At 46.2% G+C, this 71171-nt stretch overlaps 3 protein-coding genes and 3 long non-coding RNA genes across 10 annotated transcripts in view; 3 read left to right on the plus strand and 3 right to left on the minus strand.

The window, feature by feature from the left end:
* Positions 1-13733: 13733 nt before the first annotated feature.
* LOC124661793 lies at positions 13734-15831 on the plus strand. The gene is made up of 3 exons (XM_047199678.1): positions 13734-14279; positions 15474-15596; positions 15697-15831. Exons 1-3 carry the CDS (start codon positions 13734-13736, stop codon positions 15718-15720), a joined length of 693 nt encoding a protein of 230 aa, XP_047055634.1. The 3' UTR covers positions 15721-15831.
* Positions 15832-19972: 4141 nt separating this feature from the next.
* LOC124664156 lies at positions 19973-20977 on the minus strand. Its single transcript, XM_047201738.1, has 4 exons — positions 20507-20977; positions 20403-20439; positions 20171-20340; positions 19973-20083 (listed from the first exon to the last, which is right to left on the minus strand). The coding sequence occupies exons 1-4, from the start codon at positions 20975-20977 to the stop codon at positions 20057-20059; spliced, it is 705 nt and encodes a 234-aa protein (XP_047057694.1). The 3' UTR covers positions 19973-20056.
* A 2795-nt stretch (positions 20978-23772) lies between these two features.
* On the minus strand, positions 23773-27163 carry LOC124665062. Of its 2 annotated transcripts, XR_006990471.1 has the most exons (4): positions 27077-27163; positions 26190-26376; positions 25569-25684; positions 23773-24270 (listed from the first exon to the last, which is right to left on the minus strand). It is a non-coding gene; the product is annotated as an uncharacterized LOC124665062 (long non-coding RNA). The 2 variants fall into 2 exon arrangements; XR_006990472.1 differs by lacking the exon at positions 23773-24270 and having other exon boundaries at positions 24882-25684.
* Positions 27164-33305: 6142 nt separating this feature from the next.
* Positions 33306-37124, plus strand: LOC124667339. 2 transcript variants are annotated; one of them, XR_006991228.1, is made up of 6 exons: positions 33306-33825; positions 34544-34602; positions 35441-35503; positions 36084-36222; positions 36312-36390; positions 36880-37124. It is a non-coding gene; the product is annotated as an uncharacterized LOC124667339 (long non-coding RNA). The 2 variants fall into 2 exon arrangements; XR_006991227.1 differs by lacking the exon at positions 33306-33825 and having other exon boundaries at positions 34011-34602.
* Positions 37125-40156: 3032 nt separating this feature from the next.
* On the minus strand, positions 40157-42359 carry LOC124664157. The gene is made up of 5 exons (XM_047201739.1): positions 41892-42359; positions 41788-41824; positions 41556-41725; positions 40517-40575; positions 40157-40469 (listed from the first exon to the last, which is right to left on the minus strand). The coding sequence occupies exons 1-5, from the start codon at positions 42357-42359 to the stop codon at positions 40157-40159; spliced, it is 1047 nt and encodes a 348-aa protein (XP_047057695.1).
* A 26476-nt stretch (positions 42360-68835) lies between these two features.
* The window catches only part of LOC124662793, a 3677-nt gene continuing 1341 nt past the window's right edge, over positions 68836-71171 (plus strand). For 2 of the 3 annotated variants that reach the window (XR_006990381.1, XR_006990382.1), the window contains exons 1-4: positions 68836-69157; positions 69327-69428; positions 69514-69604; positions 70172-70235. This is a non-coding gene — a long non-coding RNA (uncharacterized LOC124662793). Of the gene's footprint in view, positions 69158-69326; positions 69429-69513; positions 69786-70171; positions 70236-71171 lie in introns of those variants that run through there. The other variant, XR_006990380.1, reaches the window with a different exon arrangement.

The following is a 71171-nucleotide window of genomic DNA, read 5'->3' on the forward strand; positions in this document are numbered from 1 at the left end:
AAAGTACTTTGCCCCAACGAAACGAGTGAGGTTGTCAATCTCACCGGCTTGCTCGTAACAAAGGATTAGATGTATAGTGTGGATGATGATTGTTTGCAAAGAACAGTAAAGAACAAGTATTGCAGCAGATTTGTATTTCGAGTATAAAAGAATGGACCGGGGTCCATAGTTCACTAGAGGTGTCTCTCCCATAAGATAAAAGCATGTTGGGTGAACAAATTACGGTCGGGCAATTGACAAATAGAGAGGGCATAACAATGCACATACATGATATGATAAATATAGTGAGATTTAATTGGGCATTACGACAAAGTACATAGACCGCTATCCGAGCATGCATCTATGCCTAAAAAGTCCACCTTCAGGTTATCATCCGAACCCCTTCCGGTATTAAGTTGCAAAACAACGAGACAATTGCATTAAGTATGGTGCGTAATGTAATCAATAACTACATCCTTAGACATAGCATCAATGTTTTATCCCTAGTGGCAACAACACATCCACAACCTTAGAACTTTCTCATCACTTGTCCCAGATTTAATGGAGGCATGAACCCACTATCGAGCATAAATACTCCCTCTTGGAGTTAAGAGCAAAAACTTGGCCAAAGCCTCTACTAATAACGGAGAGCATGCAAGATCATAAACAACACATAGGTAATAACTTGATAATTAACATAACATAGTATTCTCTATCCATCGGATCCCGACAAACACAACATATAGTATTACGGATAGATGATCTTGATCATGTTAGGCAGCTCACAAGATCCAACAATGAAGCACAATGAGGAGAAGACAACCATCTAGCTACTGCTATGGACCCATAGTCCAGGGGTGAAGTACTCACTCATCACTCCGGAGGCGACCATGGCGGTGAAGAGTCCTCCGGGAGATGAATCCCCTCTCCGGCAGGGTGCCGGAGGAGATCTCCAGAATCCCCGGAGATGGGATTGGCGGCGGCGGCGTCTCAGTAAGGTTTTCCGTATCGTGGCTCTCGGTACTGGGGGTTTCGCGACGGAGGCTTTAAGTATGCGGAAGGGCAACGCGGGGGGCCACACGAGGGCCCCACACGCCGAGCCGGCGCGGCCGGGGGCCGGGCCGCGCCGCCCTAGCGTGTCGGCGCCTCGTGGCCCCACTTCCTTTCCCCTTCGGTCTTCTGGAAGCTTCGTGGCAAAATAGGACCCTGGGCGTTGATTTCGTCCAATTCCGAAAATATTTCGTTACTAGGATTTCTGAAATCAAAAACAGCAGAAAACGACAGAATCGGCTCTTCGGCATCTCGTTAATAGGTTAGTGCCGGAAAATGCATAAATACGACATATAATGTGTATAAAACATGTAGATATCATCAATAATGTAGCATGGAACATAAGAAATTATCGATACGTCGGAGACGTATCAAAGTGTTGGGTGAACAAATTACAGTCGGGCAATTGATAGGATTGAAATAGCATTAAGACAGAATATCAAGATCATTAATCATGTAGGAATGTTTTCCATATATAGTCATACGTGCTCGCAATGAGAAACTTGTACAACATCTTTTGTCCTACCAGCCGGTGGCAGCCGGGCCTCTAGGGAATCTATCGGAAATTAAGGTACTCCTTTTAATAGAGCACCGGAGCAAAGCATTAACACTCCGTGAAAACATGTGATCCTCATATCTAAGCCTTCCCCTCGAGTTGTCCCAATTTCTGTAACTTTGGGGCCTTTGGTTCCGGACATAGACATGTGCATACAACTTGTAGATACAATCTAAGCAATAAGTATAGAGCTTAAATCTAAGATCATGCCACTCGGGCCCTAGTGACAAGCATTAAGCATAACAAGATTGCAGCAACAATAACTTCATAAACTTTGTAGATAGACAATCATAACGTAACAATCCATCGGATCCCGACAAACACAACACCGATTACATCGGATGAATCTCAATCATGTAAGGCGGCTCATGAGATCATTGTATTGAAGTACATGGGAGAGATGATACCAACTAGCTACAGCTAGAACCCGTAGTCCATGGGGGAACTACTCACGGAGCATGATGGAGGCGATGGCGTCGATGGAGATGGCTTCCGGGGGCACTTCCCCGTCCCGGCAGGGTGCCGGAACAGAGACTTCTGTCCCCCGAATTGGAGTTTTGCGATGGCGGCGGCGCCCCTGGAGTCTTTCTGGAGTTTCGTCAATTGGTACTGCGTTTTTAGGTCGAAAGGGCTTAAATAGGCGAAGAGGCGGCGCATGAGGGGCGACAGGGTGGCCCCACACCAGGCCGGCGCGGCCAGGGGTGTAGGCCGCGCGGCCCACTGTGTGGTGGCCCCCTGGCTCTCCTCCGACTCTCCTTCGGTGTTCTGGATGCTTCCGGGAAAAATAGGATGTTTGGTGTTGATTTCGTCCAATTCCGAGAATATTGCCCGAACAGCCTTTCTGGAACCAAAAACAACAGAAAACAGGAACTGGCACTGTGGCATCTTGTTAATAGGTTAGTTCCGGAAAATGCATAAAAACATTATAAAGTGCAAGCAAAACATGTAAGTATTGTCATAAAACAAGCATGGAACATCGGAAATTATAGGTACGTTGGAGACGTATCAGCATCCCCAAGCTTAGTTCCTGCTCGCCCTCGAGTAGGTAAACGATAAAAAGAGTAATTTCTGTAGTGACATGCTACTTACATAACCTTGATCATACTATTATAAAGCACATGAGATGAATGAAGTGACTCAAGGCAATGATCTATAGTTGCTAACAAATAGATAACATATAGCAAAACTTTTCATGAAGAGTACTTTCAAGACAAGCATCAAAAGTCTTGCACAAGAGTTAACTCATAAAGCAATAGATTCAAAGTAAAGGCATCGAAGCAACACAAAGGAAGATTTAAGTTTCAGCAGCTTGCTTTCAACTTTCAACATGCATATCTCATGGATAATTGTCAACATAAAGTAATATAATAAGTGCAAATAAGCAAGTATGTAAGAATCAATGCACAGTTGACACAAGTGTTTTCTTCTAAGATGGAAGGAAGTAGGTAAACTAGCTCAACATAAAGTAAAAGAAAGGCCCTTCGCAGAGGGATGCAGGGATTAAGTCATGTGCTAGAGCTTTTTAAGTTTTGAAATCATATAGAGAGTATAAAAGTATAGTTTTGAGAGGTGTTTGTTGTTGTCAACGAATGGTAGTGGGCACTCTAACTACCTCATCAAACAGACTTTCAAAGAGCGGCTCCCATGAAGGACGTTATCTCTACCAGCAAGGTAGATCATCCCTCTTCTCTTTTGTTTACACATGTACTTTAGTTTTTATTTATGGTTGACAATCCTCCCAACCTTTTGCTTACACAAGCCATGGCTAACCGAATCCTCGGGTGCCTTCCAACATTCACATACCATGAAGGAGTGTCTATTTGCAAAATTAAGTTGCTTACTGATGAATCAGAGCAAAACATGTGAAGAGAATTATTAATGAAGGTTGATTAATTGGGGGCTGGGAACCCCGCTGCCGACTCTTTTTGCAAAATTATTGGATAAGCGGATGAAGCCACTAGTCCATTGGTGAAAGCTGCCCAACAAGATTGAAAGATAAAACACCACATACTTCCTCATGAGCTATAAAACATTGACACAAATAAGGAGTAATAAAGTTTTGAATTGTTTAAAGGTAGCACATGAAGTATTTACTTGGAATGGCAGAAAATACCACATAGTAGGTAGGTATGGTGGACACAAATGGCATAGATTTTGGCTCAAGGTTTTGGATGCACGAGAAGCATTTCCTCTCGATGCAAGGCTTTGGCTAGCAAGGTTGTTTGAAGCAAACACAAGTATAAACCGGTAAAGCAAAACTTACATAAGAACATATTGCAAGCATTATAATACTCTACACTGTCTTCCTTGTTGCTCAAACACTTTTACCAGAAAATATCTAGACCTTAAGAGAGACCAATCATGCAAACCAACTTCAACAAGCTCTACGATAGTTCTCCACTAATAGGTTTAAACTACATGAAAAAACTTAATCATGATGTACTTGAGAGCTCAAAACAATTGCCAAGTGTCAAATTATTCAAGACAATATGAGGCATTTTCTGTTTCCAACCAAATAACCATAAGTGATGTAGCTTCCAACTTTTATCATTGAACATTAAAAGTAAAACGAAGAACAAGTGTTCATATGAAAAAGCGGAGCGTGTCTTTCTCCCAAACAAGGATTGCTAGGATCCGATCTTATTCAAACAAAAACAAAAATAAAACACACAGACGCTCCAAGTAAAGCACATATGATGTGACCGAATAAAAATATAGTTTCAATAGAAGAAACCTGATAAGTTGATGAAGAAGGGGATGCCTTGGGCATCCCCAAGCATAGACGCTTGAGTCTTCTTGAAATATGCAGGGATGAACCACGGGGGCATCCCCAAGCTTAGACTTTTCACTCTTCTTGATCATATATCATCCTCCTCTCTTGACCCTTGAAAACTTCCTTCACACCAAACTTCTTATAAACTTCATTAGAGGGGTTAGTACTCAAAAAACTTGAATCCACCTTGGTCCTGTAATGACACATTGCAAGAACTCAATAAAACATTAGCTACAGCTCTCCACGTGTAGAAAGCCTTGCTTGAAGTCCGCAAGATACAATGCAAAAAAAAAAGAGACAGAATCTGCCAAAACAGAACAGCCAGTAAAGACGAATTTAAAAGAGGTACTTCCGTTGCTCAAATCAGAAAACTCAAAACTAACGAAAGTTGCGTACATATCTGAGGAACACGCACGTAAATTGGCATAATTTTCTGAGTTACCTACAGAGAAAACAGCCCAGATTCGTGATAGATAGAAATCTGTTTCTGCGCAGAAATCCAAATCTAGTATCAACCTTCGATTAGAGGCTTCACTTGGCTCAACATTGCGATAAAATAAAGATAAGGAGAGGTTGCTACAGTAGTAACAACTTCCAAGACACAACAAAACAGTAGCAAAATAAACACATGGGTTATCTCCCAAGAAGTGCTTTCTTTATAGCCATTAAGATGGGCTCAGCAGATTTTAATGATGCACTCGCAAGAAATAAGAGTTGAAGCAAAAGAGAGCATCAAAAAGCAAATTCAAAACACATTTAAGTCTAAACCACTTCCTATGCATAGGAATCTTGTACACAAATAAATTCATGAAGAACAAAGTGATAAGCATAAGAAGATAAAACAAGAGTAACTTCAAAATTTTCAGCGTATAGAGAGGTGTTTTAGTACCATGAAAATTTCTACAACTATATTTTCCTCTCTCATAATAATTTTCAGTAGCTTCATGAACAAACTCAATAGTATAACTATCACATATAGCATGCTTTTCATGATCCATAAACACATAATTTTTATCAAGCTCAAAAATAGTGCGATTAAAACTTTCAAACACACTTTTATCAATAATATAACAAGATGGTTGATCAATCTCAAGAGATATGGGACTCATAGATAATGTCAAGACCTCTCCAATCCCATTTTCATTAGTAGTACAATTAATATTATCAAGTAACATAGGACCATCATTAAGAGCTTTATCATAAACATTTGCTACGCAAAATTCTTTAGTACCATGCATTTCGACATCAGGCACAAACAAAGCATTATCATAAGATTTATCAAAGTAGCATGGATTATCATAAATAACAGTAGCATAATTATTCTCACAAGTTTTACTCATAGGGAATATTTCAAGAGAATCCACAGGAACATAACATTCAACCTCTTTCGGTAAGCATGGAGGACAATCAAATAGTGTAAGAGATAAAGAGTTACTCTCATTAGAAGGTTGGCATGGGTAGCTAATCCATTCTTCCTCCTTTTGTTCATCACTCTCCTCTTCTTTTTCATCCAATGAGCTTTCGGGTTCATCAATTTCCTCCTCTTTTTCATCCAATGAGCTTTCAGGTTCATCAATTTCTTCTTCCACAGGTCCCTGCAAATTGTGAGTGCATTCTTGTGCATTAATGAGTCTCTCTTTATAATCAATGATATAAGGATTATCAGTGTAACTTTAATTGCAAAAATTAAGGATAGAAGAGACATAATCTTTAAGGTCCTTACAAACAACACAAGTTTCATAATTTTTAACCATGAAGGATTCTATCTCAGAGGCTCCCTAAATATGACAAATTGTTCTACCTCTTCAAACCCAAAATGAATATAGCTATTCCGATCATAGTTCTTAATTAAAAATTCCTCACTAAAGCCACATTGAAATTTAAGATGTTTAGTGTCCTGTTGAGAGCAACAGTTTATATCATGGCGTTTAAGCAAGATTTTAGCAATTGTTTTCAGTTTTTCTATCACAAGCACTCATCACTTCTCCCGCTCTTGATTTTCTATAATTATTATATAATTCTATAAGCTCCAGATAGGTTGTAGGTTCTCCCATAATAGCAGTTTTTAATTTTTCTATTTTTCAAATTTTTATGGATTTTTGGGTATATGAGGAAAATAAAACAAGACAAAAATAAACTAAGCAAAATTAAACTAGACAAAAATAAACTAAGCACAAATAAACTAGACAAAAGTAAACTAAGCAAAACAAAACAAAATAAAACAGAGAGAGAGGTAGAGTGTACTCCCCAGGTGAACTTATGAGTAGAGCTATGCCTCCCCGGCAACGGCGCCGTAAAACGAGTCTTGATAACCCACAAGTATAGGGGATCGCGGCGAGTCTTCGAGGGAAGTAAAACCCAAATTTATTGATTCGACACAAGGGGAGGTAAAGAATACTTATAAGCCTTAACAACTGAGTCGTCAATTCAGCTGCACATGGAAAAGCACTAGTAACAGGGGTGATGTGAAAGTAGCAGTGATATGAGAGCAGTAGTAACAGTAACACAGCAGCAGTAATAGTAACACAAGAGCAATGGCACCAGAAGATAGTTGATACTACTTCCAATGACATGTAGAACGAGTATATGATGATGAGAGATGGTCCGGGGTTCCCAGCTATCTACACTAGTGGCAACTCTCAATAGCAAGTGTTGGGTGAACAAATTACAGTCGGGCAATTGATAGGATTGAAATAGCATTAAGACAGAATATCAAGATCATGAATCATGTAGGCATGTTTTCCATATATAGTCATACGTGCTCGCAATGAGAAACTTGTACAACATCTTTTGTCCTACCAGCCGGTGGCAGCCGGGCCTCTAGGGAATCTACTGGAAATTAAGGTACTCCTTTTAATAGAGCACCGGAGCAAAGCATTAACACTCCGTGAAAACATGTGATCCTCATATCTAAGCCTTCCCCTCCAGTTGTCCCAATTTCTGTCACTTTGGGGCCTTTGGTTCCGGACATATACATGTGCATACAACTTGTAGATACAATCTAAGCAATAAGTATAGAGCTTAAATCTAAGATCATGCCACTCGGGCCCTAGTGACAAGCATTAAGCATAACAAGATTGCAGCAACAATAACTTCATAAACTTTGTAGATAGACAATCATAACGTAACAATCCATCGGATCCCGACAAACACAACACCGATTACATCAGATGAATCTCAATCATGTAAGGCAGCTCATGAGATCATTGTATTGAAGTACATGGGAGAGATGATACCAACTAGCTACAGCTAGAACCCGTAGTCCATGGGGGAACTACTCACGGAGCATGATGGAGGCGATGGCGTCGATGGAGATGGCTTCCGGGGCACTTCCCCGTCCCGGCAGGTGCCGGAACGAGAGACTTCGTCCCCGAATTGGAGTTTTGCGATGGCGGCGGCGCCCCGGAGTCTTTCCGGAGTTTCGTCAATTGGTACTCGCGTTTTCAGGTCGAAAGGGCTTAAATTGGCGAAGAGGCGGCGCAGGAGGGGCGACAGGGTGGCCCCACACCAGGCCGGCGCGGCCAGGGTGTGGCCCGCGCGGCCCACACGTGTGGTGGCCCCCTGGCTCTCCTCCGAATCTCCTTCGGTGTTCTGGATGCTTCCGGGAAAAATAGGATGTTTGGCGTTGATTTCGTCCAATTCCGAGAATATTGCCCGAACAGCCTTTCTGGAACCAAAAACAACAGAAAACAGGAACTGGCACTGTGGCATCTTGTTAATAGGTTAGTTCCGGAAAATGCATAAAAACATTATAAAGTGCAAGCAAAACATGTAAGTATTGTCATAAAACAAGATGGAACATCAGAAATTATAGGTACGTTGGAGACGTATCAGTTAGCTTTTCCTCCACTCCGAAGATGGCAAGCTCCACAACAACTTCACAAGCTCCATGAAGGAGAAGCCCGAGCCCCTTCACAATCTTCCAAGAAGAGGTCACCGGGACACCAACCAAGCCAACTAGGAGGTCACCGTCCAAGAGTAACAAGCTCACGGTCTCCCACTCAAACTAATCGTGGTGGAGAGCTCAACACTATGCAATGATGCAAAGCAAGAACACTAGAGGTGTTCAAATCCTTCACATTCAAATCCCACCAAAGCAATAAATGCTAGGATGAGATTAGAGAGGAAGAACAAAGAGGAAATCAACAAATGACTCCAAGATCTAGATCTAAAGAGTTTCCCTCACTTAGAGGAGAGATGGATTGGTGGGGATTGTAGATCTGGATCTCCTCTCTTGGATCCCTCAAGAATGAGCAAGAATCATGGGGGGGATCAAGAGATAGGGCAAGTTCTTCAAAGTCAACAATGGAGGAGAGAGAGTGGAAGAACTTATCCAGCCCAAGGTGGAAGAAGGCCTATTTATAGTCTAGGGAGAAATATAACCGTTGGGTGAGTTTCAGCTCAGCACAGTCGAGGAGGCCGGTCAACCGTGCCTGGGGCCGGGCCGTCCGGTCCAGGTGCCGGTCAGACCGGGCCGGGGACCGGGCCTTCCGGTCCAAACTGGAGATGGAACCGGGCCTTGACCGGGGCATGATGTGTCGTGCAGTAATAGCCTCCGGATGTCACTAGCGCAGGAGCCGGTTGGCGCCGAGCCGTTCGGTCCACAACCCGGTCGAACCGGGCGCATGACCGGACCATGCTGGTCCAGACCAGGCCTGTGACCGGGCCATGACCGGGACCCTTCTGTGTCTTACAGAACATGGCCCCGGCTGGCACCAGTCCAGGGGCCGGTTGGAATCGGGCCATCCGGTGGGACAGCCGGCACGCCGGGCGAGATATCGGGCCAGCAGGAAAACATGTTATACAAAAACTGTGATAAATTTTGTGTCCGGACCCCGATTGACATGAAACAAATTTTGTTGGAAATATGGAGACACAACACAGGATATTTTTAGATGTTTTTAGAGAGGGAGTCTCCCACCGTCAAGAAACGGTGAAGACGTCCAAACTCGAAAACGCAATAGAAGATGCATGCGGATTCCGTTTTTGATGAACTTGGGCTTGTTGTAAAGCTAGCAACAAGCTCAAGAACCTCTCACAGAGAAACACTAAGAAGCAATAGGGATATGCAAAGGATTGAGCTCCCTAAGACGATGTGATTAAGTTACCCAACCGAAAGCCCCTCTTGATAGTGCGGCTATCTATCCTATAATCCGGTCTCCCATCAACCACCTTGAGACCGGTAAAAGGAAAACCTATCAAGGCCATACCTTTGCCTTGCGCATCTCACTTGATCTTGATGATAACTCTTCAAGCTCCACTCAAGCCGGAATGCCTCACTTGATCATTGTTGCTTCGTGAAGACTCACAAATGTTCCATCATACACTATGATGGTAAAGCTTCATTGATGCACATCTTCACATGTCCATTATCACCAAATGTACGGCAAGCTTCAAGCATATGATCCTCTCGAGATGCTCAACTTGAACTTGCCCAACTCAACCTTGATGACGATCACCACTTGCCGTCATCCTCTCATGGGCTATATGAGATATCACTTTTGATGCATGCCCATGGAAAGATACCTAACCCACATAGACAACACAAGAGCACACATATATGATGGGTTAGTTCATGAAGCATAATTGACAAGGCTTACCATACCACGTGACTTCACGTGGCACATTCTTCATGCTTCATGTGTTGACCAAACTTGAATCTTTCTTCACTCTTTGTATTGGTCAACCTTGTACCTTCTCATGCTCTATCATACTATCTTGAGGTGTATAAAGAATTCTTCACTTGGAATCAAGCTCTCAAGATCTTGATCATCCATTGCTTATCACATAAGCTAGAGCATGGTTAATATTGATTTCCACATAAGAACTCTATCTTCATTTCTTCTTCTTGATCATATCACATATATATCTTCAAATCGATGATTTTGATGCCAATACACAAGGTATATATTTATCTTCATGGCATCCACACTTGAATCCAACACATGGAATACAAGTAGTACCTATAGAATATTCCTTCATATAAACTCAATGAAAACATTAGTCCATAGGGGTTGTCATTAATTAACAAAACCACACATAGGGGCAATATACCCTACAACAATTGGTAGAAATAATATACATTCCCTTGTAAAGACATGATCATCATGTTGAAGCTTCAAAACTAAGTCTATTTCTTGAACATAGAGACCTCCACCCGACCAAAGAAAAAAATGGTAGGATTTACTATACAATGGTGTTTGACATAGATCTGATTTGACAATGCATACTTGTCTCACTTATGTGAACATGCATTTAGGAAGTTAATATTGGCATGTATGGAACTAGAAGATTCCCCGCGTGTTAATGTGGGAATGTATAGAAATAAATACCATGTAAACATATATTTAAAACACAACTAAACTTGTGGAAAATAGATTCATTATGGTTGATGAAATACTCCTCAGACAGAAGGCTTACATGGAATAAAAATGTTCAGATTTATAAAATGTTGAGATTTGAATAAAACTTAAAAAAGTTCAAACTTGAAAAGGTTCAAAATTGAACAAAATTTAAATAGAAAATGTTCAAAATTTAAAAAAAATTCAAAAACCGACTGGCAAAAACAAAAAAACAAACGAAAAACCAAAGAAACCAAACAGAAGAAAACTACAGAAAAAACCCAAAAACGACGAACACATTACATTCGCTAATGGGCCTGGCCCAACGTATGCTCGCTTCATGCCGCCCCGATGATCGGGGCAGCAGTGAGTGGCGAATAGGGTTCATAATTTGCTTCGAGAATTTTAGTTGGTAGGTGTGTGATGTGATGCATTACTCCTATACATCATATCTATATGATGTGATCATTTACTTCCACGAGCGAAATTGGTTGGACAATATTTTCAACGCGACATCTCACATATGTGATTTACAACTAATATTTAGGCAATTGATGCGAGGTCATCTTAACTAATCTTGTATATTCTCATGTTAGAAATATTTATATCCCAAGGGTGAGAGATTTAGCAGGCGCATACATTACCTAGAAGACGAATCTTCCGCGCTAGTCAAGCTATCCGCTTTATGCTACCTCACTACTATTCCACGTCTGGTGGTGGTGGTGACAAACTGACAATGCGTTAACATCTTATTACCTGTTATTCGCACTGCCCTTGTTCCTCACCCTTGTCGTGTCACACCTCACACCTACAAAAATTCGTAGGTGTATGATTTTATTTCACAAATAAAATAGGGTTGGAATTTGGTTAAAATGGGTTCATTTGATTCATAGGATTTGTATGTGTAGGATTTGGATCCTATAGAAAAATTTCCTACACAAGTTGATAAATTGATTCATATGAACATATCCTATAAGAATCTTGTAGTGTAAATATTATAAAAAAGGTATTTACACTACAAGATTCCTACAGGTTTAGTTCCTATAGGATATATTACTGAAAGTTTCCCACAGAATTCAAGTAGGCATGGCATTCCAATCCTATATTTTTCCTGTTTCTATGAATTTTCTATCCTATAAATCAAAGAACCCCTGAAAATGAACAAGGACGAAAAAGGGAGGATGCCTTGATGATTGCTTGACGGGTTCCAAAATTAATTGACTGCATTGAAAGTTTTTTTGATCGTTTTAGAAACATAGTTCCCCTGAAAAATGGGTTCATTAGTAAAGCGTAAGTTATCTTTAAGTTGTTCGACCAACTAGTATATGGCCCTGAAAAAACATATTTCCAGAGGTAGAATCATTTGATTTTTTCGTATTTTACAATAGTAACCAACAATAAAGAAACTGAAAAGACAAATGTTATTCTAGCATGATGTTTACTAGAAAAATATGACAGCCAAGACCCCATCTATCATAAGCTCAGAAAGACAGCCTATGCACGAAAATGTTGGATCTAGCTATGTTCAGTGAGGAAATATTTTTCTTTCTTAAAAATAGCAAGAGAGAAAGAACTGAAACTTGACATTGGTCAAAACAATGATCATATGATGCACCCTGTGTATTCAATTAGATCACCCTCCTGGACATTGAACCAAGCGCCACTGGTTCTTCTTACGTGTAGCATAGATTATTTGTGACAGAGCAATCAAACTTGTTACTACAACAACCATTTTCCAAGATTACTATCTGAAACCACATCTTCAAATTTTCATCTAGCACTTTTAAGTTAGAAACAGAATTATCTCCTAGTGACATTGTGGTCCTAGTTTCTAAGAAAAGATACAAGGCTTATTTGCTTTTCTTTATACATATATGTCAATATTGTTTATAGAAACAACAATTGGAATGGTAACGACAGAGTCACCTACAAAATGAAAACATACTCATGTAAGTGCGTAGAATTGATGTACAAAAGACTAGAGTTGTAGTGTTTCAAAATTGACAAATAAGTTACCAAATGCCAGGTGGGTGCATCTATTTCGATGGAATTAAGAAATATTACAAACTAAAGAGTCATGGATGACTTATAGTATATAAACCAGGATTTTGACCACTGATTGGTTCAGCAGCCGACGAGTGAATAGCCCATTACTCATAGTCACCCAACAAAGGTTATATCAAAATACTTTCTCGGTTCCAAATCATCCCATATTATGAGTTTAGACATAACCCGAATAAGCATATAGGTTACGATACTAAATGCATACATGAACTCTAATAAATTAATTCTGCACCAAGGGACTATGTTTAGCATTTGAGATGTACTTTTAGCTCGTTTGCACGTACGGGAGGGGGGGGGGTGGGGGCTGGGGGGCTTAGCCACCCCCATGGTTTGGATTTTATAAAAAACATTACTCACTAGAACTCTAATTTCTTGCTGATTTATCTAACTTTGTCCCCCTCATCCACCATTTTACCCCTGGCATGAGTATTATGTATGTATGTATATATACTCTTGTCATAGAGACGAATTTGAAGGTGGACGACCCGATTTTGTTGAAGCGCCCTAAGGAAAATTGAACAAGGCCTCTGGCCGTTTCTTGCCGTAGTCGTCGGAGCCGAAGGAGGGCAATCAATTTTCTCAGCCGATAATTTTCCAAGATAGTACCTGTATTTTTGTAAGAATTTTTTAGGTGCTCATCTATCATTTGAACGTTTTCAAATTTCAAAGGGTGAGTTGTCTTGTAGTGAATGGCGGAGGCAGCAAGCAACCGAAGTTGCGCATGACCATGGTCAAAGTGAACAGGAGGCAAAGGATGAATCCGTTGCCTATCCTGCAGCGTGTTGCAGACCCTATCACCTGCAAAGCTATCAGCTTTTACGTAGCGCTCGCTGCCATTGGGAACAGGACACGTGGCCTTTCCAGCTCCATTTTCCTCCTCATCTCTTCCTTCCCCTCGCACGAACCTCTTCCGCTCTTGTCTTCTCCGACTCATCTCCGAGAGAGAGAGAGAGAGAGAGGAACGGCGGCCATGGCTGGACAGGTGAGTTGGACCGTCATGATGCCGGCCATGCAAGCCAAGAAGACCCTCCGCCCCCAGCGCGACCGTCTCCTGCAGCTCCGGCGCCAGATGGAGCAGTTCAGCCCCGGCGACGACGACCACGCGTCCAAGAACATGGAGCTCGCCGCCCACCTCTTCAACGTCTGCTACAGCGGCCTCGGGATCGGCTCCCGCATGCTCGCCAGCTGCATGGAGCTGGCGGCCAAGGACGGCGCCCGCCTCGCCATCAACCGCGCCTTCGCCGCCATGCCCGACGAGCAGCTCCACGACGCGCTCGTCGCGCAGCGCCTCCCCGCGCGCCCGACCACCCAGACCGAGGCCTTCTCCCGCGTCGAGGCGGCCTTCAACGCCGTCAAGGTCACCGAGGAGCACCACATCCCGCGCTGCATCGAGCACCTCGTCGGCCAGCGGCCTGTCCACATGGTCCACGGCAAGAACGGGCTCGAGAACCCGCCCCCGGTCGCCGACACCCCCGTGGACCTGGACAAGGCGCGCGACTTCCTCGACCGCGCCTGCACCCTCTCTCAGGATGTAAGTGGCGCATCCGCTGGACAATTTCGTCACGCCGCTTCAGCCACATATTAGTTTCAGGGATTTTATGGTCGCCACCTGTTTAGTTTCGCGGCTTCACGCGTGTAAGTGGCGCCACCAAAACCGCCACAAGGTGAAACTGCTCTGCTTCGTGGTGTCTCTGTTAAAGAAATAGAATGAGCGGGGCGTAGAGCATAGGGGACGGCAGCACGCTGAGTATTGTTTGGCTGCAAGCCTGCAAAGCTGCCGCACCTGGTCCAAATCTTGGCCGGAGACACCAACGTCGGCATATTGCAGGACAAGACGCAACCGCCGTGCTCCGCCACGCGACGCCGTACGAGCAAATCATCCAACGGCGTACGCGCTGACGATGGCGACGACGTGCGCGCCGCCGTCGTGACAACGGCGACGGTGTACGTGCCGACCTTGGTGCTCCTCCAGCCTTCGTTGCCAACTCTGCCTGGCCAGTGGCCACACCTGGAGAGCTACTCCGGCAGGGTGGGGGCGGCCGCGGCGAGCTCCGCCACGGGATGGTGCGGGCGGGGGCAAGCTCCGGCAGGGTGGGGGCGGCCGCGGTGAGCTCCGCCATGGGCTGGTGCGGGTGGGGGCAAGCTCCGGCAGGGTGGGGCGGCCGCGGCGAGCTCCGCCACGGGCTGGTGCGGGCGAGGGCAAGCTCCGGCAGGGTGGGGGTGGCCGCGGCGAACTCCGCCACGGGGTGGTGCGGGCGGGGGCAAGCTCCGGCAGGGTGGGGCGGCCGCTGCGAGCTCCGCCACGGGCTGGTGCGGGCGGGGCCAAGCTCCCTGCCGGCAGGGTGGGGGCGGCCGCGGCGAGCTCTGCCACGGGCTGGTGCGGGCGGGGCCAAGCTCCGGTAGGGCGGCCAGAGCGAGCTCCGCCAGGGAAGGGCACAGCGAGATCGGAAAGGTGGTAGACGCGGCAAGGTCGTGCAGGGCTGGCGCGCCAGCTCTGGCACGGGGCGGCCATGGCGAGCGATGTACGATTGTACGCCCGCGCGGTGCAGCCAGAGTGCGCATGAAGCCGCTGCCCGCTGGCGCCGCTGGCGTTGGTGGGTCCGCCACATGGGCCGCATAAATTAGGCAGACGGCCGCATTCGCCATTTGATCAATTTTTCGCGGGCGGCGTATGCGGTTCCATTAAATGCCGCTGCCACTTACATCCTGAACCCTCTCCGACCTCGCCGTCAAGCACATCGGCCTCGCCGTCCTCGTCCTCTCCAGCTTCATGGACCCCAAGCAGGTCGCCAGCCTCTCCGAGGTCACCGACCAGCGCGCATCCATCTTACAGGTACCTGCACTACTTACTCGTATTGCGTCTACTAGATCTGAGGTGTATCTCCCTTGATTTGCATCAAACAATCCATTCATTTTTCTTCCCTTCACCGCAGGGTGGAACTTATCCATCAGCCTGAGCGATGATTCACGACGTGCTTCACCAGGTCGAGGACCTCAAGCGATCGATGAAGGGGGTGGGATCCCTTGCACTGTTCATCAAAGCTGTTTAATTTAGCTATGAATTATATTTTGCAACCTTATAATTTCAGATCTGTCGTTCGGTTAGATTAATCTCTGCTGCTATCTAGCTAGCTATTCCTGGACGGCCGTGCCGTGGTTTCCGGTTTATGTAACGAACCTGCATCTATCTCTGACTCTCTGTGGGTGATCGACTGTTTTAATCTTGCTCTGTGATGTCATTTGCTCCTGTCCGTTGATTTCTATCGATAGCACGATTCTTAGTTTGGTAAAATCATTTTCTGCATTGGTCTCGTTGTGATCGACGATGACAATCATGGATGATGATAACCAGAAAACCTGTTTTTCTGCATTTGCTAATATCCGTGGAATTCTGTCAAACCAGAAAATTCGTGGAGTGAGAATTGTTCTCCAATCCTTTTTAATTGACTCAAATCTAGTATAACGTTGTATTAACTCCGACTCAATTAAACGAGACCAGAGGGAGTACTAACGGAGCATTATCAAGATTAGCTAGCTACTTATGTTTACTACAGATAATCAAGATTGCCAAGCAAAGAAGTGGGATGGGATCCCTTGAAATGATGATCAAGTTCATGTGTCCTTACAATTCAGAATAATCTGGTGTTTCCATCTTAGTTTCGTTTTTAGAGTGTAACATGGTATTATGCATCTTAGCTATTGGCCATCGTGTTGCAAATTTACAATCATGTTAATACAAATACTAGGATATTGTCGAAGATGATGATATGTCCTGTGAAGTTAACTGTTGTGATCCCGTGGTAGCAACAATAATAGTGAGTGTATCCTCAGTTTGGCACCATCATTACTAGGAAAGCGCACCATCATTACTAGGAAAGCAACGATTCGTGAGTTCGGTACCAGGGGACACTTAGTTTGTGGTGCGCATATAACAGTGACACACCACAAACCAGTGTGCCATTGGTAGCAACTCCGTGTCTTTTCAGTTTTTAAAAAATAAAAGAAAATCCTAGAAATTTTTAATTTTGAAATCTTTTGAGATGTAGTTATGTTACGTCATCTAGTTGTTAGGTAAAATAAGAAACATGAATTTGCATACAATGTCGGATGAAAATGTTTTTTATATGAAAAGGTATCTACATAAAAAGTACATCCCAACTCAACCACATACAATTGTTTACCAATTTTTAGAATCCTCAAATTGAAAAATAAAAATGGAAATTTCTACAGTTTTAGATTCAGTGCACCACTAGTAGTTTTGAAACGGCCACCTACCTCCACCATATGTCCCTTCATCCATACTCATCCACACATCCCACATCCTTTATCATATCTTCTTTCTCCCCTTCTCTTCTTCTCTCCTTTGCTCCACTTGGCCACGCCTCTCCTCCCTCGCTTCTCCATCCTCTCTGGCCGCTTCTCCTCTCCGGCTCCTCCCTCCTCTCTGGCCATTACTGCTCCTTCCTCTTCGGGAGCCTCTCCTCCCACATCCCTCCTCTCTAACCTCCTCGTTGGCGCCCCTCCCTCTCCTCTCCAGCTGATGGCACATCGCTCCTCTCCGGTAGAAGGCCCCCCCTCCTCTCCGGACGTCGGCTAGGGCTAGGAGTATGAAGAGGACAAATAAGTAGGAAAACAAAAAAAAAAAAAAACATAAATTTGTAGATTAATTTTCGAAAATATACCTGTGGCGTAACTAGGAGGTGCGCTACTGGTAATTTCTACTAGTGGCACACTGGCTTGTGCGCCACTGGTAGTGGCACACGGCTGGTGCACCACACACACCAAAAACTAGTGCGCCACTGGTAGCAGTTTTCCTAGTAGTACATTTCAAAAGAAAAAAAGACCTCACTTTTGGCAATTATGTTTTGCAGGGGTAACAATATATATGTTGGGATGACAGGATGGAAATAAACTGAATGCCACTCATAGCTCGTCAAGGGATTTCGGCATGAAGCCACTCTTTCAACCCTTTTGATTGATCTTGCCATTGATGTCGTGGACCATATTTTGGACAATGCCCGACACGAGGGGCATTTTAGTGTTGCTCATGAAAGAGGGCGTGATTTGCACTTCGCTTTATGCTTATCTTGCAGCAATTTATATGGGTTCAAATAAAGCATGAAATCCAACATTTCTGAAACATCCTCACGTGATTTGGCAATGTCATCAGTTTGATCAAAAACTTTGAGCGGCGCCTTTTAGGCCTATAAGGCCTGGTTTGGATGCAGAGGATCTCGAGCGGATCTATCTTCCCGCCCATCCGAATCCTCAGGACAAAAATAAACTAATCGTGACTCATGGGAGGAGTTCCATGTCTCTCTCGATCAGTCTCTGCTCACATACCTGTGACAACTGTGTTTCTCCTACCCGCCTACATCTCCCTAGGAACCTTCTCATCTCGACCCCTTCTCCGTCTCTCCCTCTCTCGCTCTGGTACATCCGACCTATTTTGTCAAGAATATGCCACCCATGGTTACTATTCCCTGGAAGAATCTGTCCTAGATCTAAGATGTGAGGGTACTTCCCTTGATGACATCTTGAGCACCTTCCGAGCCATCTGTTGTAGTTTCCCGGTTGATACATTGGCCTACCGCTTTCCATTTTCTTGATCAGATGAGTCCACTTTCTGCCTTTAGAGGACAAGGTTGTTGCAAGAAAAGACACAAAGAGCAAAAGCATCACCATGCTTGGACGAGCGATGCACATTTGGCAAATAGGTACGAACCTCGCAAACCATCCACCACATCACTGCCCTTGTATTACTCGTGTGGTTGATGGATATATGGGCAAGGAAAAACAAGGTTATATGATGAAAGTGCAAATTTAAATGGAAGCAAATTACTAGCCAAGTAACCATGGAAAATTTGGCATCCTCGACATGTCAAATTTCTCGCGTGCCTTGTGGCTCAAACGGCTATGGGCTGCTTGGAAGGACCCACAAAGAGCTTGGACCGCATTGGACAATCCGTGCAATAATGATGGTATGGGTTTATATACGGTCGCTATGATTATGGTTGGGGATGGTAGCATCAGTTAGTTTTGTAATTCCCCTTGGGTTGATGGTTGCAATCCCAGGGACATTGCACGGTGCATTGTTTTCCCTCTTCAAGTGCAACAAGAAAAGTATCAAGCAAGCCTTCAGAATATCTAATAGATCGATCAGCTAAATATCGACAATGAAATCAACTTATAAACTATGATTTAGTATGTTCAACTTGTCAAGGGAATTTTGGATAACCTTTCGAGTTCACTCGCAATGGAGCCTACGATGACTATAAGAAGTGAACAGTGCACACGTGTTGTCATCGTTATGGTCATATATCATAGATTTTCACCCGGAAGAAAGTCTGCGTTTCACAAACAATGCCTACAAGAAAATTGTCGGACATAACCAATTAAGGCTAGACCTTTGTTGTCGCCTCCACTTGCTGACAATGTTGCTCCAATTCACAAATAACCAAGCCAAAACCTCATCGCCGTGAAGACTCGAACTACCATTACATGTCCTCAAGTCTTAGCTTCCATACCATTCTCCGAGACTAACTTCAACATGAAACTGAAGACATGTTCCATGATGGCAACAAAGAGTTTCGCATGGCTCCCTCTAAAATCAAACGGTAAGAAAAAATATAGTTACGCGCGACCGAATACCATTTGGTATGGCCATCTCCGGCATGTCGTTCGTTGGAGTTTGCCAGGTGAGCCTTCCAAAACACTACACGATGCCGGGAGACTGGACGACCACCGGCAAGGCCAACAGTGGCGGCATCACCACCGTGCCAATCCATTGTCGCAGCCCGTCGCCCATAACCGCGGCCATGAATTTTAAGTACCATCACGTTTCGTTGTTTGGTTTTTCTTTCACCAAGTTCCAGATTTCAACGTTGGTCAAGAATCATGCAGGCTTCAGTTCGACCGAATGAGTGGGAGAGTACTGAAGAACACGAGATACATTATGATCGATAGCTCTCCAAGAATGGAAACAGGTGAGTAGATGACATTAGCAAACATAGCATCTCCGGTATCACAATTTGAACATTCGGTGTTGCAGTCCAATCGTCACATATAGATGCAGGTAGTACGTTACATTACAAGGAATCAAACTAAGATAGCCACGGCCATCCAGAAATTGAACTAGGCTAGCAGATTAGTCTAACCGAACTGAACTGAAATTACAAGGTTGCAACTTGCAAATACAGGTAAATTAAACTACTACTCGGATTGGAACAACATTGCAAAGGGATTCCACTCCTCTATCGCTTGACAGCCTCCATCGATCAGGTGAACAGAGTGTCAATCATCTGATGGATAGGGTCCGTCCTGCAGTGAAGTGGAGAACATGATTTGGATCATGCAAGTGTAGGGAGAATCACAAGGATGGACAGATCTGGTAAGTCTACTACGTACCTCAGATATGTATGCGCGCTTGTCGGTGAATTCGGAGAGGCTGGCGACCTTCTCGGGGTCGAGGAAGCTGGAGAGGACGGCGACGGCGAGGTCGATGTGCTTGACGGCGAGGCTCGCGAGGGAGCACCCGCGGTGGAGGTAGGTGAGCGCCTGGTCCAGGTCGATGCTGCCTTTTGCGCGAGGGGCCTTGCCAGCAGCGGCGACGGAGCGCCGGGCCGGGGCTGCCGGGAGCGGGCTGGGGAGGCCGTTCTTGGCGAATTGCTGGAAGGCTGCGGCGACCGGGTCGTCTGAGTACCCGACCATCATGCCGCTGAACTCCGTGGCCTCGCCGGTGACGTTGGGCGGCCGCTCGCCGATGAGGAGCTCGATGCAGCGCGGGATGTGGTGCTCCTGGGCCAGCTTGACGGCGTTGAAGGTAAGATTGACGAGGGCCAAGGCCTCCGTCTGGGTGGTCGGGCGCGCGGGGAGGCCCAGCGCGATCAGCACGTCGTAGAGCTGCTCGTTGCGGATGAAGATGAGGGCGGGATTGAAGCCGCGGCGGGCGCCGCCCTTGGCTGCCAGCTCGAGGCAGGAGATGAGCATACGAGCGCCAGCCTCGATGCCGATGAAGTAGACCTTGAAGAGGTTGGAGGCGAGCTCCTTGATCCACTCCGCGTCGTCGTCGTCGCCGCCGGCGCTCCGCTGCTGCTGCAGCCGGCGCCGGAGCTGCACGAGGCGGTCGCGCTGGGGCCGGAGGTTCTTCGCGGCGAGCATGGCCTGCATGAGCACGCCCCCGAGATCCTTCTTGCTCACCTGTCCTCCATCCATGGCCGCCGCTTCTTCTCGCCGAGCGGAGTCAGGGGAGAAGGAAAAGAAGACAGGAGCCGATGAAGCAAAATGAAACCTGGTGGCGTGTTCCGGTTCCCAATGGCAGCGAGCCGCGAGCGCCATGGAAAGGCTGCAAGCTTTGCAGGCGATGGGCTCAGCATGCTGGGCCCATGAAGACCGCCACCATTGCTTCCTCTTGACCGTCGCTTGCCGCCATCTACACTGTAGCTACGATACATTTCTCTCTGCGAGATTATTTGAAAGTGGTATAATTCTTATTTAAGATTTGTACGTGTACACAATGTATCTACATACATCTAAATCAGTACAAAAAAATGTATAGATACGATTAAATTAGGACAAAAAGGCATGAAGCGGTGGGATCCCTTGCACTGTTACCCCAACCAAGTCGAATGAATCTGGTGCGGGGAGATTTGGGCGTGAACGTCGTGCGCTGCGGTCTGCTCCAGGCTGGCCCACCCGCAGCAGCGACCGATTGGGTCACGCTAGCTGGCGACGAGATGGCAGCCGATGGAGCCGCCATTTGCTTCGTTGGTTCTCTCGCGCCTCCTGGCTGGCTGGCTGGCCCACGAAAAAGCGACCGAGGATATGAGTCTCGGCTGGAGACGGATTGATGGTGACACGCAGCTAGCCGATCGGTCCTTTTCTCCCGCGCGCACCACCAAAATTGACTCCGATGCTTTTGCGGCCAGGATACGATCGAGGTGTTCAATACCTGGCAAGTACTTTATATTTACAGGATTTCCCCATTCCAACCGTATACAGGAGGAGGCACTACGGATCGATGCTTCAGCTCACGCTCGCTCGCCTGCCTCTGATTCAACAGATTATGTATGGGATCTTCTCATTTCTCCCCCAGACAGCTCTCAGCCTGCTACAGTTCTTGGCCTCCACCTCTTTCTCCGCCGGGCAGATCCGGAGCCACTCCGCCGGAATAGCCGGCCGGAGGTGGTGAAGGTGACGCGCCGGAGTAGTATAGGTTAGTGTAGGTCTTTCCTTTCTCTAGATTTGCTGTTTACCCTTGTGGATCTTGGCTTGATGCCCGTGTTGAGGTGGTGGCGGTGGAGTCTGGGCTTCTCCATGCTGCTGGCGGCGGTGCTGCAGCTGCTCGTGGTGCTCCGGTGCTCGGAGCCAGAGGCGAGCGGCGGCAGGACGACGTCATCCTCTCCAATAAAAGCCTTCTTCGAGTCTCCAGATCTGGGCGAGCTCGTCTTCGATCCCCCTCTCTCTAGCCACCGCGGCGGTGGAGATTGGGAGAGGATCTTCGACGACCCTGCTTTTGGCAGATCTGCGGGCTCCTTCTCTGGAGCTGATCTTCGACGAGCGAAATACACGGTGACCAAGCTTGTCACTGTGATCCATGGCCAATATGGTGGCCCGATTTCAACAACCTCCATGGCGGAGGCCCTCTCGGTCGGCTGCTGGAGCTCGACGGCACGAGGGAGACAAGTGGTTCGTCCCCGTCTCTCTGGTGATTGCCAGGGGCTTGACCTTTGCGTCGGCAAGGAGCGTTCGAGCATCTTGCGCTCGGAATTCGGCGGTGACGCCTGGAGTTCGCCGGCGGCGCGTGGCGGAGATTACCCTGGACCCGATTGCTTTTCCTCCTTTTTGGTCAGGGTGGTTTTTGTAAAGTGGAAGGCCCTTTCTTCAAAGTTTAGGTTTATCTGGGCAAGAGATGTAAAAGGGCTTTTCTGTAAAATGTACCTGCCACTTGGTTCAATATAAGAGCTCCACCGGGGTCTTCTGACCCCTTTTGTGTTCAAAAAAAAAAACAGATTATGTATGGCCCACCTCATCTACGTACACTACGTACGGATGACTTTTTTGACATTTTAGAAAAAAAATCGGCACTTCTCTTCTTAGTGCAACCAGATCAGACCAAAGCTCTGAATAACAATAAGATAGCATTTCATCCAATGTAAGGCAAAGCATCCGATGCGCAAACCCGCGCGCGCGGCATCAGACATACATTGTGCGCCAAACAACTCCCTGACGCGAAATTATCACCACACGACACAAAATTTGTACAAACTTGACTAGGATCCGAGATGCTCGACCAAGGCTCGGCATGCATGCATACATAGAGATGGGCCTTCCCTTTGGTCGGGTCTTCTTCCAGCTTCCAACACGTGATGATGATGATGATGCACAGGGCTGTCGCAGCAGCGCTGCAACAGGTGTACCACCTGCTACCTGCACACCATCCATGTCCACTTACTGGTTATATATATATCCTTGCAAAACAAGAACAAACCACATGATGGTGGTCAGCTTTACATCAGCAGATTCATTAAAGAAACAATAGTATCTCGTTCACCTAATTAACAAATGCAACTTTACTCAGCAATGGTGTTGAAAATTTTGCCACACCTTGTTATTCTTTTGCACATCCATGCCACAATTCAGATAACAAAACAGTAAAAAGTGTGGCACATGCCGCGCCTCTGGATGCATCCAAACTCGACTCACATGTTTTGTCCGACCAAACATGATAACTCGATCACAGGCCTTAACTAAAGAGAAACTCCACAACTGAGCACTGAATGTCAGGCCAAAGTAAGATGCACAGCATCGAAGTTCATGCAATCAGTCCTGGGACAGGTATAAAATAAGACAGTTACCGTCAGAATCAAACCATAGCAGCACCGGTCCCTAGTTAAGGCCTAGTACAAAGAAAATGACAATTTGATATGCAAGCATCATCCTCGCCTCCTACAGCCACTGCTGCTTGCTCGCGCTGCTGCTGCCCCTTGCAGCCACAGCCGCCATCGCTCTGTCAAAGCTATTATCATGTCCCATGGTTTGAAATGTTTTGGGTGAAAAATTAGAGCTGGGACAAGCAGAAATTCTGGCCCAAACCGCTAGGACGAAATAGCAACTAAGGAATATATACCAACTAAAGAAAACAGCTAGGGAGTACTGAAATTTTTGTCATGACCTTCCCTCTGTTTTGGAAATTCAAACCTGCACAACAAATAGTATACTTCAACTCAGACAACACTAGTGCATACAGCACAACCCATGTGGCATACAAACATCATCGAGAATTTCCGCAGCCCCCAAAGAAACAGAACATCAACGAATGTCGATGCACACCAGAACGCACCCTCTACGGCTGAAACAACATCAAAGAGGAACCAAAATAATCACCTGAGAGGCCACCACTGGCACACAGTAGCGACGTGTTGAACTCACTACCATCTCACGTCAGCGAGGGCGGAGGTGAAGCAGCGCTGCTCCCTTCGCCCAGCTCCAACCGCTCCAGACAACGCCTAGTCAAAAAATTATAGCACAAAGTTAATATTGTGCAAACAATTACAGATCAATACTAGTGATGATTAAAAGAACAATAATATGCACGAAAGTGACACATAGCAACCAAGGACACAACATTTATAATTGAACTCCAGTTAAAAGACAACATGTGCATAGTTATGAACTAAATAGCACAGATGGTATATGACTGTAGCAAACTAGCAAAGGAAATTTATAGGAAATGCAAAACAGAAAGCAAGCCTCGCTGAATCATGGAAACCATGTGATTCAACTAAAAGCACCACGAATTCCTAAAAGTAGAAGCACCGCATATTCGTGAACTAGAGAATGAATAAAACCAACCAAGAAAGAAGACCTATTATGTCACGAAATAACCATATCGCTACAATCACCAAAAAATCCACCATTCAACGGAACCTGTAGCCCAATACATGGAAGGCAGTGTAATCCAGTGACAGCGCCGTTCCGTTCTTACCACGCCACAAGAGAAACAGCGCCGCTGGCCCAGGTCGCACTCAATAGTCAACCGGCTTCCGTAGGGCTGCCGCAGCGCTGCGACAGGTGTACCACCTGCTACCCGCCCACCGTGCATGTCCACTTTCGCAAAACAAGAAAAAACCACATGATGGTGGTCAGCTCTACATCAGCAGATTTATTCAAGAAACAATAGTATTTCGTTCACCTAAGTAACCGATGCAACTTTAATCAGCAATTGTGTTGAAAAATTTGCCATGACCTTGTTATTCTTTTGCACATCCAGACCATAATTCAGATAACAGAACAGCAAAAAGTGTGGCACATGACACGGCTATTTATGCATCCAAACTCGACTCACTAGTCCGACCAAACATGATAACTCAATCAGAGGCCTTAACTAAACACAAACTCCACACAACTGAACAGTGAATGTCATTGCTCTGTCAAAGCTGCTGTCATGTCCGATGGTTTCAAATATTTTGGATGAAAAATTAGAGCTGAGACAAGCAGAAATTCTGGCCCAAACAGCTAGGACGAAATAGCAACTAAGGAATATATACCAACTAAAGACAACAACCAGGGAATACTGCAATTTTTGTCATGACCTACCCTCTTTTTTGGAAATTCAAACCTGCACAACAAATAGTATACTTCAACTCAGACAATACTAGTGCATACAGCACAACCCATGTGGCAGACAAACATCATCGAGAATTTCAGCAGCCCCCAAAGAAACAGAACATCAAAGAATGTAGATGCACACCTGAACGCACCCTCGATGGCTGAAACAACATCAAAGGGGAACCAAAATAATCACCTGAGAGGCCACCACTGCCACGGTAGCGGCGTGTTGAACTCACTGCCATCTCACGTCAGCGAGGGTGGAGGTGAAGCAGCACTGCTCCCTTCGCCCAGGGGTGTCGACAGGGTCGCCTAGTCAAAAAATTATAGCACAAAGTTAATATTGTGCAAACAAGTACAGATCAATACTAGTGATGATTAAAAGAACTATAATATGCATGAAAGTGACACATAGCAACCAAGGACACAACATTTATAATTGAACTCCAGTCAATAGACAACATGTGCATAGTTCTGAACTAAATAGACAGATGATATATGACTGTAGCAAAGGAAATTTGTACAAAATGCAAACCAGAAAACAGGCCCCGCTGAATCATGGAAACCATGTGATTCAACTACACGACCAACAGCACATTCCAGTATCATAAAAGCACCACGAATTCCTAAAGCCTAAAGGTAGAAGCACCGCATATTCGTAAACTAGAGAATGAATAAAACCAACCAAGAAAGAAGACCTATTATGTCACTAAATAACCATATCGCTAACAATCGCCAAAAAATCCACCATTCAACGGAACCTGTATCCCAATACATGCAAGGCAGTAATCCAGTGAGAGCATCGTTCCGTTCTTACCACGCCATAAGAGAAACAGCGCCGCTGGCCCCTGGCGATGCCCGACTCGCCCTGCTTGCCCGAGGTAGGTCACACTCAATAGTCAACCGGCTTCAGTCCCCGAACCAGCAGCGCTGCTCCCTTGGCCTAGCTCCACAGACACCCCATCCTTGCTCCGTCAGCAGCGCAGTCTGGGTAGCGAAGCTCCCTGCGCATGAAAATTTGCGTCAATGGAGAAATATGCATGGAAAAGAAAAGCAATCAGAGTGTACTTAAATACGCCCTATAATTGCAACATATGGCAGCAAAACTTGAGCATCGGTGCCAGAACAAAACCCAGCACTCAAGCTTCAGGTGCAAACATGTATGTATGCACATGAGTGCAAGGCAGGAGGTGCAGAAATAGCCACCAAAAAATCTGAACATTTGAACAAAAATTCTCTACTGATCTGGTAGTTTTTCAACATGGTGTCGACAGGGTCACTTAGAGGCGAGCCAAAGGTCGCAAGGAAGAAGCAAAGACTGATAGAGGGCTGTACAAAAACAAAACATGCTGGTTCGAATAATCAGTATGAACTAACATACTCATCTGAACTCCATGCACCGCACAAGTTACTGAATGTATTTGCAGCCTAAAGAAATAATTAAGAAGACTGGGGATTCAGACAACTTTTTGAGCACGAGTGCCATCTGATTTTCCTTCTTTTTGCAGTATTCTAGTATGGTCATATTACACCAAAAGAATTAGTGTTCAATAATTGGCTAAACCTGAGCCTGACTAACGCATCCACGTCTAAACTAGTTTATTACAGTGTACAGGTCCTAGCTATAAACCAATCCGTTCAAGGGAAGCAGCCAACGCATACAATCAATCTAATAGATGCAGTAGACGGGACAGCAAGCACGACCTTCTTCGTGAGAAGTGCTACCACACTAAGCTCGCTCCTTCCTCCTCCTGCTGCTCTGCAAAGAAACAATTTTTCAGTCAAGAAAACTGAATCGGGGGAAAAAAGGATTAAGATTATTAGGGTTTGGATACCATACCTGCACGGCGGCGCCCCGGAGCAGGGCGCGACGAGGCCACGGTCTGGTCGACGGCGGCGACGGAGCGCAGAACGGCGGCGCTGCGCCGCCACGTCCGGACGGCGTGCACCACCTCGCCGGCGTGAAAGCACCCGTCAGCCACGCGCGAGACGCGGGCAGCAGATTCGACGGAGCGCTGCGCGCCATCCAAGCAGCGCACGAGCGCGCCGTCGAACGAGCCGCCGCGACGCGCAGCGGTTCATGGGGGCGCCGCCTCTGTCCTTCGCGAGTCCATGGCGGCGGCGGAGGCCGATCTTGTGCGTGGGGATCGGTAGCGGTTGGAGGTTGGCCGGATGGAGAAGGGGACGGCGGAGGGGAGGTGGCCGGCGACGGGGAAGAGCGGCGGCGATGGTGTGGCGTCTGGAGCTGTGAATGGAATGGGGAAATGTTGGGTAGGGTTTGGGCAGCCTATTGTGCGTGAGGCCTATTGGACTCAAATCGGTCCAGAAACCAAATTCGTTTGGCCAAATCCTGCGCGGGAATGTATTTGGCAAGCGCTCTTACCGACTATTGATTGCATGCATGGCACCTTCTCTACAAGTACATACATACATGTGTACATCTCTCCCTTCCCTCTCTCTGATAAAAAAAGTGTACAGATCTCTTACCGATCTCGGCGAACTAGAGCAAAGAAGTTTTGATCTAAGCTTCAAGCGATTTATCGCCCAATGAAATCACCTTGTTGAGGTCCTTCTTGTCGTGTGAGGGCTTGAGCCGGGGTGCGGCCATGGCGCTAGGTTCCCGGCTTTTAGTGAAAAAAGTATTGGAGATCCCCGGCTTAACATCACGAAGCATAAACCGAAAGATTAAAAGACTCCCAATGTCATAATCCTATTTTCGTGGGTCCAAATATGTCTTCCTCCTAGATTTTACTTGAAAGTGGTGATTTCATGTAACTTTATTATTTGTCTATTTTATGATATAGGTCATAGCAACATGAAAAAACAATAAAAAAGAGAACAACTTCTTACAAGCATTGGTCGATGGCCTCGAACCGGTAGTTTTGCATTGTAATCTTCCTCTCCGATAGTCACATTCATGAAGTAATGCCACCCTCACACTCACCCTCCCGACCTCAATAAATTTCTCCTTCAACCCGCACCCCACCCTCACGCTCACCCTAAAGACCTCACCCACACCACACCCGCACTCCCTTTACCTGCTCTGTCGTGCCTACCCTCACATCCCCGCTGCGCTCCCCTCCCCTCGCCACCGCCCACCGCGCTACCCTGGCTCCTCGTGCCACATTCCCTCGCATCACCGCGCTGCCTCCACCTTCCATAGAACTCACCGAGCTCCCCTCGCCTCGCCACCGCCCACCGCGCTCCCCTGGCTTGTCGTGCCACCTCCCCTCGCATCACCGCGCTCCCCTGGCTTGTCGTGCCACCTTCCCTCGCATCACCGCGCTTCCTCCACCTTCCATCGAATTCACCGAGCTCCCCTCGCCTCGCCACCGCCCACCGTGCTCCCCTTGCTTGTCGTGCCACCTTCCCTCGCATCACCGCGCTTCCTCCACCTTGCATAGAATTCACCGAGCTACCCTAACCTCGCCACCGACCATCGCGCTCCCCTGGCTTATCGTGCCACCTTCCCTCGCATCACCGCACTCCCTCCACCTTCCATCGGATCACCGAGCTCCCCTCTTTTAAAAAGGATGCCTTCTGGTCCAAGTCGGCAATGGATCAACAGATTCAGCGTTAGAGAGGCCTAATCTAGTTGTTGCGAGGTCGGAACGCCGCCACTTCGAGTTGGCCTGTCGTTGCAGATTCAGCAATAAATCTTAAGCTCCTTCTTCCGGTGTCAAACCATTCACACCGTGTAACCATCCCAAACCACGCCGTGGTATTATCTCAGGTGTAAACACTTTAAACCAGACCAGCACAGTCGGGGTGAGCTGCGGTGTTGGGTGTTTGCGCAGGTCTCCTCAGTTTGAGGTGCTACTGCTGTTGCGACGGGCGGCAGTGCCATGCCTTTGTCCTCACGGAAGGAAGGAAGCCAAGGTTGCGGGCCCGGATGGTTTGTTAGCTTGTTGTGGTCGTAGTGGTGTGAGGTGCCACGGCCTCAGCACCATGTGGATGGGGTCGGCGACAAAGCCCCGCCACTAGGCTTGCTTTTCCCTTGCCCAGTTCCTAGTGCTTGGCGGTCAAGATTGCACTCCAGGTGAAAGCCTCGTACTTAGGTGCCAACGGTGGCGACACCCTAGGGTGTCGTTCTCCTCTCCGATTGCATCGTTTGGGAAATGCAATTATCTACCGATGCGAGTGTCTTAAGTATCTCAGTGTGAAAAACCTAAGGTCCTCTGGAGCGGGTGGCGGCGACGCACACGTCGTTACATTCTTTGAGGCGCCGCCTTAGACTTTCTTAACTCTCGTTGTGCGTTGGGTTTGCGGCGGTCATGTGGGGTTGCTCTATGGTCTGGGTGTTGGATGTCAGGGTGGCGGCCCCGAACGGTGGGCCACGCCACTAGGCGGCAGCCTCGGGATGCATGGTGACCATGGCTTGACAATGGTATAGATTTAGCATGTTTATTTTTTCCTTTTCGTGTTGGAGATTAATTTAAATTTAACATGCTTCAGCATGTACTCTTGTTTTGGATCAAACTCCTTATATGCTAATCCTATGAAGTTAGAGTTGTGTTTGCTCATGTTGGTTCTGTAAGGGTTTTTATTTATTTATTTAGCATTCTTTATATTTACTGAGATTCGACGTATAAGTTTTTTCAGCAAGCTAATTAGCTTTATAATAAAAGTGGCTTGCATTTTGAAACGGGTGTAGTGTTTGTAAGCAATGAAATTCGAATCGCCGCGACAAATGTACCATCATACACGTGTCTTAGATATCAGGAGACGACATGTAGTTAATTAAATAAGCTGCTGCATCAATACTAATACATGGGCCCAAAACGTTGAAATTATTTAAAATGGTAATGGAATATTTTGTAATGAAAAAGCAAAATCATCTAAGTTCTACTATGTTCTAGCCAAAGTAAAGAAGAAAAAAAATTGTACGCTTCAAAAAAAGAAATATTGTCACTCAGCACGGGCACTTTGCTGGTTATAATCGAGAGTTCGGAGCGGCGCAGGGTCTTTTTTTTTTTTGTCAAAGCAGAATTTCCGGGGTGATTGGGTATATTAATTGATCATCTTGGTCTTTGGTATACCATCTCATTCAAGTATGAAGGGAATACGATTCGTTTCGATTAATCAGCAAATAAATAGGCTTACTTGAAAGTCTCGCGCGTGGAATAATAGGAGTACTCCATGATTTGAGGCAGCTATAGTAATTGGTGGGAGACAAAGCAATAGTATTCGCCAGTAATGGCGTGCGCGCGAGAATCACCAATTCAGCAAATAGTAATGGGGCGCTCACTTGAAAATCGCGTGGAATTTTCCTCCTTGATTTTAGGTACTCCTAGCTATAGCAATTACTGGGAGAGGAAGCAATAGCCAATAGTAATGGCGTGCGAGAATTAATCAGCGTTGCATGGACCAAGTCCCGAACGGAAGTAGCGCGTGCATTGCTGCTAGGCTGGAGGACTAATTAATCGTCATCCCATTAATCCCATTAATAATATAGTAATCTCTAGTAATCGGGACGCTTTGTTTCAGCCAATCACATGACACAATTTGCCTCACCCGGATCGGTGATCCCAACCGTCCAAAAAGATCCAACGCCTATATATTACTCATGCCAAGGCCTAGATATATTATATGTATGCCAAACGAAAATCAAGCCGTCAGTCAAACGCATTGGCAAGAGAAAACGAAAATCAAGCCCCTGCCATCGGGGGGCTACTTTCCTCTGTCCTCACTCTCCCTCGCCGGCGTGCGATTCCCCAACCACCACCACCTTCGCCGCCGCCGCCGCCGTCTCTTCTCCGGGACCAGATCGACGGACGGTCGCCGGCCACCTTCTCCCCTGCACCACCTCAACCTGCCGCCGGCGGCTTCCCCCCCACCACCCCTCCTCCCAAGCGCCGCCGCCCCATCCTCGCAGACGAACAAGGAGCCGCCACGCAGCAGCCATGGCGCCGCCACTGCCTGCTCATCGACACCATGCGCGTCCATCCGACGGCGCGCGCTGCTCCACCGACACCGCCGGTCTGCTCCAGCCGCGGGGGGCGCGCGCCGGCGACCATACGTGCTTCTTCATACCCTCTCCGTACGTCCTCACTCCGGTACAGCACCCGATCCGACTAATCCTAGCAGATTTATTACTCCCTACTCGTACTACACGATCTGATTCGGCTTCTCTTCGTCCGCCCAGCCCAGGGTTTCCAGGATCACTAGTAAGTACCACGATGAGTTGCCTCCCTCCAGGTGTACTGGCCACCATCCTCTCTTTGATTCGGTCCGGTTCGCTTATGCACGTCCTGATGCATGCGCTTTGGTTCGGGTTGCAGGAGCCGCCAGTGCTGATCGCGGCTCGTCCGATTTGCCCGGCTACATGTTTCAGAGTGCTCAAGGTAGTAGTTACCACTCGTTGCACCTGCTCGTATTTTGTATTTACTACTGGCGTCTGGTTCAACAATGCAAATATTATGTTGTTTGGGGAGTGATTACTGGAATTGGTCATCGATCTGGTATTGCGCTAGATCATCCTTCTTTGATTTACTAGTTCAAATATTCTGTGTTTGAATTGATTCTTTTGTATGGATGATTGCTAATAATTTGATCCCTTGGCTAATGAATTATATTAAAACATTTTGTATTCATCATTTATTTATGGCGGAAGAATATATAAGTGTACAGAACAGGTGGTGCTACACCTTTCTCCCATAATAAAACATGAGGTCTCCGATAGCACATATTTACGAGATGCACCTCTACATGTTCTGAGATGATATCACGTTTGTTTTGGTTATCTTTCATATTTTTCTTGCAAATTCTATGGAATTGTGTACAAAGAGGTGTGATCTCATATATAGCTTTATCAAGAACCCATGCTAGCACAAATAGAGCTCTCCACTCAAACGGGTGCTGCATCTGGTCAAGTCCCCTTGTGCCTTGCTGTGGGGGTGATTGATGCTAGGCATGATGCTTCTGTGATCACCTCCCAGCTGGGTTCTCTCTCGCTGTTCCTTGTCACCCCTTCGACTCCATGCAGCGACGCCAAGGTCTCTACAAGCTCCAATGTCTCTGTTCTGGTACTCTAGCTGGTGGTAGCCGCAGATGCACCTGCTGCCTCCAGGCAATGCTTGATCACCACATGACTGCAGCAAAGCAATGACTCTGATCACTTGTAGTCTCTTAGTCCTGGAACTGTCAATGTTCATCTTTAGTTTTCAGGACTGAACTTGTAGCCTTTTTCTTTCTTTTGTTTCTTGCTCTGTTTCTAGCTTTAAATCTGAGATATGTGACCTTTGCCAAAACATGGTTTCATTTAAGAAGGGAGCCCTCTTGATCGAAAAACACGTGCTGATGCGTTTCGATTTGGGTTGCAGGAGCTAGCGGTGCTGATCGTGGCTTGCCAGCTTGCCCAACTACATGTTGGAGTGGTTTAGGCAGTTTGCACTCATTGCACCTGCATATTTTGTATTTTACTATTTGCTTCAATGCAAATCGTATGTGTTTTGAGAGTGTTTACTGGGATTGGTCATCTGGTATTGCGCTAGCCATTGTTCTTTGATTTAGTCATCACATGCTTACCTTTGCCTATTTTTAGCATAGGAATATAATGCTTGAACTTTGAACTGCTTATCTAACCTGTGTAATGCATCTGTATGCTAATAATTAGATCCCTTGGCTAAGGAATTAGATTAAAATATTATATATATATCACTTATTTATGGTGGAAGTGGTAAGTATACAGAACATGTGCTACACCTGCCTCCCATAGAACATAAGGTCTCCGATAGCGCATATTTACTTGATGCATCTGTATGTGTTCTGAGATGGTATCGCTTATGTTTTGGTTATCTTTGATTTAATCTTAGAAATTCTATGGAATTGTGTACGAAGATATGTGATTTCCCATAGTTCTATTGGTGACTTTAACGATTGGTTTTGATCTGTATGATCTGGTTCTGATGATCACTCTTTATATAGTGAGAAATAGCTCATATTTGTTGTGGTTCTAGTTTTGGTTGGGGAGAGAATAGCTTTGCTTTTTTCTGGTTCTGATGATAGCATAAATAATAAGAAGAGAATACTACTACACATGTGGTCTGTTTTTCACTATTTCTGTTGAGTTTCAATCAGATAGGCTGCAGTATCCATGGTCATATTTGTTTCACTTTATTTGCAGCTACAACTCTTTGTTGTCACTCTCTAATATTGCCAATTATCCTTAAGAATCATGCTTATTTCTGAAGAATGTCGTGCTGTAATTGTTTCCTCAATAGGTTTTCCTTATGTTAATTACGGCACTTTTATCTCTTGGCTGCAATGGTTTGGAAATGACATGGATACCAGTGGCAAGTTAGAGTGAAGATTTTTACTCATTCGGACTTTAGTTGCAATCCCTTTTTACGTTCCTTCTAAACCATCTCTACTATCTCGTTAATGTACTGTATTTTTTTCGGCTAAAGGGCAGCCCGTAGCGTCTCCATAAGGAGTAGCATGTGATCTGCAAGGTCAGCTGCCAATTTCATATTTCTTTTTGTTCGGCGTGGTTCGGTTCAATTTACATGGCAATATCTTGATGGACCCCGGTTGGGTAGCAGGAGCCGCTGGTGTTGATTGTGGGTTGCTTGTTTGCCCAGCGACATGTTGGAGTGGCGTAGGTAGTTTCCCCTGCTTGATTGCACCTGTATACTTAGGATTGTGTCGCTTAGTTTGATGGTAAATATTGCGTGTTTTGAGATTCAGTATTGTGATTGGTGATCTGGTGTTGTGCTAAGCGTTGATGGATGTTATGCTGTAATTAGCTACTCTGTTTTCTCATTGACTTGTATAATCCATACATGGTTTGCTGTGACCAGGAATCCTTTTCTTCTTTCTTCTTTGTATTTAATTCTCTTTGTTCAAATCATTGGAACACCGTCATGTAATATTTACTTGCTAAAGTTTGCTTCTTTTTCCATTGTTGAAATGTTTACGCTAATGTCCTGTTTTGAGAAAATAGCTCCACTATTTTACATTACTTTAATTCTAGTTAAGAAAGTAGCATAAGAACAAAATTTGGCTACTAAATAGTAGATTATAAATATATTTTTGTTTGATTCCAACATGAAAGAATGTTCTTAATGCCAATCCTGTCCTCGCTTTTCATTTATGCTTCCCAGTTTGAGATTGTCTTTTGTTACATGGTTCTTTTTACCAGGAATTAACATATGTTTATCTTTTGTGCAGTACGCTAGGCTGGCTGATCATCCTAGCCATGGATAGCAGTGTTTACTCCGTGTGTTTGGGTGAGTTTCTGGTTCTCACTTCTCTCCTCTCCTCTACATGGCCGTGGAGGCATGGTTACCTTCAGATTCTATGTTTTTTTTGAACTTCTTAAGATTCTATGTTCATGGTCATGAGCTATTTCTATTTGGCCAAACATACTTGCTCCTGTCTTTTATATGTCGAGATGCCAGAAACTTCCATTTCATATGTTTTTTTGGTTCTCCGCTGATGGATGTTCCGTGATGTTGCGATGTGGTGTTTCATTTCCTTGTTTTATAGTGCAAGTGCCATGAACAAATTTGCTCCTGTGACGTCTTGGAATTTTCAGGTTGCTGCAATTTCTTGCCTGAACATAGTTTGTATCTACTAGTTGTGTATGTTCTGTAGTGTTTTTTAAGGCTGAGTTCCATATGCTCTAGCAAGTTGTGCTGGCCATCTTTCGGTGAAATTTGATGCAATAGTAGCTGTAACGGTCCCAAAATACTTGCTGCAATTTCTTGCCTGAACATAGTTTGTATCTACTTAGTGACTGTAACGGTCCCAAAATACTTCACCCGTTTAACTCTACTTATCTGGAAATTTGGTGTGATCAATTCATTGGCTCCCCTCTTCTTATGTTGGTTACAAATTTATTTCCTTTGACAAAATTCTATCTTTTGAACTGCCGAATACTAGTAGTAGTGCATTTATTGGTAGCAGTATCACTACATGTACCAATTTGGACGCATTACTAGTACTATGACAAGTTCTCATTGTTCCGAAATTACATCCAAGATAGTAATTCAGCTAGTCAAGTTTTGTTTCAACATCTTATTGCTTTTCTTTCTTTCCTAGAAGTTAACATGTGTCTTTCCTTAGGTGATTCTTGGTAACTATTTGGCTTCAAGAATATCAAGCATGGGAAACTATTCAAAGCATAAGGTGTCAGGTTTCTCTTCTTTTTTCTCTATGAGCTCCGTGATAATGTGGCTGTATTGGCATCTAGGCCTGGGTTTTAGAAGTTCTTATGTTAGTATTTATGGTAATACATTATGATTGATTGATTAATGTTAGAGGTGCTTCTTAATTGTATTCCATTCTTTTTGTTCAGATTATTTGAAACTTGCCATAAAAAGTTGTTGGTACAGATATTTAACACTATACATTACGTTCTGCTTTACTATTAGGTGGTAGTAGAGATTAAGTAGTCACATGTAGCTGTGGAGTGAGTCTGATATATGTTGATGGATTCTCTGATAAGAGAACTAATTGCATTCATGACTTGCTCTCGTTCATGTAACACCCTTATGGTTTACTTAAGTATTGTTCAAATGGATGCACCTCTTTTTTTTATTTTAAATCTAAAGAATTATTGACTATATGCAAAGCATACTACCGCTCTGGTTTGTTGGGAGGTAAAACTTAGTGTTGTGTTGTTCCCCTACGACATCTCTGTTGCTATTGATGTTCTTTTTACCTCTGATATTTTTTGTGGCGACTGACTTCCACTGCAAATTTACAGTGGCTTTGCAGACTGGATTACCGCGTTTCTAGATGTTTCATGTGAGCTGTCTGGAGTTGGTGATACGTTGAATCACCAGGTTTTCTGCAGAATATTGTATCGGTTAATCAAAAAGCTTATAGAATTTTCAGGAGTTAAGGTAATGCGATGCTTGGACATGGAGCCTTGGAAGGGATGGGTTTTTATCTGCTTACATATAACAATTGTTCTGATATCAAGTGACTGCAGGTGGTGATACCTGGTGGGAATGTTTTGGTTGAAGACTTAACTCTCTGAGTAGAAACAGGCTCTAACCTTTTGATCTAAGGTAATCCCCTCTAACCAAATGGTTGCCAATTAACTAGTGCACTGTAATAAACAGCACAGCAACAAGCTAGCACTTGATGACGAGGTTGTATGTATCTCGGTGTGTTGTTTTCTTTCACATCACACTTTTGTTTGACAGGGTCATTTGTTGCTTTGTGTAATGATGTCCCAATCACTTGCTATCAATTCGTTTGGTTTTTGCAATCCTGAAAGTTGTATGTACATCTATGTCACTATGTATCTGCTTGCTAGTTCCACCATTTTGTCCATGTAGAGAGAAGAGTCTCGGTGTTTAGTGTTCAATAGCTCTAAAGTCATTGTTGCAGTAGTAATTCCACATTACATAGGTGTCTGCCTTCTGAGGAAACAAACATGCTATCATGTTGGTAGATAGATTCTTGACTAGTTGAAACCGTTCTTGGGAATCTGTTTATTTCTTTGCTAAATCTGCTTTATAAGAGCTAAAAGTTATGTTTTGCTCATGTTGAAGGATAAATGACAAGGCAGGACCTGGAGCGCTAAGGCTGATGCATCACTTACAAGGAAGAACACGGGGACAAGGAGACGCCGCCATCAGGCATCACCTAGCCGCCGTCCCATGTTGCACGAGTTGTGTTGTATGCGCCTTTGGCTTTGTTTTATTTGTTGTGTGTTGTGAATGTCCGTAAAAGATGGAAGATGTTGGCAAATTTTCTTGCTGATGTATATTAGTTGTTATTCTTGATTGTTCGATCTGTGACCTGAATGTCTGAAAGAGTGTAATTGTAAAATTTCAATCTTTTCGTGTTGTTTGCTGTTGTGAAGTGGAAGGATTGAGGAATGTTGGTTTCGAGCTGAAGTAGTTTTGCATGATTGATCATGCATGATGCGTGCCAAGTTGCTGCTAGGAAAAAACTGTCCTGATCGATGACACACCCGCGTATCTACAAGAAGCCTGACCGAATATAATAGCAACACTGTGATTCTACTAGTTCTCGTTCACCTTGAACCAAGTGATCCATTTTGCAAGGAAACAGCAAGGGAGTGATTCACGATGGAAATCTATTACTATTCCCTCTCCAAAAAATAACTTTACCTATACACACTATAAACATGTGTAGACACAACTGTATCTACATAAATTTGCCCAACTTGCTTCATGAGAATTAATGAGTAGTAGGTAATTCTAGGTAGCAGCTGCATACTATAAGTAGGGTGCACTTCGTGAGAAAAGTCCAAGTGTTTTGCATTTGCATGTGCACTGAACATGGCAGAAAGCTTTGCAAAATCTAGCCAATTAATGAGTATTTAAAATCACAGCTAACCTGCTGGGCTGAACTCCTCTACAGTTATGTTATAACTGTACCCGTGCTGTAGCTAACAAAATCTGCCCTCCATTTTAATCAAACGGTCCCTCATTTTATTACTCGGCGGTAGCATTTTCTGGTGAAAAAAAAGAAGAAAAAGAATCGACGCGTAGAGCCCAGTCCGTCTAGTGTCTTCTACCGTCGGAACTCAGAGCATCAGCTAGCTACAGCAATGGCGAAGGGGATAAAATTGCTACGATGCCTTTGGCCGCTCACCCCACCCCCTGCCCCAGGCCGGAGACGCGTACTTTGGCTGGCATATCCCGGCGGCGGCGCAGCCGGCAGCTCGTAGCTGGAGGCGGCTGACCCGGATGCTGCAGGCCCGCGGGTAATTTCTATGTGGCACGTGTTTCGGGCCGTCGACCACGACCGCAGCGGCAGCATCGTCGAGCAGGAGCTACAGGATGTGTTCGGGGCCATCGCCCGCGGCCGCAGCGGCAACATCGACGAGTGGGAGCGGCATGACGAACGGGGGCTGCAGGACGCGTTCCGGGCCGTCAACCGCGACGTCAGCGGCAGCATCGACGAGCAAGAGCTGTAGGACGAACGGGAGCTTCAGGACGCGTCACAGATGGGTAAGGCCCCATGAACCTTCATCTCCCAACCTCCATGAATCAGTTTGCGTTCTGAACTCAATACTGTTTCAGAAACGTCAGTGCTCCCAATCTTCTTTGTTATTCCAGTTGACTAATTAGATGGTAGATGCTCCCAATCGTCTGGGTTATTCAAGTTGACTAATTATATGGTAGATGCTCTTCTCATGTACTACTCGTTGGATGGTATACATCTCTCAAGAAACTGAATCAGATAGGATAGATGGGCAAGGTGAATTTGTAACTTCAGATTAAGAACATAGTTTAGTACTGCAAATGAGATCTTTACATAGGAGATAGTCACAAACCCAATGGGAGAACTAGTTTCCAGTATGTATCACGAAAACAAAAAAGAATATATTTGAAGTGTAATGTTTCTTGCAAATGAGATCTTTATGCTAGGAAAATTGGAGAACTAATTTCAGTATCTATCGCCTATGTCATATGATAGGAAAATTCATATAGTTCTGCAAGTCCAAACTGTCGTCAACTTGGCCCTGCATATTAAGAGAGATAAAACTGATTACACAACAATATTCATATATTTATTAACAGTGAATTTTAAACATGTTAAGTCGAATACCATCAGCAAACGAGTCATCCACCCATACTCTTGCAAAGCATTCTCATTTATTCCAGCCGGTTGCTCTGTAGTTGCTTGGTGTTGTGCTGCTGGCGTGTCCATCTCTCCTCTCTAAGCAGACAAGTCAGAAAAAATATTAGTGTATATTGTCATTTGTAAATATATATATGTAGTGTGTTTAGATAAATAAGAGCCATCGAGTGGTCTTTTAGGAAAACGATTCGGGTAACCATACCCGTACGATTAGAACGAAGGGCGGATTCTAATAGCTACAGTACATGTGCTGTGACAACTCAACTGTAGAGGAGCCGAGCCCTAACCTGCTGCATGTCAAAAGAAAACCATCTGTGCATTTTCCGCAGTTTATGTGGTTGGCCGAGCAAATGAAGGTGACTAGTAATAAGAGACAAAAGGCAACGTAGCAATTCCTGGGGGAGTGGAAACATCCGGTCGTAAACAGATCAGTCCCGCACGATTAACTGAGCGCCATATCAAGAATCCATGGAACATTGCATCGCAACAGTCCGTGTTGATAGATTTGAGGGTCCTTCAGCGATCGAACTGAGTTTTGTTTTTAGAAGACACTCATACATTGATAGAATAAAGGTTTACAGAGTCTTTTACAACAATCTCAGAGATAGCCGAAGGAAGGGGTGGCAACCAGATGTACCCCCACCTCTTGGGAAATAGCTAAATATGCTAATTCATGAGCAGCTGTATTAAGCGTTCTTCTATTGTGACTGATGGAGCATCGGTCGAACAAGGCTTTTATCTGACGGGTTTCATCATAGATGCACCGGTCTGTAGTCTCTGTTCTGCAACTTTGAAAGACAATTAGCTTTAGAGACCGCACCACTACAATCCGATAGAATGGAGCTATGAAACAGGGAATGATCCCTCGCGATCTTCAGGCCAACAAGAATGGCCTTGGCTTCAGCTTCCTCAGTGTCACCGAAATTTGACATGTGCTGGCTGGCAGCGAGGCAGGTTGTCCCAGTATGATCCCTCATGATGATACCAACCGTTGCCTCCCCGCTAGCCTCCGAAGGAATTAGTAACGGATGGCAAGAATAAAGCTGGCTCTTTACCTTTGACCAGATTAACTTCCTTCGGATCAGTGCGTAGACAGCTCATGTAGTTTAGGAGAAAATCCCTGGAGTTTGAGATAGTTTCTCTCCCATTACCATTTATACTATCACATCGCAGATGCCAGCTTCGCCAGAGAATCATGAGAAAAAGGCCTCTCTATTTACTGCAATTGGCAAGCACCACTGGTAGCCTGTCTATGCCTGTGTATTTGAAGGATCGCTTATCAGGAATTTTCCAAAACCTGTTGGAGTGCTCTTGCCTTGGTGCAGCTGACTGTTGCCTGATAGCTGTCTTGTCATATGTGACGCAGATTTTGCAAACGCCTTTTGTTTCCCGCGTTCTCCTCCACTTATTGACCATAGTAGCTAGATTATTACGAGCAGTTCTCCACCCAAATATAGGAATCTTTTTAGGAACAGCAGCAGTCCAGATGTTGTTCCCAATTGGTCTTTCATCAGTGTCACGTGAACTGCATCCAGAATGCCATCTGATACCATGCTTGCTGTTATAAGCCACCCTATAAGCGCTTTTGACAGAGAAAATCCAGAAAGATCATAATGCCAGGCGATGAAATCCTGGATGGAAAGGAGTGTTAATACTCAAGATAATATATGTGTCCCCAGAATAGAAAGTATTAGTATCAGGAATGAAGAGTTGTCTTAAGAACGGAGATTTTTCTCCTCCCCGCCCAACTTTTCCCCCTCCATTGAGACTTAAACAGTTCCAAAGCTCAGGCATGTCAGTTATAGCCCTCCAGGCGCATATGGTAGACACGAGCTAGCTTGCTCAGCAGGCGAGGTGCGAACAAACAAAGAAGCGCTTTGCTTGTTTGACTTGCCGGAGGCCGAAGTCGATGAAGACAGGGCGTGGCACCTTGGGCTTTTATAGTTGAGTGACGCGCCATAGGGCGGGCATGCGAGTTTAGGCCAAGCACGCGTTGCGAAGAAGGGACGTGGTGTTGCGAGACAGAAATGTGTGTTTGGTAAGTATAAAGAAGTGGAATGAGTGGAAAGATCAAGGAGGCAAATCGTGAGAGAGAAAGAGAAAAGGGAGACACTTGGCTAGCCATGGATTCTACAGGAACGCTGGATCACGTAAGGGAGCTCGCTGGCGTCTGCCGAAGCGATCCGAAGCATCATGGCATCCCCTCCCCTCCTCTCTCCGAGACTTGGCGCGCCGTGGAGTGTACTGGATGGTTGTATCACGAGAGGAGCTCGCCGGAGCATCATGGCCTCCCCTCCCCTCTCCTTGGGCTTTTATAGTTGAGCGACGCGCCATAGCGTGGAATGCGAAGAAGGGACGTGGTGTTGCGACATAGAAATGAGCAGCTCACCCATGGCCGACCACCGCCTAAGCAATCTGGAGCTTCGCCTTCCCTGTCCTGCTGCTAGATAATAACTTACTTGTGCTCCGGCGAGACAGATCGGGATGACGAAAGGCAGCTCGCCGACGTCGGCCAAAGCGATCCGGAGCATCATGGCCTCCCCTCCCCTCCCCTCGCCAAAGTGTAGGGAGTATCACAAGGATGGACAGATCTGGTAAGTCTACTACGTACCTCAGATATGTATGCGCGTTTGTCGGTGAATTCGGAGAGGCTGGCGACCTTCTCGGGGTCGAGGAAGCTGGAGAGGACGGCGACGGCGAGGTCGATGTGCTTGACGGCGAGGCTCGCGAGGGAGCACCCGCGGTGGAGGTAGGTGAGCGCCTGGTCCAGGTCGATGCTGCCTTTTGCGCGAGGGGCCTTGCCAGCAGCGGCGACGGAACGCCGGGCCGGGGCTGCCGGGAGCGGGCTGGGGAGGCCGTTCTTGGCGAATTGCTGGAAGGCTGCGGCGACCGGGTCGTCTGAGTACCCGACCATCATGCCGCTGAACTGCGGGGCCTCGCCGGTGACGTTGGGCGGCCGCTCGCCGATGAGGAGCTCGATGCAGCGGGGGATGTGGTGCTCCTGGGCCAGCTTGACGGCGTTGAAGGTAAGATTGACGAGGGCCAAGGCCTCCGTCTGGGTGGTCGGGCGCGCGGGGAAGCCCAGCGCGATCAGCACGTCGTAGAGCTGCTCGTTGCGGATGAAGATGATGGCGGGATTGAAGGCGCGGCGGGCGCCGCCCTTGGCTGCCAGCTCGAGGCAGGAGATGAGCATGCGAGCGCCGGCCTCGATGCCGATGAAGTAGACCTTGAAGAGGTTGGAGGCGAGCTCCTTGACCCACTCGGCGTCGTCGTCGCCGCCGGCGCTCCGCTGCTGCTGCAGCCGGCGCCGGAGCTGCACGAGGCGGTCGCGCTGGGGCCGGAGGTTCTTCGCGGCGAGCATGGCCTGCATGAGCACGCCCCCGAGATCCTTCTTGCTCACCTGTCCTCCATCCATGGCCGCCGCTTCTTCTCGCCGAGCGGAGTCAGGGGAGAAGGAAAAGAAGACAGGAGCCGATGAAGCAAAATGAAACTGGAGAAAACTGGTGGCGTGTTCCGGTTCCCAATGGCAGCGAGCGCCATGGAAAGGCTGCAAGCTTTGGAGGCGATGGGCTCACCATGCTGGGCCCACGAAGACCGCCACCATTGCTTCCTCTTGACCGTCGCTTGCGTGTTCTCTCCGCCATCTACACTGTAGCTACGATACATCTCTCTCTGCGAGATTATTTGAAAGTGGTATAATTCTTATTTAAGATTTGTACGAGTACACAACGTATCTACATACATCTAAATCAGGACAAAAAAATGTATAGATACGATTAAATTAGGACAAAATTATGAAAAGAGAGTAGAAACATCTAAAATGGAGTGACAGCTCTGTTCCATAAGGCAAGATATATGTATGTTTAATTAGTCAACAATCAACGTGTTATAAGTTAAATCGATCTTATAGAAAAATATATACAATGTTTAACAAATACACTATGGAAGTATATTCTATCGTGGATGTATAGATATTAACTTGGTATTATAGATGTTTATATAAAATACACTATGAATGTATATTCTATGGTGGCCTTCAATGTGTTTCTCTATACCCATGTTCTTTAGTCAAGTAATCATTTCTAAAAAAAAATGTTTGAGTTTTTCAAAATGAATTATGTAAGCATAAAATCTGAACTAAGTTTAGCAAACATCTTTAAAATTGTACTTCCGTTGATGACACTAAGCTATAATGGTACTCATTGGCCATACTTTGAAGTTGTTCGTTAGCTTGAACCTAACATTTTTGTTCACATAACATTTTTTGTTGAACCTGTCCTTATATTTAGATGTCAACCACATTTTACATTTCATACTAGCATGTAGCCAAAAAAATAGAAATCCTTTTTTCTATATATTTATTTGTCGTTACTTATCAAGATGGTTTTAGTGTTTTTTTAATATTATTACTACTCCCTCCGGTTCATATTAATTGACTATAATATGGATGTATCTAGGCATATTTTAGTTCTATATACATCCATATTGAAGTCAATTAACATGAATCAAAGGAGGTATTATTTTCGTTAGTGCGCTGGGCTAGAAAATCAAGGTTCCTTTCAGGCTCGACTAACCCGATAGGACAAGATTCCTTGAGTCCGCCATCGACAAAACATTTTCATGCTGGTCGAAACCGACTAGGCCTTGTCTGGCTATCCGACTGGGCTAGGATAGCCACACCAGGCCCAGTCAGGTTTGGCCAACCCAACCATGCCTAGTCGGGTTCGGCCGGACCTATTCTGTGGTTGGGGGTTGTGGGTGGGGGAGGGGGGCGAGAAATCTTGGTCTCTCGGGTTAGCTCAGCGTAATGTTATTGAAAAAGTTCAAAATCACACAATGTTTGTGAAATTAACAAAAATAAAAATAATTTTTAAAAAGTATATGCGATGGTTTTATATACTTAATTTATTTCGTGTTGATGTTTACTCCCTCTGACCAAATGCATGTGACATCGTTGTTTTCGTGTTTTAATTTTAACAAATGATACATGTGTTATAAAGATTATATAATTACAAATCTTATTAGAATATGAATTAAATGTTGTAATATTCATAACATATAATCTATACTTTCACTATCAAATCGATGGAATATTCGGGAATAGCTATTTTACGGTTTCTATTTACGGGGTCTGGTCTGTGGAGGCATTTTTCGGCCTCCAAATCGCGAATTTTTCAATCTGCAAACACGTATTTGGGTTTTGCGGTTTGAGGTTTTTGCTAGAGATGCTCTTAGACCTAGTAACCTTCAGGAGTTCGGAAGAAGAGCAAATGCATCCTATCAGACAAATGTAGCTACTTTTGTTCACTCACTTCACTTGATCGAGGATGTCGAGCGATCTTGCGATGTTGATTGATTCAAGCCAGCACTGGTTAAGTTATGCATTAATCCTAGTAGTTCATGCGTTCTTTCAGCTCAGTTCAGTTAGATTTGTGTGCTGTTATTCATCCTGGCTACCTAGATTAGCTTCGAATTGAGTGTCAGTCTGTCATCTTTGCATTTTATCATTGCTGCAGAATATCGTTGAAACAATTGAACACCTTCCATGATATTTCTGTGTACGTTCCTGGACAAGTAATTAGCAACCTCAATTATCAACGAATGATCGGACAACAACCAAACGTTTGCATACTTGGCTTACTAACAAAACATTTTCCTCCATATTCCTTTGCTCCATATTCAGTTTGCTCTGTACCAGCAAGCCTCTCGCTTGTTGGCCATGGTTCACTTCTGCCTAGGGAAGTTTTGGAGAGACATTTCAAGGACTTCTAGTAGAGATATTTTGTGGTACCCTCAAATAAAACTTAGCCATTCATTTTAATAAATCCAATGGATCATTTTAATATGATTTGTACTGGTTGCCTGCAGAGGCAAAAATCCCACACGTTCTGAAGGAAGCCCATCCAAAGTAGAGCCCATCGACATCTTACCTGTATATAGTCGGAAAAAAATTTAAATAACTGCATCTGATCCCCATGTCCTCTAGATGGCACTAGTCGGCGACACTGCGTACGACCCGGTCATCGCTGAGCTCGGTACGTTGGCACAAGCTTGTCTCCGGCGGGCAGGCATGAACTCCAGGACGGAGGCGATGCGCTTTTACGGCGGCCTGATAGACGGACCGATGTACTTCTATTGATAAGAAAATTGGTGAGCTGAATGGAAGATTTGATGAGGTAAACACAGAGCTATTTATTTGCATGGCAGCATTTAGTCCACTTCATCTATTTGCTGCTTATGATCAAGAGAAGTAGGTTAAGCTTGCTACAAAGTTTTATGCTTCCGATTTTACAAGAGAGAAACTGGCAAGGCTTCCATGGCAACTAAACATGTATGTTGCTAATTTGCGTAGAGATGAAAGGTTTCAAAACTTGAAAAATATGTCTGAGCTTTCAGTTATGCTTGTCAAGACAAAGAAGTATGAACAATAACATATTGTTTACAAGCTTCTTAAGTTGGTATTGATTCTACCGGTGCTAGTGTTGAAAGGATGTTCTCTTCAATGAGATATTTGAAGAATAAGCTAAGGAATAAAATGGGCGATGACTATTTGAAATACTGTATGGTTACATTTGTTGAGAGAGATTTCTTCAGGCAAATAAAGGATGAGAATGTCATCAATCTCTTCCAAAAAGGCAACCGCAAAGTTATAATGTAAGATTGAATATCATCACTTTATCAATCAAAAGGTACCTATGTATTCATGTCGTTATGGGCTTATAAAATATTGCTATTGTTGCTGTGCTAGTATTGTTTTATTCATATATTAATAGTATTGTGGTGTTATACTACATTAAAGCAAAACAAATTTCTTGGGTGGAATACCCGGGCTCCATTTCTCGGCGCCGCACTCGCCGTGGGCACGTGGGAGGAGGCGACAACGTCCCTCCTACTATGGGCGCCGGGAGGAGGCGACGACGTATTCGAGGTGGAGGCGGCGGTGTCCCTCCTCCTGTGGGGCCGTGGGAGGTGGAGGGGCGAGGCTCGTCTTGTGGTGCGTGGGAGGTCGAGTCACCGAGGTTGTTCTGTTCGTAGAGGTGGACAATGTGTCCAATATTTTTTTTATTGTAACTATAGCTACTGGGCTTGTTGGGCCTAATATCCATAGAAGAATCTAAGCCATTTGATCATTTTATACTTGTCCCTCTCCACCCTAAGTAGAAGGTACCATAAAAGAAGCCTTGTAGTATGAAAGGTATAATAATGAAATTTCATTTTTTCCTTCTTGTGTAATACTTGTTGCCTTATAAGCTTGGTTCTGAACATTTATCAGGCAATAACAACTTCAAGCATCAGATTCACACAAATAATGTTCTCGAGGTACTACACACAAATTACCTTTTTCAAAACACTTTCTATACGGGACATCCAATATTATTTTCGAATTTTGGACATACTGATTTCTATGCATTAAATGAACCATCATTCTTTCGCATAAATAACAGTCTTGTAGCGTTGTCGGTACTAGCTCAAGAAGAAGGCTATTTTTTTTTTAAGAAATGCTTTAATTCCAAAAATAATTATGTATTTGAATAATTCTAAAATTTTACGGCATTGGGCAGGGCGAAGCTGATTAGGCTCGGTCGGCCTAGCCCAAGGTGACTGGTTCAGATTCCTTGGTCCCCACTTACGGACCGAACTTATCGACCTAGATGATTAGGCTGGTCGTCCCGCCATCTGTTCCCTCCCCTTTTTCCCGCCACCATATTTGCCGCCATGTCTTCTCGTCGCCCTTCTATAAAATAACCCACCGATTTGTTTTGATGTACCAGAGCTTATCTCCATCGTCTTCCTACCTCCAACTCTTTCTGCCATGAGTGTGCCTTCCTACCATCAACTTATTGGCTCATCGGGCTCGCTCTAGCCAATCAGCCCCCTCTATTCTCGCCAGGCCGACACGGACTCACCGGGTTCGGCCAGGCTGGCCAATTTGGTTTGTCGGCGGGGGCCAAGGAATCTAAATCTTGTCGCTTTGTCCAGACCGACTGGACGCTGTCAGGTTTCTCTAGGCCGACGCCGCAATATTTTTGAAAATTTTCAAAAACACGCAATATTTCTTATTCTAAAGAAAAAAAAATATTTTTAGAAAATAGCCAGAAAGCCGTGCGTGTGCAGCACGCGATCGCGCTGTAGCAGCGCGGTCAATGGAAGAAAAAGGCATGCACTGCCTGAAGACCCCAGTGGCCCAGTCCATCGCCTGCAAAGGAATCGTGTCTTGTAGCGCTCGTTTCTGTGTGCCTAGCAGGAGTTTCTTGTTGCGACTTGTAATATTCCCTGCTGCCACTTGGCGAGCGACACGTTGCGAGCAATAGCTTTGTTTCGCCTCGGATCCCCTTCTTCTCCATTAAACCTTCGGTTCCACGACGCCACCGTCTCGTCTTCTCCCTGACACCGAGAGAGAGAGAGGAAGAAGCTGCGGCCGCCATGAAAGGACGGGTGGCCAAGAAGGACCTGGGCGGCATCCTCGTGCAGGCCCAAGTGCGCCGCCAAGAACATCCGAGCCCAGCGCGAGCGTCTCCTGCACTTCCAGCTCCACCTCCAGCTCCAGCAGAACCAGGCCGACGCGCCGCCGGAGGAGGTCGTCTCCGGCCTCATCCGCGTCTACTGCGAGGGCCTGGAGGCCGGCGCGCGCTACCTCACCGCCTGCCTCACCATGACGGCCCAGAGCGGCGAGCCCCCCTCCCTCCCGCTCGACTTCGCCCTCATCTCCGACGAGCAGCTCTTCGCCCGCCTCCTCGCGCTGCGCCTGCCCCGCCGCCCCGTCTCCCAGGCCCAGGCATTCGCCCGCCTCGAGGCCGCCTTCTACGCCGTCACCCTCAACCTCAGGTACTGCCTCACGCGCTGCATCGACCACCTCGGCCACCCCAAGTGCGCCGACACCGACGAGGAGGAGGACGACGAGGGTTTCCAGGTCAGCCCCTCGGACACCGACGACGAGTACTTCCAGGACGCCGCCGAGTTCGACATGCTGAACACGGTCGCCGCCGCAACCAAGGACATCGCCAAGATCGCCCTTTCTGACCCGGGCGCCGCCGCCACCGACACGGAGTCCTCGCCGCACGGCAGCCAGACCGTCATGGCGGACCCGGATGCCGCCGCCACCGACACGGAGCCCTCGCAGCACGGCAGCCAGACCGTCCTGGCGGACCCGGATGCCGCCGCCACCGACACGGAGCCCTCGCAGCACGGCAGCCAGGCCGTCCTGGCGGACCCGGATGCCGCCGGCACCGAGGACTGCGCCAAGACCGGCCTCACCGAACCGGGCGACGTCGCCACCGACCCCTCCAAGGACAGCAGCAAGACCGACCTCCCCAACGCGGCCACCGGCGAGACCCCGCAGGCGCCAATCATCGACATGAACCAGGCTCGATCGCACCTACCTCAACCACGCGTGCACCCTGGCGGACCTCGCCCTGAAGCACGTCGACCTCGCCGTCACCGCCATCTCCAGCTGCCTCGACCCGGCGCAGGTCGCCAGCATCTCTGCCTTCGCTGACAATGTCGCATACACCAAGTAGCTGCTTGTTTTGCTCACTGATTCACCTCGTCGACGTCGAGGCTGTCAAGCGATGAAGCGGTGTGATCCCTTGCATTCTTAACCCAAGCCGAATCAATCAGCTAGGTCTCATCAGCCCGACAGCACTGAATTACTTTATCTGCTCATGTTTCCTGTATTTTCTGGACTACTTTGGTGACCATTTTTTTTGCCTTGTTAAACCAAGCCGAATCAATCAGCTAGGTCTCATCAAGCCCTAAATTAGTTTATTATCTGCTGATGTTTCCTTCAATTTCTCGACTGCTTTGGTGACCATTTTAATTAGCATCGTCAGAGGTAATGTAGTGCAATGCAGTATCTGCATCTTATCTGTGGACGATCGAATCCAACTTCTGCACCTAAGGTCTAAACTGGATACTCTATTCTATCTAATTAATCATTTTCTGTGGCACCAATTTTTTCATCCCAGATTAGCAGTCCATGATATTAATCGTCTGTGCGTCCTCAGTCTGTTGAGCACAAAACTCTTGATTGCATTGCTACGTCTGTAAGTCATTGTCAAGCTGCTTTCCAAAGCGAATTTCAAAACTGAAAACTATGAGATGCTCTGTTCTAATTAATATTTTCTGCGGCGCCATCTGTTCTGATCCTAGGTTAGCAGTCCATGATATTAATCGTGTGTGCATCCTCACTTTGTTGATCAGCTGTAAACCCTTGACTGCACTATTTCTTTTGCTAATTCATTGTCAAGCTTTTTGTTTAATCATGCGGGTTGTTGTGGACGGAATAGAATTTTGTGCTTTTGTCTGAAATATGATAATATACTAGAATTAATGGATATTTCTTGTGCAAAAATGCTTCAATTGCATATTGTAGTTGAATTCACTTACTCAAAAAATCCAGTTCGCAAGTCGGAGATATAAAATCAGATCTCAAATCTCAGTCTTGCAAATAACATTTTATTGTAGTTGTACTAGACACCTGTCCATCCCATTTGATATTATTATGCTTAAAAATGCTGAATAAATATTGTGGTGCTTAATAATGTCCATCCTGATAATTGTTCTATTTTATCTAATCGACAAATGCCATGTCAAGAACAAGGGTATGATGAAGCTTTTGATGTCAGTGACAACGGCTCCATCAAAGAGCAAAGTAGCATTTCCTTTAGTAGCAGTTCTATTATATATGACCGTGTTCACTGTAACTGGTATTGGATTATGTAACTGGTGTAGATTATGTAACTGGTGTAGATAGTCATGTGATAGATAGGAGTCATATCCCTATGGTACAATAATTGTTTGTGACTGACCTATGTTTCGCCATCATCGAGCGGAGGACGACTTCGACTTCGGTTTAGAGGAAGACGACGGCAGTAACGGTGCCGACAACTTGGACTACAACGCGTTTGACCACAATCATTATATTACGGTATTTTACCATCTTGTAGTTTAAATTTGGCGAACTTTATACAAATTCAAATGAAATCCACTGGTGTGTTCAACCTCTCTTCCCATATTGAAAAGCAGGTGCTAACGCCTCCAATAGAACACTATCGGCGCACATGCCGACACCAATTTGGAAGACGCCAATGGGGATGCTCTTAGTTAATATTGCAGCTCCCGAATAATCAAAGTATGCAACCTGCACTTGATTGCCATATTATCATGGAAGCTTAGACATTGTTACGCCATTCTGAACACGATTGGGTACTACAGGTTTCTTTGGTAATCATCATCGATCACAACCGGATCAATACCTTTCTTGAATGATATGTGGCACGCAATTCTGGTTATCATCGATGGATCGCAACAAGAATAATGCAGAAAAAGAATTTACCAAAATTGAGGATGCATGCTATCGATAGAAATCCACGGATCAGAGCAAACGACATCACAGAAAGATTAAAACACTTGGATTACCCACAGAGATAGATGCAGGTTCATTACATTAACCGGGATCCAGCTAAGATAACCACGGCGCGCAGACGGCCGTCCAGAAAGTAGACGGATAGTAGCAGAGATTAAACTAACAGGAACACTGATGAAATTATAAGGTTGCAAAACCGGAATCATAGGTAAATTAAACAGCTTTGATCAACAATGCAAGGGATCCCACCCCCTTCATCGCTTGAGACCTCGACCTGGTGAAGCATGTCGGTGAATCATCACTCAGTCTGATGGATAAGGTCCATCCTGCGGTGAAGGAAAGAAAATGAATGGATTGTTTGATGCAAATCAAGGGAGAAACACTATCAGATCTAGCAGACGCGCGCAATGCGAGCGAGCAGTACCTCAGAGATGTACGCGCGCTTGTCGGTGAAGTCGGAGAGGCTGGCGACCTCCTTGGGGTCCATGAAGCTGGAGATGACGAGGACGGCGAGGTCGATGTGCTTGACGGCGAGGTCCGCGAGGGTGCACGCGCGGTCGAGGTAGTCGCGCGCCTTGTCCAGGTCCACGGGGGTGTCGGCGACCGGGGGCGGTTTCTCGAGCCCGTTCTTGCCGTGGACCATGTATCAGGTTCTGGTTTAGTACGCGGAGATGGGTCGACCGTACGGGCCAAACACTCTCGCGCACGGATCCAACGACGCAAGGATACCTCTACGAGCCCCTGCCCGTGTGCACGTGTCGTCCACGTACGTTCCGCTCAAAATGAACGTGTCCGTCTTTTTTTTCGCTCGCGGGGTCCATCATCGAAGCGTAATTGCTGCTGCTCTATTAACGGGCTGCGCAACCAAAGGAAACTCTCGTTTTATTTTTTATTTTTGCGTGGACCTTCTTTTCGTGGATGGATACATACGTACCTGCTGCCGACCGGAACGGCCCATCGCGCCAGCTTATATCCATCCATTTTCTCGATCGTTTTCTTTTTCTTTTTATCCGGCTCCAACTAGGGTTAGGCGACGGCGACGGCGATTGGAGCCCGTCGACGGAATCTTCACCGATCTCTCGGGCTCCCCCTCCCTTCTTCCCGTCCGGCTACTCGGGCTGATCAAGGGGCCGACTCTGGTTGGCTGCCCGGCCTTGGTTCGCGTGGAGTTGGCAAGTTAGGGTTGGGGCGGACCGACAAGGGAGCGAAAGATCGCTATGGCGGAGGAGAGTTCGCGGGCGAGGGAAGGAAAAGGCAGGAGGGATGTTGATGTAGACGAGCTGCTTCGGAATCTGAACCTTCATGGGGAGGAACTGAACGATGTGGTGCTCGCGAGGGAGGAGGTACGACGTTGGCCGGAGGTTAAGTGGCTTGCGGCGGCGCGAGTGCTTACAAGGAAGCCTTTCAGCATGCTTGCGCTCAAGAACACGATGATGGCTGCTTGGGGTCCGGCGCATGAGGTTTCCTTCTCAGAAGTGGAGCCAAATCTGTTTGTCCTTCAAGCTTTCTGTTTGGGCGACTGGAAGAGAATCATGGAGGAAGGGCCGTGGCTGTTTCGAGGCTGTGCCCTAATGGTCGAACCTTTTGACGGTGCTGCCATGGTACCGGAGGCTCCGCGTGGTGTGGAGGTCTGGGTGCAGATACACAAGCTCCCACCATTATTCCGCAACAAGGAGGTTCTTTCTCAGCTGGCCTCGAGGGTTGGGAAGATTTTGGCTGTCGAGACAACTCCTGTCCAGACGAGGACGGGAACGTTCCACCGAGTTAGAGTGAAGTTGGACTCTGCAAAGCCGCTCACCAGGTTTGTACCACTCATGGTGGAGGGAAGCGGACGCATGCTCTTGCAGGTGAAGTATGAGAAGATGCCAAGACACTGCGAGCATTGCGGTCTCATGGGCCATACTTATCTTGAGTGTGGAACCGGAGAGTATGAGGAAGTCGACCGGCAATTTGGTCTATGGATGCTGGCTGAGGAAGCAAACTGGAAGCCGGGGACGCCTGGTGTGCGTGCGAGATTCATAGCTCGGGGGGGTGCTGATAACACGCGTGGACCGGCGAATGACCGCGGAGGACGAGTGGCGGGACGTGCTGGGCCTGCAGCTGGGCGTGCTATGGGGGGAAGAGGGCGTGGAAAGTGGGTGCAAAAACCAGGCACCGCAGGCCGAAAACGAGACTCGGCTGAGGCGGATCTCAGCGAGCCAGGAGAGGAGCTAGACACTGCCTCGAGCCCTCTCAAACCTGTGGGGGAAGAGGGAAGCGGTGGTAAAAATAGTCTAGCGAGGAAGCATTTGAACATGGATTCGGCTGGGACTGATGACATGGAAGCTGGACAGAAGCTAGATCAGGGTGCTGGCAATGAAAAGGTGCCCCCGCCTCCACTTGCATATGTTACACCCTCGGAAAAGAAGAAGAGGCAGCGGAGGATGGATGCTAGATCTGATAAAAGTGACAAGGACTCGGTGCGTGATGATCTGGAGTTGGTACCTGAAATGGCGGCCTCTGCGGAGGACCGCCCAGCCCAATGAGTGCTTTGAGCATCAACTGTCGCGGTTTGGGTGGTGCTGCGACAGTGAAGGAGATCCGTGACCTCAAACGGAAATACGCCCCCACGTTTTTGTGTATTCAAGAAACTCAATTGCAGAAGGCACACGTGGAAGGATTAGCTCGTTCTATAGGTTATGATCGTTGTTTTGCTGTTAGTAGCTCGGGCCGGAGTGGCGGTCTAGCTCTATTCTGGAATAATGATGTATCTATAGAAATTCTACCGTATTCACAGTATCATATCGATGCGATTGTGAAGGAAGCTGGGAATGAACCGTGGCGCTTAACTATAATATATGGAGAGGCCCAAGTGGCCGAGCGGTTTAAAACTTGGGACCTAATGAAATTCATTCGCTCTTCATCACCTTACCCTTGGGTTTGTGTGGGGGATTTTAATGAAGTACTGCACCAACATGAGCATAGTGGGGTGCAGGAGAGGAGTCATGCGCAGATTGCGGGCTTCAGAGACGCAGTTGATGTCTGCGGGTTACGAGACCTTGGTTTCGAAGGAGTAAAGTGGACGTTCGAGAAGAAAATTGCTGGTGGATCCTATTGTCAGGTACGGTTGGATCGAGCATTGGCGACAGTAGATTGGTGTGATCGGTTTCCCATGGCAAGGGTGCGTCACCTTACGGCAGCTACGTCTGATCATAATCCTATACTCTTGACATGGAAGGATGTGCAAGAGGGCCAGCGTAGGCAGGGAGGCTCCAGGCTTTTCCGCTATGAAGTTATGTGGGAGAGGCATGAGGATTTTGATTCAATGCTGAGGAATTGTTGGACTCAGCAGGGGAAAGCAATGACGCTGATTGACCTTCAGCGGAAGATTGAGAATGTGACTGGCTCTCTTCAGAGTTGGGGAAATAATACGTTTGGAAATGTTCGCAAAGAGATATTCACGCTGCGGGATGAACTCAAGCGCATGCGAGAAGAACCGGGGCGGGTTGGCCCCTCCCAAGCGGAGCAGAAAACCGTGGAACGGCTGACCGAACTTGATCATCGTGAGGAGGTCATGTGGCGGCAGCGATCGCGGGTTCAGTGGCTAGCAGAGGGCGATAAGAACACTCGTTTCTTTCACTTGAGAGCGAGCCAGAGAAAGCGGAGAAATAAAATTTGCCAGCTCCGTAGGGCGGACGGAGAGATGACGGATGACCCTTCAGCAATGGCGAGTGCTACTAATGAGTTTTATTGTGAATTATACAGGTCTGAAGGAGTTGAGGAGATGAATGCAGTGCTAGATACTGTGCCCGCCCGGGTAACAGGGGAGATGAACGAGGCACTCATCGGCCCAATCACTAGCCGAGAAGTAAGAGATGCACTGTTTCAGATGTTCCCGACCAAGGCGCCGGGGCCGGATGGGTTGCCCGCCCATTTTTTCCAGCGTCATTGGAGTTTGTGTTGAGAGGAGATCACAAATATTGTGCTAAGGGTGCTGCGTGGCGAGGATGATCCAGCCACTTTTAATAAGACATTTTTGGTCCTGATTCCGAAGGTTGCCAATCCGGAGGAGCTAGGCCAATTCCGCCCAATCAGTCTTTGTAATGTTATATATAAGATTGCATCGAAGGTCCTTGCTAATAGACTGAAACAGGTACTACCGTCGATTATCTCGGATGAGCAATCAGCCTTTGTGCCGGGGAGGCTCATAACAGATAATATAATTACAGCATATGAGTGTTTGCACTTCATGAAGAGGAATAAGGCGGTGAAACACCGTTTTTGTGCACTCAAGCTGGATATGAGGAAGGCGTACGACCGTGTTGAGTGGGACTATTTACGAGCTATCATGATAAAGTTGGGTTTCCACTCTAGATGGGTCGATATGGTGATGCGAATGGTGACCACTGTATCATTCTCAGTGTTGTTTAATGGAGAGAGGCTGGAAGAATTCAAGCCTTCGCGTGGTATCCGTCAGGGGGATCCGATCTCACCTTATTTGTTTTTGTTGGCAGCGAGAGGGCCTGTCGTGCCTGTTAAAATCAAGAAGTGAATCATCGAGCTTACAAGGTTTAATGGTGGCTCCCACTGCCCCGGCAGTGAATCACCTACTCTTTGCAGATGATAGCCTGCTGTTCATCAAGGGCAATGGGGAGAGTGCACGTGATGCTCGGGACACGTTGGATGCATACTGTCGAGCCTCGGGGCAAAGAATTAATTTGGACAAATCATCCATCTTCTTTAGCAAGCGGTTTCCGCAGGGGATCAAGGAGGAGCTGAAGGTAATACTAGATGTTCAGAATGAATCCTTGAGTGAGAAGTACTTGGGTATGCCCTCTCAGGTGGGTCGGTCTTGTAATGGGGCTTTTAAGTTCTTGAAGGATCGCATTTGGAAGAGGATCCAAGGCTGGATGGAGCAATGTCTCTCTGCAGGGGGTAAAGATGTTCTTATAAAATCAGTGATTCAGGCAATTCCAATATTCTCAATGGCATGTTTCAAGCTACCACAGGGACTCTGTCAGCATATCAACTCGTTGATCAGAAATTTTTGGTGGGGAAGTAAGGATGGCAAGAGGAAGATGTGTTGGGTAGCCTGGGAAGAAATGACGAAGCCCAAGCATCTCGGGGGTTTGGGCTTTAGGGATATTGAGCTGTTCAATCTCGCGCTTCTAGCTCGTCAGGGGTGGCGAATCTTGCAGAACCCAGACACGTTAAGTGCGAGAATTTTGAAAGCAGTGTATTTTCCTTCTACAGATTTCTTGTCGGCTGATCTGGGCTCTCATCCGTCCAAGGTCTGGCGCTCGATAGTGGAGGGAAGAGAGTTTCTGGCCCAGGGCCTGATACGACGTATCGGTACTGGTACAAGTACTAATGCCTGGGATGACAACTGGATCCCAAGGGATTGTTCGTTACGTCCAATTGCTTGTAAGGTGACAAATCCACCGTTAAGGGTGAGTGATTTTATTGATCAGTGTACAAGGCAATGGAACATGGAGAAACTGGAGGAGTGTTTTATTCCTATGGACGTGGAAGCAATACGGGAGATACCGATTTGTTCGCGTGTAGTGCCGGATTTCTGGGTATGGCACTATGAGAAGAATGGGCTGTTCTCGGTAAGGTCTGCATACCGGATGATGGTGTCCACGCGTGAGCGTCGGGTGGCGTGGGTAGACGAGATCGCAGCTCACTCGATCAGCAAGGGAAGGATAATAGTTGGACGAAGCTATGGCACATTCCAGTTCCTTCTAAGCTGAAGATTTTCTTATGGCGTTTGGCTAAACATTCCCTGCCAACCTCGGACACTCTGCATCGGAGACATATTTCTCCGTCAAGTGCATGTGGACTCTGTGGCGCGGAAGACTCTCGGCGCCATTCTCTCGCTAGATTGTACGATGTCAAGATGTGTATGGGCATTGGCGGATGAGGAGACTACGGAACATATGAGCCAAGTCCGGGAGCCGAAGCTCGGAGATGGCTTTTCACGATGTTTGACACGGTACCTCACGTGCAACTAGTTCGGCTCGTGTTACGGCCGGGCGATATGGCATGCAAGGCGTAAGGCAATTCATGAGGGTATTTTCCAGAGCCCTTTGAGCACTCATCATTTTATTGAGAGTTTTCCGGCTGATTTGGAGCAATCGGGGAAATTGGTGAAAGCAGGCTGGGGGGGGGTGCAGAAGGCGGCAGCGTCGAAACCTAAACCAGCGGCTTGGATTCCCCCTCCGGATGGAGTGGTGAAAGTGAATGTGGATGCAGCAGTGGCGCGCAACAAGGACCATGGGGTTGCTGCAGCAATGGCACGATCGGCGGCAGGACAATATCTGGGGTCGTCGGCAGTGCTTATAACAGGCATCTCGGACCCGGAGGTGTTGGAGGCGATAGCGGTTCGAGAGGGTCAGAACCTAGCGCTTGACATTGCAGCTCAGAAGATCAAGGTGGCTTCTGATTGTCTGTCAGTGGTTAAGGCATGGAGGGAGAAGAATTTGGGGCGGTACAGCCACATCTTACATGAAATATCATCTTCTTCGGTAGCTTTTTCTGATTTTTCTTTAGTTCATGAGAATAGAGTTTCAAATAATGAACCACATGTATTAGCCCGGTCTGTGTTGGGCTCTCCGGTAGGGAGGTACATGTGGCTTGGTGTGCCGCCAGAGGGCGTTCTGTATCCTAATTTTCCTGAATAAATAAAGGAAGGGAAGGTTGCTCAAAAAAAAAAAAAAAAAACCAAAGGAAACTCTCGTTTTATTTTTTATTTTTGCGTGGACCTTCTTTTCGTGGATGGATACATACGTACCTGCTGCCGACCGGAACGGCCCATCGCGCCAGCTTATATCCATCCATTTTCTCGATCGTTTTCTTTTTCTTTTTATCCGGCTCCAACTGAACGAGACTATAATACTACTACTTCTTCTTCTTACCTGTCTGTATATACGTACGTGCATCCACACCGTACCATCTCCATCCATGCATCTCGTATTACACTACACCTCATATACACTAGCAACTTTGTTGACTCAATTCAAGGTCGTCAAGTCACACCACCACACATGCATGCATGCTAGTCCTCGCACCTCTTCATATTATCAAATAAGAAAAAAACATATACTCCCTCCCATCTCTTTTTAATTGACTCGCATTTAGTACACCCTTATACTAAATCCAAGTAATTAAATAGGACCGAATGGAGTACTCCCTCCATTTTTTAAAAGAGGGCGCACCTCCAGTTCCCATTTTTTTCAGAATTGAGGCGCCTGCATTAATTACTAACGATTAATTCTCTGTTTCCTTTCTCCTTCCGTTGTGTGCATGCAAGTGGGAACGTAGTAGAGATTTGTGGAGGTGTGAAAAGGGATGAGTTGCATGCAAACTGTTGGGCTTTTTTTTCCACCGTGTCCTCTTCCGTTCATGTATAAAGGGATGAGCCATTCGTTCCTCTTCTTTGAGCCAACGAGCAAGAAGCCAACATGGAGAAGCCAAGAGATGTTGAGGAGGTGCACTGCAAGGCGGAGGACGAGGAGGGCAAGGTGTCGGGCGAGCACGGCAAGGTGGACGGCGAGCACAGCAAGATGGAAGGCGAGGACGGCAAGGTGAAGGGCGAGCACGGCAAGGTGGATGGCCTCCACGGTGAGTTTGATGGCGTCGACGGCGAGGTGGAGGCTTCTGATGACGAGGTGGAGCTGACAGAAGGCCAAGTGGAAGAATTGGAGGACGAATTCCAGAGGGTCTACACAACCATTGAAGATCTGTTTCAGAAAATAGATGCTGCAACTAATCTCTCGGCTGGTCATTCAAGGATATCGGCGAGGGCACGGTACATCCGCACAAGTAATCTCGCAATGCGACGGAGGGCGACGTTCCAATCTTCATGTGATGCATGCATGTTCCCTCCAATGTGCCGTAAGTGTGGTGTCCGTGGCGATTCTTCGATATTCCGTTGCCTTGCTTGCTCTATGCCGGTTCCTATGGACGTGCTACCTTGTGAGATGTGTGCAAATCCACTCCTCTATGACGACTACTGGTGCAAGGATTGCTCGACTACTATCGGAGTAGGTGAAGACGGTGTGTGCTCCCGTTGCGGTCGCAACACCACTGCACTTGCCGAAGAAGACAATGAATTCGTGCCTGAAACCGAGTTCAATTAGGGTTCAAGTTGGGGAAGAGAAAGACATCACTTGATCTTGGATGTGAACTATGGAATGAATTTATTTGCCTTTTATGTACTGTGGCAATGGATTATGTTCATGTTGATCATATGGAATGAATTTATTTGCCCTTTATGTACTGTCGCAATGGATTATGTTCATGCTGAGGAAGAAACAGAGAAGTTCATCAGCATGTACAGAGAAGTTCATAACCATTAACAGAGAAGTTCATAAGCAATTAACATGTAATATAACATTGCATAAGAAGTTCATCAGCATGTACAGAGAAGTTCATAACCATTAACAGAGAAGTTCATAAGCAATTAACATCTAATATAACATTGCATAACAAGTTCATAAGCAATTAACAACTAATTCATGTTGAGTTCAAGTGCTCAATTGCCATTACAATTCATGTTGAGTTCAAGTGCTCAATTGCCATTACAAGTCATGTTGAGTTCAAGTGCCCAATTTCCATTACAATTCATCTTGAGTTCAAGTGCTGAATTGCCTGCTCAACATACTCTCTATCCATTGTCAAACGAACCGGGAGAAGCCCTTTTCTCTCTAGTGCTTTTTTCTTCAAGTGAGGAACCGCATAGTGGATAGACCCCTTATGCTTGATGATTTCTCTCATGCACGATTGATGAGTCAACCAGATCCTATTAAGCAATTGATGGGGATACTCAGCTAGGGATTGATTAACCTATGACACATGAAAATGTAAAACAAGAAAATCTTATTATGTAAGCATGAGAAAATCTTATTATGTAAGCATGACTAGTTCATGTGTTTGTATGACAATCTTAGTATGTAGGAATGAGAATAAGAGTGATAGATGGAATACCTTTTGGACAATCTCGGGTAGGGTCTTCGGCATCTTTCTATGGAACATTGCTTGAATTGAGGCAAACCATCCAAGATCTAAAATGTTTGTGTCAGGAGAATTAGGTGGTTGGTATATCATCCTAATATCCCAACCACCTCTAGCAGCCTCTTGCAAAAATACTGGATCATCTGGCTTTATATGTGTTTTAGCATTGTCCTGCTGCACATAGATGGTATTCCATCTGTCACTCTCCGGCCACTTCTCCTTTATAGCTGGTAGGACATATTTCACCAAATACTCTCTACTTTTCTCTCTGTCCACTTTATCTGCGGGCTTCAGCTCCCATGCCCCCCTCAACCTACGGATGTACAAACAAATATGCTCAAACATATGAGAAAGTACATCATAATATGCACATAGTTCATAAGCAATTCAGTTCAAAGAAGTACCAACCTATTGTGACTCTTCTTTTGAGCTTGCACCCACTCTGTGTAAGCCCATACCCCAATCTTGCCATCAAAAACACAATTGCCTTGAGCATCATACCTAGGTCTAGCCATTGCGGATAAGAACATAATTTTTTGAATGTGATTTTTATGTTTACATTCCCGTTGTGGTGCATTCTCCCTATGACTCAAGTACATGTTCTGGGTCTTCCGCGTGCGATAAAACCACTTCTCATCTATATGAACCACATCCATATCTGCCCTGAATGTGGGATTAACACCACCTAGAGCTGTTATGCTACATCTTTCAAGATGCATAAGAGCATACTCTAGACGTGCCCTTTGGTTTGCATCGGTCAAGGCGGGCTTCAATTCACTTGTTATTCGACGAATTTCCTTCGTCTTCAACCTATCAAGTTCATAAGTGTTATTCTCACCTCATTTCACAAAATTGACAATAATTGATAAGTATTAGTCTCACCTCCGCCAAATAGTGGTAGTAGACAGGTTTAGATGTCCAGCAACTTGTTCTAATGTTGTTCTCTCTTTAGGTGGGATGGCCTCCAATGCATCTAAGTTTAAATTTATCTTCTTCCTTCCTGATTTAAGCTTCCTATTGTTTTTTACCCCTGTAATGCCGCCACCTTTTTTAGCATCTTGCCATACCCTTTGCACTACTCTCCTAGGACAAGCACAAGCTATTGCAACAGCTTTAGACACTCCATGCTTCAATCTATTACCCGAACCATTACGGGCAAGGATTTCATCATATATGTGCCGCTTGTCATCTGTACCGTACTGCCGTCTAGTCTCCTTGTTTAACATAACATCTGAATGCATTGGAAAAATAATTACTTGCTCAATTCGAGTACATAACCAATTGACAACAATTCACAGAGAATATCATAAGCTAATGACAGGTAAGTTCATAACCTATTGACAGAGAAGTTCATAACCTATTGACAGAGAAGTTCATAAGCTACTGGCAGACAAGTTCATAACCTATTGGTAGAGAAGTTCATAACATATGACAGTGCAGAATTACATAACGGATTTGCAGAGATGTGCTTACTCAAATCGAGTGATTGTTTTTCGGTTTGAACATGCTCTTGACTAGGAGGGAATTCATCGGCATGGGCAAAATTTGGGTTGTATCCAACCCCTCTGTAGCCAATTGTTAAACTCTCTCCATTGATCATGTCCTGCCCATTATGTCCTTCAATCATGCACACGTGAAAAAAGGAAATACACATTAGACAAGATACAGAACAAGAGTACATGATCTACATGTAGGGTTTAGGGTATACCTTGTGTCGTCGCAGCACGGGACATGCCACCGGCGCCGGAACCGAAACTGAAACCCATGGACTGACTGCCGCCAATCCCGCCGCCGCTGCCGAAGGAGATCCCGCCGCCACTGCCGAAGGAGATCCCGCCGCCACCATTGTCTAGGGTAAACCCCACGAATGCTGAACTTCCGTTCCCTGCGGTGGCTGCCCCAGCCACGCCGACGGAGGTACTCCAATTCGATGAACCAGCCTCGTTAGGTGCCGGAGGACGAGATGGGCGTGCGAGGCCAACGCGCCGTCGAGGCAATGTCGTTGGAGGAGTCCACGGCTCGTAGCCACCAGTGCCGATGGAGAAAGTTTGCATCGATGCTCGCCCGGTGAGACCAAGAGGACGAGGAGGATGAACTGCTCCTGGTGGCGGCGATCTTGCTTGGAAAGCCATCCGCGAAAGCCCACGGAGGCCGAGCGGAGGAGGGCGGCGGTCTGATTGACCTTGAGGCGTCGCCATTGGAGTGAGATGGAAGAGAGAAGCTGCGAGATGTCTGTTCCTCTGCCTCCATCTGCGCACGTTTATGAAGAGATCACTAGCGGGAAGATCGGCGCGAGGAGTATGAAAAATTGGTTTTCAAAATCGCAGCGGGGAAGATCGGCGCGAGAATTTGGCAGTGACGAATTTTGGGGAAGAACGGCGCCAGGTTTTGGGTTCTATCGATGGAAAGTGAGCGGGGAGAAAGGAAGGAGTGCGGGAAGAGGAAACTAACCCGATAATTTTGAGGTTGTAACCGTCTCGACCAATGCATGCCAGGAAACGCCAGATTAATTGGCCGTGGGGTTTACTAAGCGTTAATCTAGCGATTTGTTAGGCACATCTCATTAACCACCGATCCAAATTTCACGTGCGAAGCCCACAATATCCCTCCAATCAACATACACCTTGGTCCCAGAGATTTTGCAGCCACGCCCTTTTTAAAAAAATGGAGGGAGTACTATATATGTACTCCGTATTGCCAGTCTCCAAACTAATAAACGAACCTCATGTTCTACCGAAAAACATCATCCCTCTGGTGTTTCTTAAAATAATCGAAACTTCGTACAAACATCTCACATCCAACCGGATTCGAATCCAAACAAAAAGAAATCCAAAATAAAATCATTTTTTTTTACATCCGGATCAAGCCCTCCATGGCCAGATCCAGCCGAGGTAGTCTACGGGTGCCAATAAATCGGCGAGCTCGTCATCCGACTAGATGGGGGCGACAAGGATCCACATGTCAGCGTACGGAGGACGTGACGAGCCAGGCTCGTTCCACCGCCGAGATCGAGCGCGGCGGCCATGGATGGGACAACCAAGTTTCGGCATGACTCGTAGGCACATGAAGGAGAGGAGGGCCGGCGAGGTGGTGGTGGCGCCTCTCCTACAGCTCATTCAGGAACGCAGAGGCGCAGAGCTTGCGGGAGTTGTGGCGTTCGGCGGCAGTGTAAATGGATAAGGAAGAAAATGGACATGCCCACTTTGGTGTCTACTATAGGGGCATGAAAGTGCAAAACGGCACCACGAATTCACGTCCGCTTCGATGAGTCCCTGCTTCTCGTCCGTCGCTACGTCGGACCGATCATGTATAGTTCCTCCTCGAGCAGCCCTCTCGGCTTGACAACACCGCCATGCCCATGGTATATGTATTAATTCGACCGGTCTCATGTTAATGTGAGAAAGAAGTATACATGACCCCCCTAATTATGGGGTTTGGGACAGAGAACCCCCTTAACTTTAAAATGGGACATTTAACCCCCCTAACTATGCAATACCAGCCAATTGACCCCCTCAGCACAAGAAAAGTGGTTTGGCACGGTGGTATTGCTAACGTGGGCTGGTTTTGGCCACGTAGTTGCTTGATTCGAACCTTTTTGGTCAAAGTCTTTCACAGGAATTTTATACAGAACACAACAGCCGCCGGCGAGACTACATTCAGCACGCGAGCTCTTCGCTACAGCGGCGGCCAGCTCCTCGCTACGCGGGCGAGTTCGAGGGCCAGTCTCCTCCGGTCCTCCCCCGCGCCGCTGCTACCGGTATCGATTCGGCTGTCGGCGAAGCCCCTCCTAGTCCACGGGAGGTAGACCGGAGATGTCACGGGGGTGCAAATCGAGATTTCGCTGGAGGACGACGACCACCTCGTCACCTCTGGCCTCCCCCGCTGACGGCGTTTGTGAAGGAGGGGCTCCTGGACACTGCGGCTGTGACAGAGTTTCTCACCAGCGCGCGCTACGGGGAGCTGCTCCGCATCGACCACGTCTTTTCTATCGAGGATGATGACACGCTTGGCACCGGCGGACCGTGCCAGCGGCAGTCCGCGCGGAGGAGCAGGATGCGACGGACGCTGGACGGGGATCTTGCGAGAATTTACACAGCGATGGGGCGGAGACCAGCCGTTCCCGATATGCCGTGCTCCGAGGAGGGCCGCCGCCCCCGATTTTCCCAACTCCGGTGGAGCCTCGCCATCCCCCGATTTGCCCTGCCCGTCACTCGCTGTCTTCCTAAGCTCCGGCGGAGCCCCGTATTCCCCTCCGTTCTACCGCATGTGACGTCATCAAATACCGCCCAGGAAACCGCTCTTGTAATGCTGAGAGGGTCAATTGCCTTGTATTGTGTAGTTAGGGGGGTTATGTGTCCTATTTTAAAGTTAGGGGGGGGGGGGGGGTCTCTGTCCCAAACCCTATAGTTAGGGGGTTATATGGACTTCTTTCGTTAATGTGAGGAAGGGAGATTGGGTCGCTCGACTTCATATTGAGCTGGGTAGGTAGCTTTGTCGCTGAGGTCACATGAATGTGAGGGCTAAGCATCGATGACTTCACAAGCCATTGACCTACACACCCTATATATGTTTTCTCCGTCATTTGTCTTCTATTCATGAGCCGTAACGTGCATACAAAGTGCAACCAAGGTGATCATTGATGCGTCATAAAGCTCCTACAAATTTAGATTTTGTGAGACTTGTACTTTTTTTTTGGATTGTGTTGACAAATCAGCCCCCTCCTATTATCCCTTCCACTTGGCCTACTTGCTTGTGCCATAGTACGTGTACTCGCTTCCCGACAAAATGTTCCCCATCGAGGCTAGGGCCTCCTCATGTCCCTCAAGGATATGAGACCCGTTGTTGTTGTTGTTGTTGTTGTTGTCTTATCGCAAATCGTGGTGTATACTTAGTCATGTAGCTAGGGACCAGAAAGGAGTCCGTTAATGACAGAGGGTCCGGTGTTCAGTTGTCATTCTCAGCGCCATGCATATTTAGTTGTGGGACATGATGGATGTAAGCGCTAGAGAGTTTCTCCATATACTCCCTCCAATTTGATTTAATTTACATTCAATAGTAGTATTTTACCTCAAACATGCATGTGCTGCAATTATTGTATTCCCGAAAACGAAGCAACATTTCAATTACCCAAGAGGTTAATCAAAATTAAATTACTTCCGTGAATAGCTGCGATGATTGGGGTTTAGGCTGCTCATAGTGGAGAGTAACTTAGACTAGTAACATATGTTATGTTACTAGTCTAAGTTATTACCTTCATAGTGGGTAGTAACTTAGATGTGGTGTCATGCAATGTATTATTAATTATGTTGTAGACTCATATTGCTTTGAGATGTGTGATGTTATGGTAACATAGCTAGTTACCACCTCACTCTCTTTCTTCATTTATTAGTATGCCATGTCATCAAAATGCCTTGATATGTGTGATGTTACTACCTATGTTACTCCCACTATGAGCAGTCTTAGTAGTTACTACCTCCGTTTCAAGGAATAAGGCGTCCTCGTTTTACGTGCTTTTTTGTTTGACCAAGAATTGCTTCAAATATATAATGAGTGTTTGTATGAAATTAGCATCATTAGAAAGTGCTTTTCAATATGAATCCAACGGTGCTATTTACATATAATATAATCAAGATTTTGTTGCTCAATTTTTATGGTCAAAGTTCGTCTTGGAATACGCGTGCGCCTTATTCCTTAAAACGGAGGTAGTATGGTATAACATTAAGGCGAACGCTAGGCGTCGGCCGACCGATTTTGGGGCGGAAAATCGGTCGTGCCTAAGCCATCGGATGGAAAACGTCGCTTTCCGTTATACCTATCCAGCCAGAGATGTCGCTTTCTACAGACGTCACCCACGTTCCCTCTTCCCTTTCCCGCTAGACGTTGCTTTCGGTCTCCTCCATATAGATCTTTTTGCGGATGGAAGACAACATATGATAAATCTCTTTACAACAATATTAGAGATTAATTTACAACAAAACATTTCCTCAATTTCCAACAAAAAATAGTAACAAAGACAACATTAATCATCTCAGAGAAATCTCTTTACAACAATATTAGAGATGGATTTACAACAAAAAATTCCACTGCTTAAATAATGTAAAATTGCAGAAAATCACCAAGTCATTAACGACAATAATTAACAACCAATTCAACAAAAAATCCTGGTTATTTACAGCAATAATTAACAACAAAAATTGTCTATTTACAACAATCATAAGCAGCGAATCTAACAAAAATAATAACTATTTACAATAATTATTAACAATAATTCCAACAAAAATGTCCGCTATTACAATGTTTAACTCACCACACAAAAATTAGCTATTTACCACAATTGTTTACAACAATTCCAATAAAAATATTGGCTATTTACAACAATAATTTCAATAAATGTGATTGGTCGCCCGATATTCTGAATATTTTCAACAATTCCAACTGATTTTCAAGTGGTTCACCACAAAAATCATCAAGAAAAACAACAAATTTTTTTGGCCGTTTACACCAGTAGACGATGACAAAAAATCAGTTTAACAATTTCAACACTAAGAACTGCATGTGCGACAATATATTTACAACAAAAGTCCACATCGTTGACCACAAAAATCAGCAACAAAAACAACAAAAAACTTTTGGCAGAACACAAAGGGGATCTAGAGGAAAACGACCAGGTCGACGCAGTCGCCGTCGACCCGCTGGGAAGAGTACTTGCCGATGGCGGCCGGCATTTCAATGGCGCGGTCAGCGACCGGGGCAGCGGCGCCGGAGCTCGCGCATGCAGAGGTGGATGGTGGCGGGGCAGCACCGCCGCAGCGGAGATGGCCTTGCAGCTGCGTGAGCGCGTGACCGCGGAGGTGTGGGAGGGCGGCGGAGCGGCGCCGGTGACCACTTCCAGCAGCGCGAGCACGAGAGGTCTGGGATGAAGAAATCTATGGCGGCAGCAGTGGGGGATTGGAAGTGGGCAGCTGTGTTCACGCGAGGACTAGTGGAGGAGGAGATAAGGCTTGAGAAGATAAGGTAGTACGTCCGCTTCTGTTTGCCACGTAGGGGGGACGCGCGGCGCGCGAGGAGACGACCGATTTCTAGCGATTCTGTCGGTCGGCGGATTAGAAGCGTTTTCCTAACATTAATCTTGGCCGGAGGTGTTTTGGGATCTTAATTTCATCCGATCCACCGCCAAAATTGATCGCTCAAACCTCGTCTTCTCCCCAACCCTCTCGTCTTTATAGCGCCGCCTCACGATCCCCGCTGATTCCGGCCGACCACCGCCCCGCCACCAGCTTTTCCCCATCTACCTTTTCCATGGCGTGGAAACCCCCTGAGTCGCAGCCCCCACGGCGAACCCTAGAAGCCCAAGAACCGACAAGCCGACGCCGCCGTATGTCTCTCCAAAGCTGCGGCCGGTCCTCCACCTCCTTCCCCATCTACGGCCGGCCGTCCTCCCCAACCTCATCTCCAACCCGCGGCCTCCACAACCACACAAGGCTGCAGATCGAAGGGCTTGCTGCGGCGCGGGTATGGCGGCGGAGACGAACGCAGGACAAGCCGGTGGTCGTCTGCCCCGGATGCTGCTGCCGGCAGTCCCGCCAGAGCTTCTTCTGCCGGCATCTTTCGGTGATCGAAGCCCTCCAAGTTGTACTGCCGGCCACCCCTGCGATATGTTGAGGTCTCTCCTCTCCCCTTCCTGGATTTCTTATAAATTCCGAGCTAGCACGCTGTAGGCTGAGGCAGTATCAGAGTAAGCACATACAGATGCGATCAGAAGCAATATACTAGTGCATTTGCTAATTAGGAACAAGATCAGAGTGTTATGTGTGCATGCAAGGTTGTCACGCCAACTTGCACGTGTATTCATGGCGGTAAAGTGTGAATTTCTATGTTTACCAAGTACTACCAAATGTTTCAAACTGAAAAAAAAGAAATGAGTATACTGAAATGGCTGTAAAAGCATATGCATCTGTGGATATAAACTTGTTTCAATCAATACAAACTTATTATGTACATCGGCATCACATTTACTTAAACTATTCGATTTTGTTTGCTGCTTACCAATGTCCAGCAGGAAAACGGAGGAGAGATGAAGTAGAAGAAACGGACCTCCTATTCTGCCCAATGCTTGTCTTTGCGGTTCCAGCGGCGCCAGGGCACGAGGAGCTGTGGCTGCTGCACCTCTACCTCGACCAGGAGAGTGGTGCTGCAGGTTCTAATGTGCCGCGTCCGTGCCTTGGTCACGGTCGTCCTTGTCCGTCGCAAAGGTCGTCCAGGGCTTGCAATTCTCAGGTACATGGTCCTTTCAGGATGCTTTCCTGATTTGTAAAAGATTGATTTGTAGGCAGCTTCAGAGTGAATTGAAAGAAATCTATTGGTTCCCTACGTAGTGTAATTAAATGGTGTAAAAGCTCATCCTGTGTGCAGCTACTAATACATGTATTTTTTTACAAGCATGACAGAGATGTCAAACTTATTATGTACATCGGCATCACATTTACTTAAACTATTCGATTTTGTTTGCTGCTTACCAATGTCCAGCAGGAAAACGGAGGACAGATGAAGTAGAAGAAACGGACCTCCTATTCTGCCCAATGCTTGTCTTTGCGGTTCCAGCGGCGCCAGGGCACGAGGAGCTGTGGCTGCTGCACCTCTACCTCGACCAGGAGAGTGGTGCTGCAGGTTCTAATGTGCCGCGTCCGTGCCTTGGTCACGGTCGTCCTTGTCCGTCGCAAAGGTCGTCCAGGGCTTGCAATTCTCAGGTACATGGTCCTTTCAGGATGCTTTCCTGATTTGTAAAAGATTGATTTGTAGGCAGCTTCAGAGTGAATTGAAAGAAATCTATTGGTTCCCTACGTAGTGTAATTAAATGGTGTAAAAGCTCATCCAGTGTGCAGCTACTAATACATGTATTTTTTTACAAGCATGACAGAGATGTCAATATTATGTACCAATTTTACGAGAAAGTAGATGTTTCTTATTCAATAAAAAATGCTTGATTGCACAATTTTTTTGCTGAATATTAAAGATTACCCATGATATTCTTAGTTAACAACGAACTATCAGTTTTTACCAATACCTTTTCTATTTTTGACCTCATTCCTTGTTTATTTTTTAACATATAAGCTTTACTCCTCCACTAATGTGTTACTGATTATTAAATTTGTTCGGGGGCTGACTTTAAGATAAAGTTGCAGTGGTCAAGTGCGGGTATGCTTTTCACTACAAATATGCCTATTTTCTGTCACACTGTATGGTGTCTTTTTTGTTTGGTGATAATTATTGCGTTCTAGATAAACGTCTAAAAATCTATCAAAAGTTGATGTGTTGGCCTTATGGCATGCTGTTCTGGAATTGAAAAGCAACAAACTGTCATTTTACTCCTTTTTATCCATGGCATTACACTAATTAAATCATTTTTAAAATTGTACTGACGGCTATTCTATCGTGCTGAAGGTTGGGAGGCTACAGGATGTCTTGAATTTGGCCGAGACGCCTGGCCTTGGCTACACTAATTAAATCATTTTTAAAATTGTACTGACGGCTATTCTATCGTGCTGAAGGTTGGGAGGCTATATGATGTCTTGAATTTGGCCGAGACGCCTGGCCATGGCTACGACCTCTCGGGAGAGCTACTGGTTTACCTCTACAATCTCTGGCTCCCATGTTTTTTGTGGTTGTACTATGCTCCGGCCATCGAGCCGGGGACGCCTATTTGAATTATGGTGATGATGATCATCTGGTCACCTAATTTCTAAAGCTTGTGTCGAAGAATGTCACACGCTGGCCAGGTTATTAGAGGTCCTGGTGCTAATATTTAGTCTTGGTAATTGATGGTTGAAGGAGCTCTTCGGCATTGGAACCAAAAGGTGCCTCCCTTTTCTGTATCCTATATAGAAGCGGTCTTAGTTTGTAATGTAGTATGGTCTGCACTCTGCAGGGAGAACTATCTTAATATTCAGATACCTTTGGTTTACACTCGATGCTTATATGATGAGAGTTTAAAACATGATGGCCTGATGATATTTTGCATGGAAGAGGGGAGATCCTAGTGTCGAGGAGGTGGCAGAGGAGACCCACGATGTGTCCCAGACTCCCAGCAGGCAAAGGGCGTGACCATGGAAGCTTGTCCCTTTCAAGGTAATGTCGTTTCCCCTCTACATTAGCTAGCTATTTTCGGACCAGTTCTGTTTTGTTTACTTATCTGCTTGGTTTTGCTTGGCAGGGAAGCTGGAAGGCGAAGACCACTTACAGCACTAATCTGTTCCTTAATTCTGCTGTAGAGAGAGCAGCATCTGCGACGATACCATCTATAGGTGATTCCTTTGTTTCTCGTTTATCCCCTGTTTTTCTCTTCTTGCTCAAGTTCATGCGCCGCACATGCATAACGAAGGTGTTAGAGGTAGAGCTTTCTGGAGTATAAATAGATGGTTAAGAATGCTGAACCTCTATTGATTATAGTTTTTAAGCATGTTATGATTGGTAACTAACCCATTCTTTTATTGTTCATGTATCTGCTGGTCAGCTTTGTTGTGCAGATGTACATTATAATGTCTAGCCGCAGAACTTGAATAAAAAGGGACGGTTAAAAGTGCAGTACTTAAGTTTATTCTAACTTTCCCGCATTACCTTTTATGTATGTTCCCCTTTAATCACCTTATTTTCTCTCTCACATTGTATGGTCTCTTTTCTCTTTGGATATAATTATTGCGTCCTAGATAAACGTCACCATATATCATCAATAGTTGATGTATTAGCCTTATGGCATGCTGTTCTGGAATTGAAAAGCAAGAATCTTTCATTTTATTCCTTTTTATCTATGGCATTACACTAATTGAATCACTTTTTTAATTCGTACTGATGGCTATTCTATTGTGCTGAAGGTTGGGAGGCTACAGGATATCTTGAATTTGACGGAGACACCCTGCCTTGGCTACGACCTCTCGGGTGAGCTACTGGTTTATCTCTACAATCTCTGGCTCCCATGTATTTTGTGGCTGTACTATGCTCCGACCATCGAGCCGGAGACGCCTATTTGAATTATGGTGATGATGATCATCTGGTCACCTAGTCTCTAAGGCTTGTCTCTAAGAATCTGACACGTCGGCCTTGTTATTAGAGTTCCTGGTGCTAATATTTAGTCCTGGTAATTGATAGTTTTGTGTTATACGCCTAATCTTGCTGTTACCTGACTATGAATATCCCTGGTTGGTATTGTGTGGTCGTTATCTCTGATCGATTTATATGAATGGTTGGTTTTTTTTTTCGAAGGGCCTTCGGCCGAACTTTATTAAGGTAGAAGAGAATTTTTTACAAGATCACCATTTTGTGGCAAGTGAGCGACGAGGTGGCCAAGCAAAACAAAGGAAAACACGCCAGGTGAAGACCTGGTGGACAAAACGGCAACAAAGACTCCAGGCACGTAGGTCATCCATGATCAGCTCAAAAACACGATCAACTGTGTTGTACTCCTGCTGGAAAATGCGGGTGTTCCGCTCCTTCCAGATCCTCCAGTGCACTAGGATTGCCACTTTATCGAAGTCACGACGCATGTTCTTTGGCGCTCTCTTCCTCGCCTGAAGCCACCATTCCTTGGTGCTGCCAAAGGTGTTATCCGGAATCAGAAAGGTGGCCTTGGACCAGGCTCGAACACGCTGCCACACTCGCTTGGAGAAACGACAGTGCACAAAAAGATGGGTGCAGTCTTCATTGTCCACTATACACAGGGGACAGGAGGAATTGTGTGGCCATCCTCTGCGAGCAAGGTTGTCTGCTGTGAGGCCACGCTTATGCACCACGAGCCACATGAAGAACCTGCACCTCATGGGGGCCTTGGACTTCCAGATTGGCTTCGCACATGCAAATTTCGTGTTCGCCATGAAG

This window comes from Lolium rigidum, chromosome 6 (assembly GCF_022539505.1).
Source record: "Lolium rigidum isolate FL_2022 chromosome 6, APGP_CSIRO_Lrig_0.1, whole genome shotgun sequence".
Lineage (NCBI taxonomy): Eukaryota > Viridiplantae > Streptophyta > Magnoliopsida > Poales > Poaceae > Lolium > Lolium rigidum.

Coding starts and splice junctions, on each gene's coding strand:
- LOC124661793 (XM_047199678.1), top strand. CDS start 13,734: ATGGCTGGACAGGTGAGTTGGACCGTCATGATGCCGGCCATGCAAGCC. Junction 14,280..15,473: donor ACTTCCTCGACCGCGCCTGC/ACCCTCTCTCAG, acceptor CTTACATCCTGA/ACCCTCTCCGACCTCGCCGT. Junction 15,597..15,696: donor AGCGCGCATCCATCTTACAG/GTACCTGCACTA, acceptor CCTTCACCGCAG/GGTGGAACTTATCCATCAGC.
- LOC124664156 (XM_047201738.1), bottom strand. CDS start 20,977: ATGGATGGAGGACAGGTGAGCAAGAAGGATCTCGGGGGCGTGCTCATG. Junction 20,440..20,506: donor TCGGCGAGCGGCCGCCCAAC/GTCACCGGCGAG, acceptor CGGTCGCCGCAG/CCTTCCAGCAATTCGCCAAG. Junction 20,341..20,402: donor AAGAACGGCCTCCCCAGCCC/GCTCCCGGCAGC, acceptor CTCGCGCAAAAG/GCAGCATCGACCTGGACCAG.
- LOC124664157 (XM_047201739.1), bottom strand. CDS start 42,359: ATGGATGGAGGACAGGTGAGCAAGAAGGATCTCGGGGGCGTGCTCATG. Junction 41,825..41,891: donor TCGGCGAGCGGCCGCCCAAC/GTCACCGGCGAG, acceptor CGGTCGCCGCAG/CCTTCCAGCAATTCGCCAAG. Junction 40,576..41,555: donor AACGCGCATACATATCTGAG/GTACGTAGTAGA, acceptor CTTTCCATCCAG/GATTTCATCGCCTGGCATTA.